General features: G+C 35.2%; 5 protein-coding genes across 6 annotated transcripts in view; 2 read left to right on the forward strand and 3 right to left on the reverse strand.

Moving 5' to 3' along the window:
* Positions 1-1,632: 1,632 nt before the first annotated feature.
* On the forward strand, positions 1,633-6,188 carry LOC115696549 (probable protein phosphatase 2C 65). 2 transcript variants are annotated; one of them, XM_030623445.2, is made up of 5 exons: positions 1,633-2,501; positions 2,949-3,335; positions 4,553-4,670; positions 4,762-4,985; positions 5,378-6,188. In XM_030623445.2, the coding sequence occupies exons 1-5, from the start codon at positions 2,277-2,279 to the stop codon at positions 5,921-5,923; spliced, it is 1,500 nt and encodes a 499-aa protein (XP_030479305.1). In that variant the 5' UTR covers positions 1,633-2,276; the 3' UTR covers positions 5,924-6,188. The 2 variants fall into 2 exon arrangements, with proteins under 2 accessions (XP_030479305.1, XP_060957733.1); XM_061101750.1 differs by having other exon boundaries at positions 1,654-2,501; positions 3,018-3,335.
* A 915-nt stretch (positions 6,189-7,103) lies between these two features.
* Positions 7,104-13,092, reverse strand: LOC115698079 (aldose reductase). Its single transcript, XM_030625259.2, has 8 exons — positions 12,828-13,092; positions 11,701-11,751; positions 11,477-11,550; positions 11,282-11,369; positions 10,248-10,454; positions 9,109-9,180; positions 8,175-8,396; positions 7,104-7,358 (listed from the first exon to the last, which is right to left on the reverse strand). The coding sequence occupies exons 1-8, from the start codon at positions 12,966-12,968 to the stop codon at positions 7,269-7,271; spliced, it is 945 nt and encodes a 314-aa protein (XP_030481119.1). The 5' UTR covers positions 12,969-13,092; the 3' UTR covers positions 7,104-7,268.
* Positions 13,093-24,779: 11,687 nt separating this feature from the next.
* On the forward strand, positions 24,780-26,076 carry LOC115697837 (probable thionin-2.4). Its single transcript, XM_030624979.2, has 3 exons — positions 24,780-25,145; positions 25,571-25,651; positions 25,774-26,076. Exons 1-3 carry the CDS (start codon positions 24,917-24,919, stop codon positions 25,872-25,874), a joined length of 411 nt encoding a protein of 136 aa, XP_030480839.1. The 5' UTR covers positions 24,780-24,916; the 3' UTR covers positions 25,875-26,076.
* A 6,417-nt stretch (positions 26,077-32,493) lies between these two features.
* LOC115696840 (pentatricopeptide repeat-containing protein At3g09040, mitochondrial) lies at positions 32,494-35,919 on the reverse strand. Its single transcript, XM_030623724.2, has one exon. The coding sequence runs from the start codon at positions 35,699-35,701 to the stop codon at positions 32,627-32,629; it is 3,075 nt and encodes a 1,024-aa protein (XP_030479584.1). The 5' UTR covers positions 35,702-35,919; the 3' UTR covers positions 32,494-32,626.
* Positions 35,920-65,180: 29,261 nt separating this feature from the next.
* Positions 65,181-66,609, reverse strand: part of LOC115697692 (patellin-6) — a 2,461-nt gene continuing 1,032 nt past the window's right edge. Inside the window, exons 2-4 of the mRNA XM_030624784.2 lie at positions 66,500-66,609; positions 66,015-66,156; positions 65,181-65,702 (exon numbers count right to left, since the gene is read on the reverse strand). The exon at positions 66,500-66,609 is cut by the window's right edge and continues 15 nt beyond it. Coding sequence (XP_030480644.1) covers positions 65,439-65,702; positions 66,015-66,156; positions 66,500-66,609 — 516 coding nt within the window. The 3' untranslated portion in view covers positions 65,181-65,438. The remainder of the gene's footprint in view (positions 65,703-66,014; positions 66,157-66,499) is intronic.

Consider the following 66,609-nt stretch of genomic DNA (forward strand, 5'->3'; position numbering starts at 1 on the left):
TTCATAAATCAACTCTGAATAAACTATAAAATATCTTTAAAAAATACTGTTTTTATTAATTATGTAAAAGAGAGAAAGATATATGAGAAATGCTTCTATTTTATTTGTAAGAGGGAGAAAGAGTATTTAGGAAAATATGAAAAAATATGTGAAAGTAAAACAATCTTATTTTAGTAAAGGTTAAAAGAAAATTAATTAAGATTCTTTTATAAAATATGATTATTTAAAGAAAATACTATAGTATGAAGTAGTTTGATAGTGAGTAGTAAAAAAAAATGTAAAAGAGGAAATAAAATAAAATAAGTGTTTGTAATTTTTTTTTAAAAAAAAATTAAAATAAAATTTTGTGAGAGAGTGAAAAAATAAAAAATAAAATAAACATAGTATAAATATAAAAAAAAATTTATCAGAGTATAAATATAAAATTTGGAAAAAATTTATATAGTATTTTGTGTAAATAATTCTTTTTTTTTTATTGAAAATAAAGCGTTAAATAGATAGAAAATTAGACCTCGCGGTCATTACAAAAGATTGACACAGGTATGCAGGATGACTCCATAACACCTGTAAAGTTCTGAGCGAAGGCCCATCTAGCCACATTATTGACAGCAAAATTACAAACACGGGACATAAAAGAAAGTTACAAGAAAGAAAATAATGAGAGAGTTGATTACATAAAAATACATAATTATCAATATTCTAAATATAGTGCAACCCCTTCAGCGCTTTGATAACCACGTCTGAATCACTCTCTACTAAGACATAGTCGTGTTTCCTGAGTCTCTACAAATTGAAGATGTATTAAAAAGGGATTATCATAAATACACAAAAACAACAATAAAATAATAAAAATACAGTTGTACAAAATTTTAAATATTTTAACAATTTTTATAATTTTATTTACAAAAAATACAATTTTTTTTAATGTATTTTTATATTGTACTCTTGTTAATTTTTTGTTATTTGTATGTTATATTTTTTGTTGTTTTGATATTGTTTGGATATTATTTTCATGTAACGTTTGTATAATTTTCTTGTAATTTTCGTTTTATTTTATAAAACACCATAAAAATGTAAAAGAAAAATTAAATTTAAAAATATAAAAAATTTACAAAACAACCAATATTATAAGTTCATTTTCCTTTCAAAACAATTATAATAATCATATATTATAAGTTCATACATCAATATTTTTAAATTATAAAATCCCAAATCAAAATTTCTAAATTAATTTTTTTTGAAAGAAAAATTTAAAAATTATTGTTCCCAAAATAAAATGCATCAGCACCAAAAATAGTTAATTAATTCTTATTTATTTTAACAAATATAATATTAATTATTTACTTTGAAAGAATGTTAAAAAAACTCAAATGCCTAATTAACAAAATAGAGTACTATGTATAACTAATTTTCATTTTAATTTTGATGGTATATTTTCATAAGATTCACAAATCACGCTAACCATAACCGATTACGGCAAAAATAACAAAAATATTTCCAATAACTCTAATCATTTTTCTTGGTAAGGGTATTATAGTAATTACATAACTATAAATCCAATTATTTATCCATAAAAATATTTAATTTATTTTATCTATATATTTTCACAAGCTAAGTTTTGACTTAGAAAATATGGGTTGAGATTTACACGTCGAGAATCCAGAGAATAAGACCCACATATATAAATAATAATAATATGAATATCTACGAACTCATAAAGCAAGGTCTCATAAATTTCAACGCTTTTCTTTTCTTCTTCTTCTTCTTCTTTCAATCCTAATCCAAAAACCCATTTTTCCACACCATTTCTTCTTGACTCAAATCAATAATTACTCTTTGAATTTCGATTCATAATTTTGTCAAATATATATATATATATATATATTTATTTCACATTGTTTATGCTGCTTCAAAATTAAATCTCTCATTCCTCTGTTTTATCATCATCAAGTTTCAATTTTTCCTACATTTTCCCGCTGATTTTCTCGAGAAAATATCTGGGTCATTGCTAAATTTTTTGATGGGTGTTTATCTTTTCCGTTCCAAAAATCATTTCCATTTCTGGGTATCTCTATAATGAAGGAGAAGAATCTTATCCTATAAGCCTCATCATCATCACCATCATAATTAATTTTTATTTATTTTCTCTCCTTTTAAGCTTAAATGTTACTTCTACAAATTTTTCTCACCTTGTCATTTTTTTCTCCCAAAATAAATTCTGGGTTTTGATTAATTTTTTGTTATAAATTTTTGGGTTTGGGAAAAAAATTTGAAAGATGGGAGGATGTTGTAGTACAAGTAAGCATAATCGTAGGCGTGGAGGGTATTTTGGGGATGATTTTTTTGAAGAGAAACCATATGAAGATTATGATGAAGAAGATGATATGAGATATGGTGAAAAAGGTGCTCGTATAAGGCTTAGAGGTTCTTCTAAATTTACATCAATGTATACACAACAAGGAAGAAAAGGGATCAATCAAGATGCCATGACCATTTGGGAGGTATTTTTTTTTTTTTAATTATAATTCTATTTGATTTCATAGTTACAATCTCTTTCATTGTTTTCTTCTTCTTTGTTTCATCATGACTTTTTTTCTTCAATATTTTGAGAAAAAGAAAAGGGAAAATTGGTCCACATATGTTTTCATTAGCAATAATTAGTATTAATTGTAATTTTTACTCTGTCCAATCAAGTTTTACTTTTTTTTGATAATACTTAAGGTATAATTTAGCCAATTAATGTAGTTTTAATTAAATTTAAGATAAACGTGTTTACGTTTTTTCTTTTTTAATATATGATTTTAAAAATTGAAATTGACTTTGTTGAAAATGAAATGAAGAGAGAGAAAGATATATAAATGATATCCCAATCTGTGAAATATTTATTGCAACACAACAACTATTATAATTTATACATTAGGAGAGCTTATAATAATTAATATTATCAGAACTTTACTGGTGAGAAAGATATGGTGTTGTGCGGTGTATTTGATGGGCATGGTCCCTATGGTCACAAGGTGGCACGTCATGTTCGTGATAATTTGCCTACAAAGCTCTCAAAAGCCATTGAACAGTCAAAGGTCAATAGCACCAAGTATGATGACGTGGACATTAGAGACTTGAGTAATAATAATAGTAATAATACTACTAGAGATGATGACAACATAGACTCCAAAGATGTGGAAAACGACAATAACTCTAATGTCGTTTTGCCACTTTCTTCTTGGGAAGCTTGTTTGATTAAATCTTTTAAGGAAATGGATGAAGATCTTGGTCTTGATTCCTCCATTGATAGCTTTTGCAGTGGTTCCACAGCTGTTACTGTTGTTAAACAGGTACTTTTGTTTTTTATTTATTTATATAATGTAATCTTACTTGCTTTCATATTTCATAATTTAGTAATGGATAAATATCATTTTGGACCCTGTGTTTTGCAAAAGTTACAGATTGGATCCTGTATTTTGTTAAATGACAAAATGGACCCTGTATTTTCTAAAATAATAAAAATAGGACCCTGAGCTTAATTTTTGACAACTTTTTTTTTTAATACAACCAACTTGAAGACAATGCTTAATAAGAACAGATACAAAAAATGTAAACAGTTTTGTCATAGCACTTTTAGATCGGATTATAATTAAATTTTATTTTGACAAAAAATCAATTCAGGGTCCTATTTGTACTATTTTAAAAAATACAGGGTCCATTTTGTCATTTAACAAAACACAGGGTCCAATTGGTCACTTTTGTAAAACAGAGGGTCCAAAATGGTATTTACCTTTTAGTAATATAGCTATGAATTTAATTATGGTAATTTGTGGCAAATTTCCAATGTTTGTATACCATTGACATTTGATTACTTTGATTTTTGTAAGAGAATCGCTAAAATGCATTATTAGTGCCTAACACAGATGTTATACGGTTATTGGTGTAATTAATTATCGAGTTTATAATTTTAAAAAATAATTTTAGGGAATATCGCTAACAATCATGAGACACTACTTATAGAAGGTGCTTAATAACAATACTCTTTTTCCCGTGGCAATTTATAAAAGAATATTACTACTGGGTACCAGTGGTACTTAACGCCTCTAGATATGTCGTCTAGCGATTAGTTAGCGATACTCTCTAAAAGTTATGATACTTAGTTAGACTAATAACGATATTGACATATAGAATAGTGTTAAGTACCACTAATACCTTTTAACATTTCTCTTTACAAAATTACTTGGACATGCTTAAAATTTAAGGGATAACTCGGATTTGCTTGAAAATAAATGGGGTATTGCCTAAAAAAAAATAAATTAAGAAGTTAATTATATACAAATTAAAACATAGAAAGGTCTAGCCACAAATTTCAACCAAATGGCAATAATTTGAATTAAGCACTTTTTTTTATACTATTTCGAGCATTTTCATTAGAAACTAAAATTATTTGTCATTCTTCTAAACTAAAAATTAAGTAAAAATAGGGCCTTACTAATCAATTTGATGAATACTTGACACATTTGACATTATTTATAAGTTTGTGAGCTTGTTTTGTAAATACTTTTAGGGTGAGAACTTGATTATTGCCAACTTGGGGGACTCGCGTGCAATTCTTGGGACAAGAGGAGACAAAAATCAACTCATACCAGTTCCACTAACAGTAGACTTAAAACCAGATATTCCAAGTGAGTTTTAATTATTAATTATTATTATTATTATTATTATTTTTGGGTGATAAATAAATAATAACAATGAAAATGAAATTAATATTAATAGGTGAGGCTGAAAGAATAAAGAATTGCAGAGGTAGAGTATTTGCAGCTGATGAAGAACCAGATGTGTGTAGAATATGGATGCCTGAGGATGATTGTCCTGGTCTTGCAATGGCTAGAGCCTTTGGTGATTTTTGTCTCAAAGATTATGGCCTTATCTCTATTCCTGATGTCTCTTATAGAAGACTCACTCCCAATGATCAATTTGTTGTTTTGGCCACTGATGGGGTATGTAATCATTCTAACACTCTTAACTTTAACTATAAACGATCGCGGCGTGTCTGTCCTTGCTATGTTTGAAAAGTTAGACTCGGCCTTCAGTTGAAGTACAAATTCGAATGAAGACATTTTTCGTTGAATGTTCGTTATTTCATCAGGTCCATGATATGATATGGTTCTGAAAGATGAACTGGATATGGACAGTTCCTAAAGAAAAGCGATTGTTAGTCTTTAGGACTTTCAAGCATAGCAATGCGTCCTAGAGTTGTCCCGATTAACTAAAATCTTGAGTCCGCCACTGATGATAAAGATTTCTTTTTGCGCTCATCCATTGGGATATATATTGTTATGTGTTACTAAATTATGTATAATTTGAAATATTTTTTTCTTTTCTTTTTCAGATTTGGGATGCTTTGTCTAACAATGAAGTGGTGAAGATAGTTGGGTCAGCCAAAAAGAGATCGGCGGCAGCTAAAATGGTGGTGTGTAGAGCAGTCCGGTCATGGAGATGCAAGTATCCCGGCTCCAAGGTTGATGATTGCGCCGTTGTTATCTTGTTCCTTAACGAACAACCGTCCTTGTTACCTAGCAAGTCCTACTCATCTTCTTCAACTACTTCTCGCCACAAGGGCAATCGTCTTTCACTCTCTCAAAGCTTTAAATCCTTTGCCAGTTGCGATGCTGCTCCTGACAAAGACAATGATTGTGATCCTGAAGATCAAGATCATCGTCATGATCAAGTCGAATTTGATCATAGTAGTAGTATTAGAATTTCCTCACCACCATCACAAGATCATAACGACAATGATAATCATAATCAAGAATGGGTTGCCCTAGATGGAGTGAATAGAGTCAATTCCATCGTGAGGCTCCCTCGATTCTTGAGTTTTGGCAAATATTCCACTACTACTACCGATCACAATCATCGTGCAGTTCAATCTTCTTAATTACTTAATTAGTCATCATCTTTCATATGAAAATCCCCTAAACAAAAAAGACTTGCACATAAATTTTGTGTTTTGGACAATTAAATACATTGTTTTGTTTAGTTTGATAATTATACATACAAAAATGACCCAACTAATAAGCATTTTTGTTTTGTTTGGCATGTCCATATTTTCTTTTGTGTTTTCTTAATGATTTTTGACATTGTAGAGTGCATAAATGCAAATTTATTGCACCAAAATGATATTTCAACTAACTTTTTGCAAATAGTTAAGGGAAATTTGAATTATTATGCATGTTTTAATATAAAATTGGTTTGGAGAACACTTAGTGTAGGTAATTTTAAAAATAGGACCAATTTTCAAAAACTCCCAAAATAGCCTTGTCAAAATCCCAATCCCTTTCTCTCTCTTCCACTCAAACTCTCTCTCAGTCCCTCTTTCGTTCATGCCCGATCCCAGCCGCCTCACACAATCCGACTTCGCCCGAACCCCAGCCACCTCACACAACCACTGCGTCGTCACCCCCTCACCACCGCCTACAACCCGACGATCTCCATCGCGTACGACAGAAAAAAAAAAAAAAACAAACAAACAAACAAACCCCTCGGGTCCGATGGGTCCGATTGGCCCAATATGGTAGCCATCGGACCCCATCGGTCTAATCGGACCGCACGAATCGGACCATCGGACCATCGGACCCAACCTAACGTGACCATCGGACCCCAACCCATCGGACCATCGGACCCATGCATCGGGACCATCGGACCCCACCCGTCGGACCCATCGGACCCAACCCGTCGGACCCCCTTCTTCCCCAATGGTTTCTCATATCTGAAATTTTAAAAGAGTTAAAAAAAATACCTTAGATATGGTGCGGTTATCCTAGGTGGGTCTCCTCCTCCATGTGGCGGTGATGATGGTCGGATAGTGGGTGGGTCTCGGTCGAAGTCGACTGGGCGACGGCGCGGTAGTTGTGTGAGGTGGCTGGGATCGGGCATGAAGGAAAGAGAACCGTGAGAGAGTTTGAGTGGAGAGAGAAAGAGATTGGGATTTTGACAAGGCTATTTTGGGAGTTTTTTGAAAATTGATCCTATTTTAAAAATTATCTACACTACATGTTCTCCAAACCAATTTTGTATTAAAACATCCATAATAATTCAAATTTCCCATAGTTAATTAGTTTCGAAATTGAAAGTATGCACTAGAAAACATAGCTTATCATATATAATAGTTTAATTGTAGAGTTTTGGAAACTAAAATAGGAAATTTAATGTTATGGATTAATAATATTGTTTTTTGTTTTATCTAAATTAAAACCAACCAAAGATGAGAATATGAGATTAGATTAGTCCTCATGGTCCCACACTTGAGCTACACTCGTGATTGGGCCTTCTTCCTTGTTCACAAATAAATCCTCACCATCTACTACTCGTTTCTGCAACCACACACACGTGACTATATAAATAAATGTACATTAAAATAAAAAAGTTAATTTTCATTTTTAGAGTAACGAGATACAAAAATTGATCTATATTTAGTACAAATAATAATTTTGTGACATTTTTACGTACAAAATTATAGTATTTATTGTAGTATAAATTTTATAATATGTTATATTATGATTTAAATTTAAATCACTTTTTATTATGTGAAATATTTTACATCACAATTTGATGCACCATTAGAATAAACTTTTAACAAAGTAAGCTATATTTTACATTTCTATTATAATTTGTAAAGCATAAATTTACAAAAATATAATTTTTTTTCTCAAAAAAAATTATTTTATGAAATTTGTTTTTAAAAAATTAAAATATATGAAAAAAAAAACAGTATTTAATTACTCTTTTATGATAATTGATTAACTCTCTAGTTACAAGAAAGGTACTTAGTTACCCTTATATAATTTTCTTATATATTTTTTTAATTTTCTCGTAAAATAATATTTTTTTAAGAAAATTATATTTTCACACAAAACAAAAAATATGAAAACCCATCAAATTTGTTATTTCCAAAAAAAAAAAAAAAAAAAACTATATGTAATTTAATATGAATGATAATAATAATACTAAAAATAAGCTGTTTTTCTAAATACCATTATGGTAAATATCAATGCTAATAACATTATTGCAAAATTTTATAAAAATTACAAAAACTAATGGCAATTTTTATAATTTTTCTATACATATATAATTTTGAAAGTAATAATAATAATTATATAATGAAAATGTTGAATGAATGAATGAATTACCTGATGAGATAGAGTTGAAAGAGCTTGAAAGTCTTGGTTAGGGATTTCCCAGCCAAAGAGTTGAATGTTTTCTTTGATTGTGTTTGTATCTGAGTTTGGGATTATTACACTTGTTCCTCTTTGAAGGGCCCATTTCGCAAGTATTTGGGCTGGGCTTTTGTTCAGCTTCTTTGCTACCCTCTCCACCGTTGGATCATTTTCTGACCCCAATGCTGAGTAAGCCTGTCTCAATCAATAATAATATATATATTATTTACTTATTTAATAAAATTAATTAACAAATTATTCATTTACATTTGTGGGTAAAAAAATTATTCTGGATCCCCTAATTTTGTGAAAGTTATTTGTAAAAATTATTAACCGAAATTTTATTTTGTTACATGATAAATCAGATTTTGTATTTTAAAAAAAAATATTTTATTAAGTACTAATAGTGCTGATCAACATAAAAAAATTATTTTATTAGGTATTAATAGTGCTCAACAACTTATAAAAATAACATCTTTCGATTAGTTAACAATATTATTTAAAAAAATTTATATCAAAGAATTTTTCTATTAGACTGGTGCCTAACAACTTCTATAAATTATATAAGACTCGATATTTAATTACACCAATATTAGTATAACACTAAAAAGAATGCTAAATACCAATAGTACATTTTAGTTATTTTTACCCAATACATAATTACAATATGACACTTAAAAGAATACATTAAATTGAGCTCAATTTTAGTCAATTCTTTTTTTAATATAACTGTTTGAAGCTAGTTTTTAGCATATGCAAAAATATATAATTAGTAGCAAAATTGAACTAATAGTTATTTTATATTATTTTGAAAAAAAAAATTAAATTGTTATCTAACAAAATAAAAAAGATTCAATCAATAACTTAAAATAGCATTTGAGATTGAATGTTGTAATGAATTACTTACAGTGACATGAATACCATTATTTTTGCAAGCTTCGAGCATTTTGTCATTTCTCCAACCTGGATGCATTTCCATCTGCCCACACAAAAATGCATAAATTGATTTTCAAACATGATGAACCAACATTTCTAAATCAACAAAAAATAAAATAAAAAAATAATTGAAGATCCTAATGCATATAAATACAAACTGTCAAAAGAAGTCTTCATTTTAAAGTTATGAAATATATATGAATAGATTAATTGAATTTTTTTTTTTTCTCATGAATTAATTCAATCAGGTATCTTTAGGATTTTGTTTTCAATTTTAATGGTTTTCAAAATATAAGTTTACAAAAATATAGTTTAATGTAATAAAAAATATATAAAAAAACAGCCTGATTACTTTTTTTTTATTATTACTTTTTTTTTTATGGTAATTGGTTATTTTTTTTGTTACTATAAAAATATTCAGTTACCTTTATATAATTTTTTTTTATAAAAACGTTTAGTAACACTTTTTTAATTTATTTTTTATTTTTAAAATTAAAAAAATTAAAATATTTTTAAAAAAACATTCTATAAAACTGTTTTTACTTTTTAATTTTTTAATTGACAATTAAAATTTTTTTAAAAAAATTACTTTTAATACTTTTTTAAATAATTTTTTTAATTAATATCTTGAACTCCAATTAATCTGGACCCAAATCTTTCCCAACAGCTCTAACAGCTCTAACACTGAACCCGAATTTGACCCAATCTGACTTAAATAAAATCAAAAAATAAAAATAAAAATAAATTTGACAAAACACACTTTTATTTTTTGTTTTTAAAATCAAAAAACAAAAATAGTTACAAAACGTATTTTTATTTTTCAAAACAAAATTTTTTAAAATAAAAATTTTACTTTTAGTTTGTGAATAAAAAATTAAAAAACAAAAATATTACTAAACAACACTTACATTTTTTAATTTTATAACTTTTTAGAAAAAAAAAAAAAACTATATTTTTGCAGAAAAGTATAAAAAACCTATAAAAATTATAATTTCCTCTTAAATATATGGTATTTTTAAAAATTACTAATAAATTTTAGTGTATTTTTAAGAAAAATTTATTTTTTAAGCTCTTAAGTTGAGTGAGTCCTAGTTGCAAGGATAATCAGACCTGAGAGAGTGAAGGCTTTATTTGAGCAAAGGAGAGAAGAGTATTGAGTTTGTTGAGAGTGAAGTTAGAAATGCCAATGTGTCTAACAAGGTTCTCTTCCACAAGCTTCTCCATCTCTTTCCATACTCCTTCCATCTCTAACTCCATTACTTCTCCACCCTTGGGAGGCATACTTGCTCCTTTTTTTACCACAAAAGGCCAATGTATCTGCATTACATAAATAAATGTAATTGGTAAAAATATACACTTTTACTATTATTTTGAAAAATAACACTTTTACTTTGAAAAATAACATTTTTACAGGAAGGGTGTTAACCAAGTATTTTCCAACTCGCATTTTATTCAAAAAATATATATATTTTCCAACAAAGAAAAAGCCAATGTATCTAAGTTACATAAATAAATAATAGAGTTTTTAGCAGTTAAATCCTTCTATCGTTTCATTTATATTTAAGTTTTTAAGCTCAAATTTTGACAGTAAGTCTCTCTAAATTATTGAACTGGTAACAAATTTAAAGTATTATCCGATTAACTGTCACTATAGACTATTTATGTCTACACTCTTGTATACATGACATGTTTATATTAACACACTTAATATTATTATATAAAAATTATTTTTAAAATTAAATAAAATTATAAAAATAAAAAATGTTACAAATTTTAAACTAATAATATGAAGTGTATCAATATAAATGTGATGCATGTACAAAAAATATACATATAAATAATCTATATTAACAGTTAATTATAAAAAATAAATGATATTTTAAATTTAATTAGCAGTTCAGTAATTTAAAAAATTTTACCGTTAAAATTTAAACTTAAAAAAATAAGTGCAAGCAGAATAAGAATAATAGTTGATTGGATTTTGACCACAAAATATTCTAAATAATAATATGTAAGGGTACCCAATACGTAATATTGGTAAAATGACAAATTTTTTACTATTATTTTGAAAAATATCACTTTTAGTAGTATTTTGAAAAATATCACTTTTAGTAGTATTTTGAAAAATAACACTTTTCACTTACCAAATAAAGATCAAGGCAGTCAATTTGGAGATCTCGAAGGGTGTTGTTTAGTGCTGCTCTAACCCTATCAGGGGACAAGTCTGAGCACCTATAATTTAACATATTTAAACATATATATTATCTTATTATTTCATAATTAGTGATCATTAATTTGGATAATAATCTTTCATATTGATTAATTAATGTTATAATTACCATATCTTGGAGGTGACAAACATAGCCCTTCTTTCAACCCCTGCTTCCATGGCTGATTGCAAAGCACGCCCAACCTGTTCCCAATAAATTAAATTAAATTAAATTAATTATCATATTAAAAAAATAAATAATAACATTATCTTAATAATGTTTATGTTTATTAATTAAATATATAAATGAGATATTTGTGGGTAAAAAAAATATCTAGAAGAAATGGATTATGCCTCTTCTTGAACTCCATATTGTGCAGCTGTATCTATGTGTCTGTAACCACCCTGCACCCATTAATCATAATATAATTAATAAGTAGTGATAAATAACATAAATAAAGGAGTGTTATAAAATAGAATTTTTATTTAAGAATACTCTTTTCAAGAATAACTTTTAATTTATTATAAAATAACCAAGCCTCGATTTGAGCTATTTCTATTATGATATAGTATTAATGTTTATTTATTGTTATTATTGTTACATTGATATTTTTTTAATTTTTTAATTTTTTTTCTAGTGTAATTTTATTTAGTTTTAATCTCCCAATTAGAATATAATTTACTTGCTCTATTCTTAGATAGAGGTTCTGTAATTAGAATCACCTATTACATTTTTTTTCTTAATTATTGTCTCCAAAAATACAGTGGAATATTTTTTAAATTTTTTATGATAACGTTCGTTATAATAATATATAAATTTTTGAAATTTTTAAATAATTTACTGTATTAAAAATAAATTTCATGATAAAACATGTTAAAAAAAGTTCAACCCTAATTTTCTATTCGAATCTTTCAAAATTTTAACTATAACCACTTTTATAAATTTATTTTTTTTAAAACATATTTTAATATGTATTTTTGGATAAAAATAAGAAAATATTTTAATTAGCACTCTACTTCAAAATAATAATAGCAATGAAAGGATAAAGAGAAACTACATTTGAATAATGCAGAATACTCAAATTGATTATATTTATGTACCCAATATATACTATTTTCATTTTATTCGGTTTGAATTGTTTTAATAATTTTTACTTAGAGTTGTCATATAAATTTGAGTTGCTATATGAATTTAAATTGTAATTGAAGTTATCTATTATTTCCTATACGTATTTTCATAAAAAAAAATACTTTCAAATGTAAAAGAGAAAAATTATAAATATTAATCGTTTATATTTTTCTCATAAATTTATATAATATTACATTTTTCAATGGCAAAAATAGAGATCTGCCTTCCTCCACCAAAGAATTTTCCAATACATATTATAATACTGGTTTTTTTTTTTTTTCCGAATATTAATATTTTCTAATGTAAACGAAATAATAAGTGAAGCTTTTTTTTTTTTTGTTTTTTTTTTTACCTCAACGATGGCGGTGAAGACAGAGTTTGTGGTTGATTTGCAAGTACCAAATCCAACGGCTGGAATTGAACGACCAGTACTGGAAAGCTTAAACGACACTGCGTTTTTAGCATCTTCATTTATCAAACTTGCATCTGCCATAGTTATTAGTTATCTTTCTTTCTTTCAACAATTTATTTTGGTGAAATTAATTAAAAGCAACTGAAGTGAAGAAGATATTTTTAGTCTGAAAACTCTTCTCTGTATTTCTATACTATTTTATACATACATATTACACAAGTAACGAAGCAAATATTATAATTATATTATTATTTTGAATATTTATGGTTTGGGTGGAGAAATGATTAGATGGCATATTTGCATGTTGGACACACCCAAAGGCCTAATAATGCCCCCTACATACAAAGTCCTCTTACGTGTCCATCATAGATGTTATGAGAAATTTTAAATAATATTAATATTATTATTAATATAATTTAGGAGGAGGTTCTAATGGTTACATTTTTATTGTAACCATCATGGTTACGTTTTTTTTAGCCATTGGATCAGCATTAAATGGTTGTGATTAATTTGGAAATTAAATAAAATAAAAAAAAAATGACCTGTAACCTGATATTAACCTGTTAATTTATTTCCTTTTAAAACTTTAATTAAAATTAATTATATTTTAAAATTAAATTAAGTATTATTATTAATTAATTTATTGCAATTTATTATTAAATAAGGATCTTTTAGCAATTTATTTTTTTACACTTAAATTATTTTAATTTTTACAACAAAACTCTTAATAATTTAAAATTATACACATATAACTTGATAATTAAAATTTTATTATCCCGAGCCAACGTATCATCCCGAGTTAGGTGGCCAGAATTTTATCCCGAGCCAACGTGTCACCAATCACCACACTTCTTTTAGAAAATGTGTTATTAAACAAAGCTTTTATAATTAAATTTTTTTTTTTTTTGAAGAAAATTAAATTTATTTTTTTAGTCAGTACTGCGGTAGAAATTTTTTTTCTCTATCTCCTCCTCTTTCTTCTTTGTCTTTCTCTCTTTCTCTCTCTCTCTCTCTCTCTCTCTCTCTCTCTTCATGCTCTAACTATTTCTTTTCATCACCTTCTTTTTTACTTATACACCCAAATTAAAAAAAAAATGGGACTTAATGAAATCTCAACAAAAGCATACTGTAAAATAGGTTAATATGAAATTAAACAGATGTCAATGAGTGAAATCTCATGGAACATGGGCGCAAACAAAGGGACTTAGTGAAATCTCAACAATTTGTAACCACACCTTCCATATTAACATTAATAATGGAAAAATGGGGAAAATTATCTTGGGTATTGAAATTCATAAACCTAGATAGAAACTAAACAAAAATTTTAATTGCCACATAGAACATTCAATAGAAGAAATTATATCACTTTGTCATCACGCAGCTCTTAAATTTACATATATTATACATATATAAAATTTGGGTTATCAGTTGAAGAGTTGCTTGAGTAAACAAAATTGCTATTCTGAAATTAAAATAGTAATAGTGATGTTATGTTCAAACCCACACGAAAAGTATGAATTTTTCAAACTCATTTGTTTTAGCCCTCTCCTTAAGATCTTGAATTAAAGTTGGTTAGCTTGTGATTTTGATAACCAATAATTTTTCTAGCGATTAAAAATTGCTTGGCCTATATTTTTTTTCCTCATTCTGATTTTTCTGTGTTCATAAACACAAAATCAACAATATAATTTACACTCTGAAAAATAAAAAATAATATAATTTAACTATCATTTTAAACTCTATTTTCACACAACAAAAAAAATTATTACTCAGGATGTAGATGAGATGAAAAAAAAAAAGCATTGAGCTGAGTAAAGAAAAAGGTAATGAAAGAGAAGAAGAGTTACAGTTCGAAGAGAGAGAAATACATAAAGATGAAGGAAGAAGATAAAAAAAAGTAATTATATTAAATAAATAAATTAATAAAAATTAATTATAAATTTTGTTGCATGAGACACTTATATAAATGACATGTGGCTGACACGTTCGCTCGGGAAAAAGTTTTAGCACTTTACTCGGGATGAATAGCATTTCTCTATTTTAATTTAAAATGATTACATTTTTTTTTTTGAAAACATAAAATGATTACAGTTTATTGTATAGAGATGTCAACATTGTACATCATCAATATTGTACTTCTTTTCACATTATGTTCAACGTTCCTTACTCTTTCATTCCCTAAATATTGCTCTCGAACCCGTCAAACCCCTGCGCCTCCATCTTCTCCGATCTCACTCCCTCTACCTCTCTCTTTCTCTCTGCCATTTTGGCTTTCTTCAACTCAATCAGCTGTACCCTAGAATTATTTTCAAACTTAGATCGGAGATTGGAGATCGAAGATTAGAGAGGACGAATTCCGTTTCACTCATTCGCCGCTGGATAAAACAATTGCTTCGCTCAATTCAGGTACTTTACTTAGGGTTTTGTATGGTTATTTTGAGTTTTATCAAGTCATTCTCTCTATTTTGAATAGCGTTCTACATTGACATTATATAGGGATTTGATTTAGCTATTATCCGATTCTTTAATTACAGTTAGGTTAGTCGTAATTAGTTTATAATGTTTAGTTCTGACATTTAGAAATTGTGTATATTGTTACCATTTGAAACGTTATAATATGATATCTGTTAGCAAAATTTGCCCTCTTTGCCCTCTCAGCCCATTTCTAATTTTCCCTCCATCGCCTTCTCAATGTTCATTCACAACGAAAATTCAGGTGTTGTCTTGTAATCCATTATTGGTGAGTTATGTGTTTTCTGGATTTGATTTTCACAATCACCACTTATTATCTTTTTTTTAAATGTGTTTGCTTTGCATAACTTATTGAGTTGTTTGTAATGGGACTAAGTGAGATTACAAAGTGGACAGAAAATGTGGACAGAATTTGTGTGCCCATTAAGTGTTTGTTTTAATTCCTCAATGAAATGCATGAGAAATGCAACTAGTGGAAGAAACAAACCATACCAATATTATTTAGTTCCCTAAAGTGTTGTTGTGCTTATTTATGTCTGGATTTTAATTAGTTGTCATAGAATTAAAAATTATGAACTTGATTTTTCCATGTGTGACTACTAGTTTATTAGATTTTTTTCTTTATTTCTTTCATTAAATTAATTCTTTGGCAGAGATCTGACTCTGCGGGCACGTGTTTCTGCCAAGACAGAAGAGAAGAAGTTGGAGTTGCTGTATCTTCGGTGGAGTGAGCACCATAAAAAACTTTGCAATTTCATAAGGACTAAGACTGAGCCTCCAATTTATTATTTGCCAAAGAAGCCACTGGAGGCTGATGCAAATGAAGCTGAGCAGCGGAAAGAACAGGCATTTGAAGAATGGAAGGCTTCTAGGAGAGAGGAACTGACCGAATACCGTAAAAGAGATTGGGGAGCAATATCTTGCCAATGTTGAGAAAGAGTTGGAGAGGTGGATAAATGCAAGGAATAGGAAAGCAAATAATGATGTGCTGAACTTGCAGGAAACAATGGACAAAGAATTGGACACCCATAGACTTGAGCATGGTCCCAAGAAAAGAATTGGTTTAATTCATTATTATAAGATTTTGGTTTTCTTTTTTTTTTTTTAATTATAGAATTTAAATTAAATGGATTGATTAATGGGATCTTTTCAATATTATACCTAAAATTAATTTTATTTATGAAAATTTAAAACTATTATAAAAAAAAAAAAAAATTGTGAGAATACGATTCGCTATTTAATTACTTTTAAATTTTAAAAAAAATGTTTAAGTAAATTATAAATTTTGTTATTATAATAAATCTTATTTGATTAAATTTTAGTTAACTAGATACATTAAGGTACAAAGAGTATAATGGTAATTTTGTGGTTGGCACTAATAAAATTGTAATAAGGTGGAAGTGAGTAGTGTGTGTTGTGTGTTGTGTGTAAGCTATAAAATAGAAACACACAAGTGGTGCACATGAATGAATTGAAGAACGTGGCAATCATTAAAAATATCACTTTCTTTAGAAATTAAAAAATTTTCTAATGTATTAAGACAACAAAATTGTTTATATGTAAAATTAAAATTCAGTTGTTTAGAATATTACGTATAAGTTTTGATGTATATTTAAATAAATAAAAAAAAAGTTCTGACATAGAAAGAAAATGAAATAAAGCTTATTGAATAGTGAAATGTATAATCAAACAATTGGTATACCTATTAATAAAAGTTTGAAAAAACAAGCCGTATAAAATACATTAATATAATTGGAGTCAAAGCAAATAAAATCAAATTAATGTCATTTGGCCTAAATTTCGCTTGATTAAAAGCTATAAATTTAAGCAATCCTTATTTTAAACAAAAATTTTAGAGTTGATATTATGATTCTAGTTTTTTTTAATATAATTTGGAATTATACTGAAATTTTTTTTTTTTTAAAAAAAAAGTGATATTTTTCTATTTTGAATAAAAGAAAATATTACTGTAATATTTAAAACATAATCAATCTTATAATATATAATAGTATCCGTCCAAATTATAATATTTAAAAAAAAAAAAAAGAAAACACTTCAAACAATACGATTATTAAAATTTTTGAAAAAAAAAAGTGTAAATATTATAATTAAATAGGTTAATGGTTAAAATAATTAAATCAAGGGATTTATATATAAATAAAAAAAATATTTAAAAATTTTAATTGCTAAAATAGGTCTTTGTTAAATATTTATTTAATTACTTAAAAAATAATTAATTATAATTAATTAATTCTAAAAATGGAATTTTTACCTATTGTTAACCTGCTATTGCAGGTCAAAAAAAAAAAATGTAACCATATGGGTACAATAAAAATGTAACCATTGAATAGTCACCCTATAATTTAATATTAAATTTTGATAAATTTATATTAATAAAAAATATATATAAAAAATAATTATAGGACTCTACCTCTATCTACTATTTTTTTTTTGTTTTTTTAAATAAAAAAAGTACTCTGATAAATAATTATATAAAATGTTTGTCGGAATGGAAGTTAACAGGATAACTCTAAACCTCTTGTAGGTAAAAGTCCAATCAGTCACATTATGAGCGGCAAAATTACAATAACTATTAATATAAGAAAAAATACAACTACAAAATAAATGAGAGTAATTTTTACAAAATGAGACAGTTTTTAATACTTCAGTGAAACTCTTTTCCATTAAGCGCATTGGTAACTATCCTCGAGTCGCTCTCCACAATTACAAACTTGGCACCAATATCCTTTGCAGTCGAAATGGCTAAACAGCAAGTCGCCGCAATCCCACACAGAGCATCAGAGAAATCAACAGAGGACGTCTGGACCCAAACCACTCTACCAAGGTGGTTCCTGACAAAAACTGAGGAGCACATGCTATCAAGCCCAACTCTAACATCGCAATTAAGCTTGATCCAATCCTAAGGTGGAGGAGACCAGCTCACCGTCGAAGGAGGGCTAGGTAAAGGGAAAATTGTAGCATGTAAATCTGCATAGGAAATACAAATATAGTCAATACACTTCTTCACATCATGCAATATAGTTATTATGTATTTTGTCATTTTGAGTGCGCCAGACTGTATCAACCACAACAGACGCATATAAAAAAATCTCATCCGCATTAATTCCCTTGTGTTTAAGATCCCAAATGAATTTGATCCAGTCCCACATACGAATTCCAGTATCCCGAATCGGATAAATACCCCAAGGAGAAGATCGTCAGGCATGGAAAGCCACATCACAAGTGAGAAAAAGGTGTTCCAAAGATTCATCCTCCCTCCCACACAACGGGCAACTCACATCCTCAATATGAAATCTTTTTCTTAGCACAGCTCTGACAGGGAGGGCACTAGAGAGAATACACCACAACATAATCTTATGGAGCTCTAACACTTTACTGTTCCACAACTTATTCTAGAGAGTGGGAGCAACCTCACAAAAGGGAGCTCTTTCCAAAGCCTGGGCAAGATAGGTAGATTTGTAAGAGAATCGTCCGTTACTTTCTAAGGTCCACACCCACTAGTCTTTACCGGTGCCCGAGGGGGCACCACCTTGTAAAATTGCAGAAACAGTCTCACGATCGAAAAGGCTGTTCAACTTGTGGATATCCCAACCACCATCATTAGAAAAAAGCTCAGCAACACTTCTATCGTCCGTGACAGGAGAACCATTTGGCCTAGGGAGGAAATTACGCATATGAGGAATCCAAGGGTCTCCCCATATACGCGTGTCTCTACCATCAGCCACCCGCTTACAAGCACCTTTCTTTAAAATGGCCTTAGACTTTACAACATTTTTCCAAAACCAAGAATCAAACTCCTTATAACTACAGTTAAAGAACTCCTTTCGTTTAAGGTATTTTGCTGCCGTAATCCTACAACAAAGAGACTGACTTCCGTTAAGTATGTTCCACCCCCACTTAGCTAGAAAGGCCTGATTCATTTATCTTGTTTTCCTAAAGCTGAGACCCCCCCGAGATTTGGGAAGACGGAGTTTGTCCCAAGCTTTTAGGTAAAGACTGTGGTTATCTTTCTCAAAGCCCCACCAAAAGTCACGCACTAAACTGTCAATTTTGCTCGCTAGACGGTTGGAGAGTTTAGTGGTTTGCATAGCATACAACGGCATCGACAAGCCCACAGACTTGATTAGGGTAGCCCAGCCTGCTTTGGACAAGGTTTTCGCTTTCCACCCCTGTAACTTGGAAGTAAGATTGTCCAGGATGAAATTGAAATCTCCATCTTTTTGTCTGGATCTGAACAGGGGAAGGCCCAAATAATTGACATTTCCTTCAGGAGAACCAATTTCCAAAACCTCCCTAATCTCACGTTTTAGACCAGTGGACGTATTTTTACTAAAGAAGATGGAGGTTTTGAGTTTGTTGACTTGTTGGCCAAACCAACAATAGAATCTCTCTAGGCACTACTAGTAACCTCTGACTTCATCCAAATTTGCTTTGCCCACCAAAATTAAGTCATCACCAAAGAAAATATGGGAAATAATCGGGCCTCCCCTGCTCAGTCTGATGTCCTTAATAGTGTTCTTACACAGGGCTTCTTGTAACAGCCTAGACAGGACTTCAGCTGCCCAAATAAACAAGTAAGGAGACAGAGGGTCCCCCTGACGAAGGCCACAAGAGGGTTTAATCTCACCCACCGGCCCCCCTATTGAGGAAAATATTGGGTGGTGGTTGTGGTACACTGAGAGATCCAATTGCGGAACTTTCACGGTATCCCATAACAAGAAAGCACATGGTCAATGAACTTCCAATCTAGCCTATCATAAGCTTTCATCAGGTCAATTTTTATGGTGAAGTACCCTTCTTTGCCTCTCTTCCGGTTGAACGAATGGAAAATCTCCTAAACGATCACATTATTATCTTGTATATTACGACCGGGCACAAAAGCAGCTTGAGTGGGGCAAATAAGATTAGGTAGAATTGGCTTAATTATGTTTGCAATAATCTTGGAAATAACCTTATACATCACATTGCAAAGAGAAATAGGCCTAAAGTGGTTTGTTCTTTTCGAGTTCTGCACTTTAGGGATAAGAACTATATTCGTAGAATTGATACCTTTGTGCATTTTGCCAGACCTAAAGAAGTCAGAAACAGCATCACAGACGTCATCACCCACCGACTCCCAATAGTGTTTGAAAAATAATACAGACATTCCATCAGGCCCAGGGGCTTTATGGTTATTCATGGAGAACAGAGTACTTCGAATTTCCTCAAGAGTAGGGGCCGTAAGGAGCACCTCCTGATCTTCATAAGATATTTTCTCTCGAAAAAGATAATTACAGTTAATCCTCTGATCACCAACAGACCCAGAGAAGATCCTTTTGAAGAACTCCTGGCCAATTAAGTCACGGGAAGTGATCCAAATATTATCTTTGTTCAAAATACTCTCAATAGCGTTTCTCCTTCCTCTAATAGCGGTCGTAAGGAAGAGGAATTTGGAACACCTATCCCCATCTTTGATCCAAGAAATCCTAGCCCTTTGCCTCCAATACGAAGCTTTCCTTTCTAAGGACTCGTTGAGGGATCTTCGGATGTTACTTTCAGTCTTCCAGTCGTGAGCACCCGCAGGTAAACTCTGCATCAAATTAAGTCTTTTTTCAAGCTATTTGATACCAGTGTCCAGTTTACCGAACTGATATCTATGCCAGTGAAGAAGAGAAACCTGAGTGGTTCCAATCTTTTTGAAACAGCGAGCAAGGGCCCAAGGGTGAGCAATGGACTTCCAGGCATCGGCCACCACTAGATTACTATGCTCATCCCTCGTCCAACCTTCTTCGAACTTGAAACATCTTTTAAACTTGGCTTCCAGCCCACCAGAATAGAGACACAGAGGTCTATGATCAGAGTTGCTCGTCTGATAAGAGCAAATAATAGCTTGCAGGAATAAGTTGGCCAAGCTCCGTTAACCAATCCTTTATCAAGCGCAAACTTAACATGATTCTTGCCAGATCTGTGATTGTTCCACGTCAACATATCGCCCTGAATATTCATGTTAATGAGGCCCCGGGACTCGACCAGATCAGAATTGAAAGGAATAAAATGGTCCCTACCAGTGGCACCTTCACGTTTCGACTCGCGGAGCACAAAGTTAGTATCACCCAAAATCAACCAAGGGCCGCCAAATCTATATCCAATCTTCATGAACTCAGCCAAAAAATTCTTCTTGGCATAGAAATATGGAGGGCCATACACACAAGATAGGAGCCACAGGTGGGATGGGAGATCCGAATAAACAATGCCAGAGATATGATTACATGAGCAAGACACACACTCAAAAATAAAATCATTTTTCCAAGCCAAAATGATACCACCAGCAGCTCTAATACCCGGCACAAATATATAAAAGTAATAATGTAAGGATTTTAGAATGCGTATGTAACGCCCGCATTTTAAATTTACTAAACTCAAAAGATAACTTTAATATATTATATCTTTTTAACTATATGGATCGGGATCCCGGGTATCAAAATACAATTTAAAAGTATTTTACTAATATGTACATATAAATTTTTTTTTTAAACTCGCTAGCATGCAATATCAAAATACAGACTCTAAAATAGTAAAAGACCGAAACCCTCCAGGTTGCACTGCCGCGATATGTACAATCACTGCCGAGCTCTATCTCACTGTTCCTCCAGCTTTGCTTTTCCTTTACCTACACAAGGTAGCAAACTGATGAGTCAACAGACTCAGTAAGATATGCAAGATATATATAGAAATAATGCGATGCTGGCTTTATGTTAAGCCGCCCTGAGCTCAATAATTAAGCTCACCAAATGGATAAGAACGTTCTTAAGGGAAGTACGACCACTGTACCAGATGCACTAAAGTACCAACCCTGTACTCGTGTTGGTAGAGCCATAACTGTACTCCCGAGAATTACTAAGTGTTGTACCACATGCACGACGTACCCCTGGTACTCGTGTTGGTAACACCGTAACCACATTTATAAACAACACTATACTAACACTCTATAAACCACATTCATACTAGTGCTAGTAGTGCAAACATCCAAAACAAGCATATATTCATATATATATTCTTATGCTATCTTACCTCGTTCTGTGCCCAAGTGTGCCGGTCAGCCTGAGTGGAAAATGCAGCTCGACGCTTTACAGGGCCCTAAATCATAATATTGAGAACTCGATGAGAGAGACACGCTAAAACACTTATCGGGGATGTAAAATCCAAACTAAGATTAACCCTATCGATAATTAGGATGCCAATACCCTAAATTACGCAAAAACGGGAAAAAACTAAGGCTCGGGAAAAAGCCCCAACCGGCAGACCGGTTCCCAACTGGAAGTCCGGTTCCTGGGACCAACCGGTCGACTGGTTGCTACAGGCTCCCAGGAACCGGAATTCCGGTTCTGGACTGGGAACCAAAAATCCGACCCCCACACCTCAAATCAATCCCAAACTTCATAATTTTCTCTAGAGTACCTGCATATGATACTAAACTCAAATCAAGCAATTAAACTCAGTTCCAAACCCAGAAATACAATCTACCATTAAAGGACAAGATTTGAGTTCTTAAACTCAAATCTTCTCAAAACACCTCATTAAGAATCAAACCTAGCTTAGATCACCACCCTTAACTCTAATATAACTTCAGAAAATCCAATCAAACTCCAATCAACATCACAGTACCCAAATAACAAGAATTCAATAAAAAACTCAACTTAAGCTTGAAGAAAATAAAGAGGTAAAGACCATAAGAACTTTACCTTGATTTAAACCACCCAAAATCTGCCAAGATATTAATTTAATCTCATACATAAACCCTAATTATTTAATAATTTAAAGTATTAATCATATGCGGTCTTTACAGCGTACTAGAGGAGCAGTGTCCACTCTTAATTATTATTTTTTTAATTTTTTTTCTTCCAACACATTCTTAAAAAATATACATATCAAACAAAAATAAATTCTATATTAAATATTATAACAAAAATGTTAAAATAAAAAATTATATAAAATTTTATTAGAAAAAAATAAAAAGTTATATATCATTTAAAAAAAATGTGAAAATAAAATTAAAATAAGTATTGAGATTAACACAAAATAATGCGAGAAAAATTCTTAAAAAAATATTAAGAGTGATTTTGAAAAATTATTTTAAGCTTAATTTTTTTAAAAAAAATATTAGAGTGTACTTATCATTTTGTGGGTGCAAATAGACTCTCTTTAATTTTATAATATGAATAGTCTTTATTCTCTTACTTTACTTGGTGTTGTAAACTTTCACGCTTAACAAAAAGTTTTTACACTACACACTAAAATTTTGAACTTTTTTATTTTTATATTGTGGGGTAGAATTTTTTTAAAAAATACTGTGTCAGTTTTATACTATATATTGTGTTAAGTTTTTACTGTTGTTCCACGGTTGTTTTCTAGTTTCTCCACTATTGTTTTAGTTGTTCTGTTTTGTTGTTTTACAAAAAGACATGATTTTTATAAAAAATTTCGCGTGAAAATTTTTGTCCAAAATACAATATTTTTGAAAAAACCTCAAAAAAAAAAAAAAATCTGATGACCTTCTCATAAATTGTTCCAAATTAACTATATACTATCTATGATGTGTGTAATTATAGTCACGGAAGAAGCCAATGACATTTGAGGAATCTTTACGTACACTATATGTTTTGCATGCTTTTATTGTCACCAACCAAAAATTATATATGAATGTGGGACCAATTCCTTCACAATGTCAAATTGAATCCAAGAAAAAAATGACACACATGATCAAACTAATACTCAAAAACATTTTTTTCAAACAAATATGTGTGTACCAATTGTAATATACCACTTAAACCTATTAATATTTTTTAACATTTTTTTATGGAATAGAGTATTGCAATGGAATAATTACATAAGGTATTATTTTTTGTAAAATAATTACATTTTTACGTTTAAAGAATGTTTTTTTACATTTTTACAGTTTTCTAAAAAATAACACGAAAACAACATAAAATTAACAAGAAAACTACATAAAAGTAACATAAAAATAACATCAAAATAACAACAAAAAATAACATACATATAACAAAAAATCAACAACAAATTAACAAAATTACAACATAAAAAGACTGTATTTTCTGTAAATAAAATAAAAAAAAAATCGTAAAAATATTTAAAATTCTGTGAAACCGTATTTTTGTAATTTTTTTTTTGTTGTTTTTATGTTTTTGTGAAATAATCCCTATTGCAATTACACTACTACAAGATGGTACTTCACGAGTGATTATCAATAATTCTCGATAGCAGTTATTAAATTAAAATATTTAAAATCATATTTATAGTGTGTAGTTATTGTAATAGTTTTCTATCTACTTCTAATAACATCATTTAAATGTGGGATAATTTAGTTTAAGATACCTGGATAATTATGTAAATTATTGATATGTTTGATAGGAATAGTGAAACACCTACTCTATTTAAGTTGGGTACAAGTAAGTCTAGTTTCCTCACCATTTCATTAATACAAAGTAGTACTTGTCTATATATTTTTGTAAGAAGATAGTGAAATACTCTAAGAGAGAATGGAAGGCAAAAATGTTATTATGAGTGTTCTCTTATTGAGCCTTGCTGTGGGACAACTTCAAGTTGAGGCAAAGAGTTGTTGCCCAAGCACCACTGCTAGAAATATCTATAATACCTGCCGTTTCGGGGGTGGCTCTAGGGAGACTTGTGCATCAATCAGTGGCTGCAGAATCATTACTGGGAATACTTGTCCCGGTGGTTGGACAAACGACAATCTCGAAAACACTGGTAATTTTTTTTATTTAAGCGTTTATATATTACAGTGCATAACTTGGGACGAAAACACTAATAATTAAGTGTATGTTTGACATCATAACTAAAGAACTGTTTTTTTGTTTTTAAAAACAGAAAAGTATTTTTTAAAAATAATTAGGCTTGTTTGGCCTTGATTTTTGAAAACAGTTTTCAGAAAACAAAATTACAAAAAACAAGAATTTTGAAAACAACAAAATATATTATTTTTAGAAAACACTAACCAAACGCAACTTGTGTTTTGAAATCTTCAAATTAAAACTATTTTTTGTTCTCTTTAAAACAAAAAATAAAAAACAATACCGAACATGCTCTAATATACTCATTTGTTCTATTGTGCAAAATCTTTAATTAGTTAAAGAAATTTATGTTGATGCAAGTTTCATGTAATTTGAGTGAAGGTGATCATGCTGTGAATGAATACTGCAAATTAGGTTGCACATCCTCCGTGTGCGGTGCCATAACTACTCTCCAAAACTCTGGTAAAGCGCAAACTCGATCCCATTCCCAAGTCCCTAAGCTCACTATTAATTTTACTTTTTTACTATTATTATAGATTAACAAGAGATTCCCATTCTAATTATGCAACTTGTTTTGTGACTAGATGCAAGTGAAGTTGTGAATAGAGCTGTTGAAAAATGTACCAAGGCATGTTCTGTTTTCTGCTCTAAGGGTTCTATTACTGCACTTGAAACTGAGATATAACATGTCAACATGAAGGGTACGTAGAGTCCTCTAAGGAGTGTTGTTTTCTTTGCTTTCAATAATTGTCCAATATGTGACAAAAATATATGGTAGGCTAGTGTAGTGCTAGCTACTTGTGTTTAAGGGTGTTTTCAGTTTGTGTTGTAGAAGGTCTTCGATCATAGATTGTATATTTTATAATATAATAAGTGTAGATTAAAATGTGGTAATATATATATATTATGTGAATAATATATATTAAGTGTTTGGTAAATGAATTGTGTAACATATGATTTATTTAACCTAATATTGTAACCTACACTTTGTAATATGGAGAGGAGTTACAAGATTAATTATTTTGTAACTTCTTTTTGTTGATCATATTTTTGTGTAATAAAAGAGATGTTACACAAAATTGATGATAGGATTCAAATCTTATAAAATATAGTTGTTACAATTATATTAATGCTCATTATATGAGAGAAATGAGATGGTGTGTTTGAATCCTAAGAGTGATCACCTAAACACTATATAAATGAGTCTAATGTGCTCATTGAGAGATGAAGTTTTCTATCAAAAAAGCACATTGCTAGAAAACTCTAAGGCTTGATAATTCCTAAAGCTATTTCCTAGAGAGTTCCCTTAGTGCTTAGAGATAGGGGGAAATAAGCTTTTGGACAAAGGTGTAATACCTTGTTCAAGTCATGGTGATCCCCACTAATCTACACTCAAGGTTGTGAGTGAGTGTTTATATATATATACATATTTTATATTGCATGTGTTCTTATCTTCTTCTACATTTCTTATATATAATATATATAGTGTATATATATTGTATATTATGTTGTTGTAACATTTATTTAATCTCTTTGTTGGTCCTTATATTGTATTACAATAGAGTTGTAATATTTTGATTTTCTTCCATTGTAATAATATCTCTAACAATCGAAAGCTTATTCCTTTTCAATGGAAGAGGAGATAAATCAAGATTTGAGAATACAAGGAGAAGAGATTTTATGTGAAACCATTCATGGGTGAGCATGGTGGTGTATATTATGTGATTTACTATTTTATATGATAGTAATATATATAATATATATATTGTGAGATTAAATATGTAGAAATACTTATTTTTATGTATTTGTATGAAACATGCATACATAATATATAATATATATGTGTATATAATATATATCATGCATGTATATTAAAGTATATATATGTTATATATGTGTGAGATATGTAACATATATAGTTGTATAAAATTAATATATTATGTGTATATATATTATATATATACATGTATATTAAAGTTTATATGTTATATGTATATGAGATATATAACATATATATTTATATAATTAATATTATGTATGTTACATATATATTATATTAGTTGGCATAGAATTATTATTTGAGAGCTATAATTCATGCATGTGAGTTATATATTAATTTTGTACATTAATATATAAATTATATAATGTATATGATAACAATGTTGATAGTAATATAATAGTGTTTATTACTATTGATGTGGAGATTATTATCATATATATTGTGAATAAAGAGAATTCGGAATTCTTTTTTCAATAGTGATTTTGAGAAAAGAAATTGTAATATGTGAGATGTTACATTCTTTGAGAAATTAAAGTGATAATTATCTCATGTTATGAGATAAGGAAAAGTGAACTATGAGAGTTACACTTATGAGAATTGTCTTCTCATAGCAAGAACAAATGGATCAAAAGTGGATCCAAACTTGTGAAATGAGCCATAAATTGGAAGAGCAATTTTAGACTCAAAAATTGTGAATCATAGTGGATTCAAAAATTGTGAAAAAGATAACAAAATTGGAGAATCAATTTTGAATATCTTAAATAATCAAAGTTGTGAACAAAATTGATGAGAATTTTGTCAACTTCGGTATAATTTTGGGCTAATCTCAATGAGGAGATAACCTTAAAATTATGAGTAAAAATAATCTCATTATTTTGTGAGTAGTAATGTGAGTTTGGTAATTTTTGTTTTGTTGAGAAAACTAAAATGTCAAATAGTATTTTTAAAAGTGATCTTAAAAATTCATTTCAAGAGGAAATACACAAAAGTGATATTTTATATACACTTTATGCTAGAAATGTGGGGGTCAGCCACAAATTTAATCAAAATGTATTGAGACATTGTTGATTAATTTATTTGATTTTGAATTCAAATTCTAAATCAAGTTAGCTATGTGCATAAGTGAAAATATTGGCATATTTGGTGTCAAATTTTTGGTAAAAATAATTTCAAGAAGGAAATTAAATTTAAGAAAAATTATAGAGACAAAGTGGTCTTCTATATTTTAAAATCAAGATATTGTCTTGATAATGAAATGTGAAAGTGTGACTCCAATATGAGAAAGTTTAGACATACTTGGTGTCTAAAAATAAAATATGAGAATTTAGACATGTTTGGTGTCTAAATTGATGTATTTTTGATATATTTGGTATCAAAATTATTGAGAATTTGAGTTGTGTGAAAATTAATCTTTTATGATTGAATTTTCAAAGCTTAAGTACTTAAGGAGAAAAGTGGTCACAAAGTGAACACTATTTTTTTTTTGCATGCATGATTCACATGGAATCAATAGTGAGAGGTTATAACAAATCGCTTAATCTTCGTACAAGATTAAAGCATGAATTTTCGAGGGATTGGACCTAAACTCCCTTAGTGTTTCTCTCATTGATGGTAACCTATCTTAACACTAGTAAACATCTAGTCTTAAGTTCAATAGGTAATAACAAGTCAATAGAGTGAATATGGTACTCAATTGTCCCATCTATGAATGAGTACATGTTGTGAAAATTGAGGGTTAAAACCGAAAGGTTTTTTAATGGAGCTTAAGCTTAAGAAAACTCACTTAAGCTTAAGAAGTGTCTAAAGAGTGGTGAGACACTAAAACTCCACCTATATGGGCTAGAGGTGGTGCCGCCTCTTATGAGAATTGGGAGTATTCTCTAGAGAGTCTATGAATTGGAATTTTGCACATGGCCATTAACGGTGCAAGAGCGAGACATGCGGTCTCAAGTGAGCATTAGCGAGGGTGTGTGTGTTATCACCAGTTTGTAGTAAAGGAATAGTGGTTCAATGCTACGGCAACCAAAATTTCATCAAACTTTGTGGTAACTACACTAAGGTAAAATTCAAGTCGAAAGACATTTTACCTAATGCACCTAAGCAAGACTTCTTTAAAAGTGTGTATTTATTCAATAAAAGTGGGGGAATATTATATTTTGATATAATATTTTGATTGATTAAATAAATATACAAGTGTGTTACAAGTGTGTCACATATTTTAATCTAGTGGGGGATTGTTATATTATTTTATAATATAATAAGTGTAGATTAAAATGTGGTAATATATATATTATGTGAATAATATATATTAAGTGTTTGGTAAATGAATTGTGTAACATATGATTTATTTAACCTAATATTGTAACCTACACTTTGTAATATGGAGAGGAGTTACAAGATTAATTATTTTGTAACTTCTTTTTGTTGATCATATTTTTGTGTAATAAAAGAGATGTTACACAAAATTGATGATAGGATTCAAATCTTATAAAATATAGTTGTTACAATTATATTAATGCTCATTATATGAGAGAAATGAGATGGTGTGTTTGAATCCTAAGAGTGATCACCTAAACACTATATAAATGAGTCTAATGTGCTCATTGAGAGATGAAGTTTTCTATCAAAAAAGCACATTGCTAGAAAACTCTAAGGCTTGATAATTCCTAAAGCTATTTCCTAGAGAGTTCCCTTAGTGCTTAGAGATAGGGGGAAATAAGCTTTTGGACAAAGGTGTAATACCTTGTTCAAGTCATGGTGATCCCCACTAATCTACACTCAAGGTTGTGAGTGAGTGTTTATATATATATACATATTTTATATTGCATGTGTTCTTATCTTCTTCTACATTTCTTATATATAATATATATAGTGTATATATATTGTATATTATGTTGTTGTAACATTTATTTAATCTCTTTGTTGGTCCTTGTATTGTATTACAATAGAGTTGTAATATTTTGATTTTCTTCCATTGTAATAATATCTCTAACAATATGTTCACCAAGAGTGTAACAAGAGAAAATTTTAGGCATTGGCTAAACTTGCTGAACATTGAAGAGCACTAAAAGTTCTCTATTTTCAGAAGCACAATAGGTGGAACAGTCAAAACTTTAAAGGGATGCATGCATATCTTTTACCAAGTGACTAAAATAAGTGGATTTGTGGGAGATTTTAGTAACTTAGTATACTCATACTGTTAATCTCATCTGGTGACTAACTAGATGTTGCAGATTTGTCCAGTCAGCTCCCAAGTTAGTTATTTTAGTTTACTAACTTGGGCATCCCTTTTATTAAGCTGCATATATAAGACTTTGAGTTCTACTTTTTTAGGTGACGATCTAGAGAGGAATTTAGATTATATTTGTAATGAGTGAGAAGGGTTCTTAAAGAGGATGTGTGTTTGATCACACTAAATAGTGAGTTGATGTGTATTCTCCTTTGTATTCCTCTATTATTGAAGATCGAATGAAGCTTAGCCAAAAGGACAGTTCCTCTCGGGGATTAGTCACCATAAAAAAGGGTGATGAACCTTATTAAACTTTATCTCTATTTCACTTAGTTTACTCCGCATTTATTTTTTAATTTATGTTATTGTTTGATTCAGTCATTCTAGTACTTTAGTTCTTGTTTTATCTGATTCTTGATAAGTGTTAATTCACCATACTCTAATATTCAAATATCTTACAAAAAATTCTACACAGTCTTAATCAAATTAAAGTGTTGAACTCTTTTTTTTTCATCTCTAATTAAGAAATTGAGTGACATTTTACCTAGCTCTATATTAAATGTCTTTTTTTCTTTTTTCCCGTAACTCAAGAAAATTAGAATGTGGTCTTGCGAATGAGTTTTTGAAAGCAAGTGACAATATTGTGATTTTTTTTCAAAATTAGTTATGAACTTACATGTGATATTGTCTCTATCACATCAAAATTGTTTTTCAATTCAAATAATTACTTTGGTGTTCATAGGTTTTCATATGTGTTATTACTTCTTCTTCTTGTTTTGTTTTGAAACTCTATCTATTATATTAGCTTCTTCTTTCCTCACTTGTACATTGTACCTTCTGTGTCCCAAATTTAGTGTTTCTCTCTAAATACTTTATCTTTTCATTCTTCACTTCATTGGCTCTTTTCATAATCAATGGAAAGGATTTTGACTATTATTTAATAATTTTATCATATCAATATACTTGTATGTATGTATGTATATTGGATTATCAGCCAATGCGCTTTGTTCAACAATTAAGGTCTCTTAATTAGTACAAATATTATAAAAGATGAGTGGGTTTTGTGTTTCAAATTGTCAGCTTATTTTGTCTGTATGTGAAAAAGAATTTGGCAACTCAATAAAACGATTGTCCTTTTATAGTAAAGATTTATTATGAATGATGGTACGAAAAGTTGATCACACAATGTTGATAATTATTTATTTATTCATTTATTTATTTTTTGAAGAAGTGATCTTAATCACAACAAGACAAAATGATGCAGGAGTATCCAGCTAATAAATTAATTGTCTAACAAAAGGTAAATCAAAATATGAATAGCTTCAAAACAAAACTATTTATATATGACTAAATTATTTGAGAAATTTTAATCGTTTACACTTTTGATATATTTTTTTTTTTAGATAAATACTATTATAGACTTTGTATTTTATAAAAGTTACTATATAGACTTTCTATTTTATTAAATGATAAAATAAAACTTGTATTTTTTTAAATAATACAAATAAGACCCTGAATTAATTTTTTTATTAAAATAAAACTTAATAATTTATAATATCGTGGTTGAACCTATATTTTTCGTGTCAAATTGTACTCGTATCTCTATTAAGAGTTAGTCCCACATTGCTAATGTGGGGAAATAAATTGTGATATATAAGATGAAAATGCTACTCCTCCCATTGCCAATTGGTTTTGGGATAGAACCTCATTCATCTTATTCCCACATTCTAACATGGTATCAGAGCCACTTGTGATCCGTTGTGAGCCCAAATTGCCACCGGTCCAAAAAGCCGTTTGTGATCCGTTGTGAGCCAAAGTGCCGCCGGTCCAAATAGATACTTCCGCTGTCTTCCCTATAACCTCCATTTGGGACTTTTTCGGCCAATGTGTGCCAATTTCAAATCTACAAATTTCCCGACGCGTACACCCACAAATTTCTCGATATTTGACCTTGTGGGATTCTTTCAAATGTCACGTTCGGTCCTGTGGTCTCTTAAACGTGAGGAGGGTGTATTAAGAGCTAGTCCCACATTACTAATGTGTGGAAATAAATTGTGATATATAAGATAAAAAGGCTACTCCTCCCATTGCCAATTGGTTTTGGAATGGAACCTCATTCATCTTATTCCTCAAATTCTAATGTCGACCCGTATTTACAATTTTAAATGGTACTACCTGATTATCGTTGCTCTAAAATTAATTGGCGTGTTTGCGTTTCCTTCTCCAAGCTCTTTCATGAGCCAAAGATTTTTTCTAAGATATCATTCTTTTGATATTTTAAGAGTCAAAACTAAAAAAAAAATGAATTTGTTTGAACATGTATTGTCTTGAGGATATTTTTGTTTGTTACAAGAGATCCAAATGCTTGAAGACAAGAAAAATGGTTGTTAGTTTCTACCAACATATACATCTTTCGGTGTGGACATTCTCACTCTTCATCATGAAAAATACTATCCATGTCCACAACATAACCATCTTCTTTCATAACTTTTATCAAGTACTCCAAAACTGCATTAATTTCACCAAAATTGGGATGAGATTTATCCCCAGCCATAAACAGATGTGTCTTCTGTCCAACTAGAATCCAACTACAACCAGGCAACTTCACAACCCCTTTTTCTCTCATTTTCAACCTCAAAGAATTGACCTCATTCCAGTTTCCTGATGCAGCATATATGTTAGCAAGCAACACATAAGGCGACGAGTTTTGAGGATCTAACTCGATGAGTTTCTCAGCCACACGCCGCCCTCTCAACTCGTCTCCGTGCAGTTTGCAGGCAGCAAGCAATGTAGCCGAAATCATAACATCTGACTCGAAGTTTAGTTTGTTGATAAGTTCTTCTGCCTCTTTAAGAAAACCCCACCGGCCAAGAAGATCAACCATGCACGCAACGTGATCCACCCTCGGCTGAACTCCATAATTATTTACCATACTGTTAAATATTTCTCGGCCTTCAATTACTTTTCCTGAATGGCTGCAAGCAGTGAGAACACCAAGGAGTGTCACATCATCTGGCATGATATGTTTTTGCTTCATCTCATCAAAGACACTTAGTGCATCATCTGCGTAGCCGTTTTTAGCAAGCCCAACTACCATGGAGTTCCAAGAAATGACATCTTTCTTAGTTCTCATCTCTTGGAAAACTTGCACAGAGCTTTTGACATCCCCACATTTAGCATACATGTCGACAAGGGCACTACATGTTGGTTCATCTTGATCATAACCGGTGTGAAAAACAAGGGAGTGGATCTCTCTGCCATCGATCAAAGAAGACGAGACAGCAGATGCTCGAAGGACACTAGCAAATGTGGCTTGGTCTGGTAGAGCATTGTCACTATGCATTTTTTGGTATAGCTGCAAAGCCTCCTCACTGCAATCATTTTGTGTGAGTCCTGAGATAATGGCAGTCCATAGTACTGTGCTTTTTGGATTTGGAAACTCCGAGAACAGAATTTCAGCTTCCACTTTGCATTGGGATTTCAAATACATGCCCAAAAGAGAGACTCTTAGGAAATCACAACCACCATACAAAAGGTTCCTTTTCACTACCACACAATGAATTCCCCTTCCCAATATTAGCATAGTAGGTTCATTGCAGGCATCCAAAAGACTTGCATAAGTGATATCAGTAGGGCTCAATCCAGCAGACTGCATCTCTTGAAATAAAGTTTTAGCTTTGTCTAAATCGATTTGACAATACCCAGCAATAAGAACATTTATGGAGACCACACCCCAGTGAGGCATAGCAGAGAAAACTTCATATGCAACTTCAAGGGCTCCACACTTGGCATACATGTCAATAAGAGAGCTGCCAGCATAAAGACTAGTTTCGAGACCAGATTTAATTGCGGAACAATGGACTTGTTGCCCTTGATTAAGTGCTTGTACATTTGCACAAGCACTCAGTATACTGGCCAAGGAAACCTCATCAGGCATCACACCGTCCGAATTCATTCTTTGGAACATGTTGAAAGCCTCAACCTCATTCTCATCCTGAACATACCCAACAATGATTGCATTCCAAGAAACCTTATCTCTATTCCTAATGAGCTCGAATTGTTTCCTAGCATCTTCTAGAGCCCCTGATTTAGCATACATATCTGTCAATGCATTTCCAACAAACAAATTGAGTGCAACTTTGTTCTTGATAATAATCGAATGCAATTGGCGACCTAGTTCTAGAAACTCCAAGCAAGCACATGCACTCAAAATGCTAGTGTAGGTAAATTCATCAGGCTTAAAGCCACATTCTTTCATATTGGAGAACAATTCAATGACCTCCAATGCATAACCATTATGTACATAACCTCCTAACATAGCATTCCACAACACATGGTTCTTAGCATCCAAACCATCAAATACTTTCTTTGAAGCATTTACTTTCTCACACTTGGCATACATATTGATCAGAGAACTTCCCACATAAAAATTGGAATCCAAGCCCTGTTTAACGGCATAAGAATGAATTATCAAGCCATAATCTAATGCTCCTAAACTAGCAATCGTACTTAAAATACTTCCTAGTGTAGATCTTGTTGGTTTTACATTAGCTTTTCTCATTCTCAAGAAAAACATTAGAGCCTCTACCTCATAACCCGCCTTAGCATGTCCCGAAATCATCACGTTCCAAGCCACAACATTCGGGTTTGGCATCTCAGCAAACAAATCACAAGCCTCACTTAGCTTTCCTATACCAACACAAGCATTAATTACAGTGATATAAGCAACTTGATCAGGAATGAGGCCAACTTTCCTCATCTCTACGAAGACTTTAAGCGCCTCTTCGGGCAAACCAGCTTGAACGTACCCTGTCACCAATGCTGTCCAACCAACTGTATCCAGCTCAGTAGAGCCATCAAAAACCCGGCGAGCATCACTCACGAGATTGCATTTGGAATACATATCAATAAGTGCACCTTCACAAAATGAATTTGACTCAAAACCCATCTTAACAACACAACAATGAACTTGTCTACCAATGTCAACATCCACACATCTAGCAGAAGAAGACAAAACCATGGCCAAAGTGAACCCATTTGGCGAAACCCCAGAACTAACCAATGAAACAAATGAGTCATGAACATGTTCCAAAAAACCCAACTTTGAGTACATTGAAAGAACCGAATTCCAAGCAAATACATCTTTGTTCTCAAGCTGATCAAACACCTTCTCGGCATAACCCACGTTACCACACTTGGCATAAAGATCAACAATGGAGTTTCCCAGAAACCCTTTAGATTCCACCCCAAGTTTCAAGCTGTAACCATGGATAATCTTCCCATTTTTTAACGTTTGAGTTAATAACTCAGGCAATTCGTCGAACACATTGCGTGCTCTAATCCGTTTACACTGTTCTACACAGGCTCGCGAGAGATTGATATAAAATGGTTCGGGCGTGGCAGCATGGGCCGAGCTCTGAAGAGAAGAAGAGAGTTTTCGATGGTGATGGAAGGAGATAGAGCTGGAGAAGGTTTCCGAGAGAGGTCGGAATCGGATGCTCATCAACTCGGACAGTTTCTATCATTGGTTTGTTTGGTTAACTGTGCTGAGACGGTAGACACTGTGTGAGAGTAAAGCTGCCGCCGAGGGAGGACTGGAACCCACTCAGTGAGCCAGGGACGGTCGCCGCCGAAGAGACACGAGGGTCACGGTGGTGGTGGTGGTGGTGGTGGAAGCCTCAAGAGTTAACTCTTCCGTGGGTTTAAGCCAATTTCTAATTTCTAATAAGTTTTATTTCAACAAAAATATTAATATTATTTTGTATAATTTTAAAAATTAATTTGCCGTATAAATATTTAAATTTAATTTCGATTACAAATAAGGGTGACTATTCAATGGTTACATTTTTATTGTAACCATATGGTTACATTTTTCTTTAACCTGTAATAGCAGGTTACTAATAGGTAGACTTTCCTTTTTTAGATTTAATTAATTATAATTAACTATTTTCTTAAAATAATTAATTAAATAGACATTCCTTTTTTAGAATTATTTAATTATAATTAACTATTTTCTTAAAATAATTAATTAAATATTTAACAAGACCTCTTTTAGTAATTAATATTTATATTTAAATCCTTACTTGAATTATTTTAATAATTAAGCCATTTAATTATAATATTTACAAAAAAAATTATTTTTTTTACAAAAATTAAACTTCTTTTGACACAAATTAAAATTCTCTTCTTATAATAAATTTTTAAATAATTAATTATTTTTAAATAATATTTAATTATTTTGTTACAATTATATGAACTAAGTATGAGGCCTCAAGCTAATCAATCGATAACAAGTGCAGCCATTTTTTTTAAAAAAAAATCCTTCAACTTATTTCATTTTTTTTTTAAATATCTAAATAAAAAAAATTAAATAATTATGCGTAATAATTTAAAATTAAGATTACAAGTATAATAAAATTTAAATTATGAAATTATATGTGTATAATTTTAAGCTATAAAATTTTAAATAATTTAAGTATAAAAAAATAAATTGCTAAAAGATCCTTATATAGTAATAAATTGCAAAAAATTAATTAATAATTATAATTAATTTAATTTTAAAATATAATTAATCTTAATTAAAGTTTTATAAGGAAATAAATGATCAGGTTACTTTCAGGTTACAAGTTATTTTTTATTTATTTTTATTTAATTTCCAAATTAATCACAACCATTAAATAGTAATCCAATGGCTTAAAAAAATGTAACCATGATGGTTACAATAAAAATGTAACCATTGAAACCTCTTCCTTACAAATAAATATAAATATATTTTTAGAATTCTGTAAGTATTTTTTTTGTTAAGTATTAAGTAAATTGTCACGTGGTAATCACTGATTGGTCCAAATCATATATTATTTTTATTAAAAATATACCAATAAAAAAATAATACCTAATAATGACTTGACATTTAACGTCGCTCTCGGACCCAGACCTGGACCTGAAACTCAAACCCGACCTGAACCCGGACCTAGGACTCGAGACCTGGACACGGACACGGACCCGGACCTAAACTCGGACCTAAACTTGGGACTTAAACTGGTACGCAAACTTATGACCCAGGACCCAAACCTAGGACCCGGGACCCTGATAAAATTAAAAAAATAATAACAGGTCAGATCAGATTCGATCCTAATAAGTCAAGTTAAATCTAATTTAACAGAACAGGGCACGACAGATCATTACATGATTTGGATCGGTTCGGATCGGATCATAGCCAAATCAAATCCATTTACACTCCTACATCAGCCAAAGAGGGATCAACTACCTCTGTTGACCCACTTCTCTTCAAAAAAAAAAAAAAAAAAAACAAAAAGTCTTGCCTTTAAAAAAATGTTCACAATTTGTACATGTTCTTTGAATTGAAATCTTTGATTTACTACCGAAAACAAAAATTTTGAGTTAACTTTGTAATTGAGTCAGGCTTTTTCTAATTATACTTTAATTTTGTTATTAAAATTTTTGAATCAATCACACAACATAAACAATGCAACACAATAATACACAAGAATAATATAATGAGCTGGTTGCAATTTTCAGTTGATCTAATTGCATTTACAAAGAATGCATAACCCTACTGTGATAAATTATATTTTGTTTATGTACTTTCCAATTACATTTTGTATAAACTATATATTATGTAAAGGTGTAAGATGGAGTGATTTTATAGAAAAAAGAAGGAGATAAATTTCAATCTGTAAATAATGTGGGTTTTGTCTTTGTGTATCAAATATTAGAGATTAAAAGCTAATTATTATTAACTTAAAAAAACCTTCTTTTTTTTCAACCAAAACTTAAATCTGGTTATTGTTCCAAGTTTCAAATACTGCATTCACTCATTAATATGAAACATGTTTCTGTATTACAGATTACACATCTATATATATATAGATATTTAAACCAAGAATGAAAAATATAATAAGAACATAGCTTTGAATTTTTGTCTAATGCATTGTATTCGAAGGCTTCTTTGAAATCATACAAGGGAGAACATAGCTTTGAATTTTTGTGAGTTTCAAATTAGTCTGACCTTCTAAAATAATCTTCTAATCAAAACATAAACATTTGAGCAAGAATCCTGTTATAACTTATCCAAGAAAATTTATTTATATGAATTTTAGACTGGGAAAATCCAAATAATGGCTATTAGAATTTAGAATGGAGTTTGACACCTCAGCAACTAACTAAAATATGTTAGTTATTCGACCAAAATCAGTTACTATATATATAGTCTAAGACTTTCTTTATTGTAATTAGGGAGAACTAGAGAGATTGAGAGCTCTAAGAGCAAAGTGTGTAATATATTTTTCACTCTTTAAGTGATTTCCCTCGTGTGAGATTAATCTGCTCCTACGGATTAGATCATGAAATGCATTGTTTCATATATTGAACTTTGTGAAACATCTATTCAGCGTGAATTACTCGAAAATTTTCAAAAATTATTTTCATATGGAATTCAACCTGTGGAAGAGGGTAATTAGCCTAAGCGGCATTAGCTGCACACTTTCTTTTCATTTTTCTTCTCTTTGTAGGCATCCCCTCCTGCTACACTTCGTCTTAGATATGTTTTCTTTAGTCTTTGTATCAAAAGCTAACAAGTTAGTGAGGAATAGATGTTAGCTCTTTATACATAAGCTTTAATATACCCAGGGCCGCCCAAGCATTTTGAGGGACTTGTGTAAAATTTTAAAATTGGACCCTTTAAAAATAATAAAAAAAAAACTATGTACATTAAAACTACAATTCTATTACTAGTTTTTTTTTCTAAGATTCGTTTATAAATTTTCAATTATAAATTTTTTATTTATGTATATATAATAGGGGAAAAAAAAAAGAAAAAAATAGTCTTTTTCTTTAAAAAAAAAAAAATTAGACTTTAAAAAAATGAGGGCCTTGTGCAATGGCTTAAGCTGCCCAATGCTTGGGCCGGCCCTGAATATACGAGAAATACAATAATTAATTTTTATTATTATTATTATCTTAAGAAAATTTAATCTATTTGGTGACACACTCTGAGGATTTAAATCTTGTGCTCTGATACTATTTTTCTATCACAACCTGGACTCTGAGCTATAGCATAAATGTAAAATCCATAATTTAGGTGGTCAAAGATCACACTTTGACCCTTTTTGAAAAATAATACTTACAAGCGTTCCTTTAGTTTATATTAAAAAATTAAATAAAACACATATTTAAAATAATAGAATAACTTCTATAATAAATAGAAAATAAGTGTAATAAAATAGGATCCATCAATCTATATAGAACAATAATATCTCCACAATTATGTAATCACCATGATTAGATTTAATAATTTGTAAAATACTAAAATAATACTATAGATCCATCATATTCGTTCATAGCTATTTAAATGGTACAGACCATCCATCAATAATTAGATTCATATTCAGAGTTTTAAAAAATAGTTAATTATTAATTAAGATAAGACTAAGCTAATCACATCGTTCTCCATCAACAATTCTCCTTCATCAACAAGTATTAAATTGAGTTTCTGAAAGAAGAAATATAGGGGTCTCAGTAAGAAAACAACTATTATCAAAGGACCAGTAGTTTAATAAAAATTCCTGCATGGTTAGATTTTAAAACAAAACATCTTGTCATCATCATCATGTATAAAAAAAAAATAAAGAGACCACAAATAACCACAAGAGATAAGCTACTCGTGCATATCACACTATCCACTAGACCCATAACTCTCAATATCAATCATAAAAAACGACATCCAAAACTGGGTAGTCGCATCTGATAACTACCATAATACCGAGGCTCATATTCAATTTACTTCCTGTACAAACTCTAGCTCTTTCACCTACAGGTGAGTGCACACCTGGTCTACCTATGATAACACGGAGACTAGGTCGTGAAATAATAATATGCACAAATCATGATCAACATGGCTCTCATTAGTAAAACCGAAAGCAGACAAATAAGAATGACAAAAGAACATATTTCTTTTATTTTAGAAATTCTGATAGCATAAGGATTGTATTTTGAATAAACCTAAAAAATCATAACCTGCATAAATATTTGGCACTCAGTGCTCCAGAACAATCCAAAGAAATATGCAGGTTAAGTTTTTAATTTTTCAAACATTTTAGAAATCATAAAAATTAAAATATGTCTAATGTTATTCAACACATATAAAATCAACTCTCATAATCAAGTTGAGTCCCTACCTCTTCCAAGTCGTTAAACTTTTGTTCCAAATGACGATCCTGAGCTCTCAACTCTCAACTTCCAAATGGGATTTTAGCTTTCTGAAACTCTTTTTTAGACGACAGCTAACTTTTTAAAGACTTATTTTGAGATCTTTTTATCTAAAAGAACTAATCCACAAGTATTATAAAAAATATATATATAATAATAATAATAATAATACTCATCACTATGTACCATTAAGAATACTAATCACCATATGGTGGAACTTTTTGTGAATTTTTATAAAGATGTGAGAAGTGAAATATGTAATGGTGCAAAAATTTCACATAGGATTAACGCAAAAAGTCCTACATGGGATAACAAGGGATAGGAACACTTATTAGTAAATGTATATAAGATGCTACTTTCTATTTTAGATATGGGTTTATAATTAATTAAATAAATATCTTTTTTTTCTATTCATCTATGATGAGTATTTGGTCATTTGTGCTTCCAAGTTCTCATTAATTCTCTTGGATAGAGTTACTAAAAGATGAATAGTGAGCTTGGGCCGTTAATTATAAGTGACATATTTATGTCACAATTAATTGTCAGAATATTTTAATAATTAAATCGAATAATTGATATATTTGATAATTAAATTTGGTTATAATTAGAAAATTTTAATTAATTATATTTTATAAATTAATCAAATAAAATGTTTAATTTGTTACCATACATAAAATTATTTTAACATTAAGTTATCAATAAGTATATCATCTCAGACACGAAGTTTATTTATATATAACAAATTACATATTTCGAGAAAATCATGGAGCTATTCCAACAACTTCAGGAAAGCTTAACCGCTTAACCGCCTACAACTCGCTTGTAGAAAAAAAATAGAACTATGATCAATTTCATGGAACAAATTTAAATTCTTGTTATCTATCTTTATGGTGTACCTATGATTTTTCTTTTTGTGTTATTATATTCAACCAAAAAAGATAATGAAAGAAAAAATGAAATGAAATACATGCATTTGAGATAGTAAATGAAATTATTTATTTGGAGAGAAATCAAATATTTTTTTCTGAGTAAGTTTATATCCTATAAAATTACAAGTCAAATAATTTTAAAAAATTACTCTCAATATTTTTAATTTTTTTTTCGCATTATCTTGTAATTGTTGCCCCTGATTTTGTCCAATATACGTGGACCAACCAGATAAGAATACGTGGATCAAGCAATTCACAATATTTGCTAAGTCTTTATGCCATAAGGTAGCGTCGAGGACGCAGCCCCCGGAGAAGGCACATAGAACTTCATATGCTCCCGGAAGCTCGAATAGCGCTAAGGCATCTCCGTGAGGTGTCAGGCTTCTCCTGAGCAGTCAAGTCGCATTAAATGCCGCATGGGAGGAAGCGTGTTGGGACTGCTACACGCAATAAATTCTGACGGCACAACCTCCAACCAGCAGCGGCACAGTAATGATCATTTAAGTCTAGCGACGGCTACACTGTGAAGAGTCACGTCAATCAAAAGGCAATAAGGACATTCCACATAAAAACCCTACAGCACCTAGGGATTTGACCATGCATTACCCATGGTATATTCATTGGGAATACCCAACTTTATGGATACTGTTGACCGGGATTTTCGGCAACTAATAAAATATTATAAAATTACCGAGCTGTAAGAAAGTGAGAGAAGGATTTTTACGTGGTTGGGGTGTTAATGAGCCTTAGTCCACGAGTCTTTGTTATTTATGGATGTATTTAATACAGAGAATATACTTGGGAGAATTTCACCCTTATAAATACAGAGAATGTTCTTGGTGAGTATTTACTCTACTTGCTCATATGCAGCCCAAGATTCTCGATCCCATTTAAGGAGCTTTGAGGGGGTATTTATAGTGTTTTTGGTGGGGTAATCCCTAGAATTGTCCTTACAAGTGTATCTGTAAGTATCCATAAAATTGGGTATTCCCAATGAATATACCATGGGTAATGCATGGTCAAATCCCTAGGTGCTGTAGGGTTTTTATGTGGAATGTCCTTTTTGCCTTTTGATTGACGTGACTCTTCACAGTGTAGCCGTCGCTAAACTTAAACGATCATTACTGTGGCGCTGCTGGTTGGAGGTTGTGCCGTCAGACTTTATTGCGTGTAGCAGTCCCAACACGCTTCCTCCCATGCGGCATTTAATGCGACTTGATTGCTCAGGAGAAACCTGACACCTCGCGGAGATGCCGTAGCGTTATATGGGCTTCCGGGAGCATATTGAGTTCCATGTGCCTTCTCCGGGACCTACGTCCTGGACGTTACCTTATGGCATAAAGACTTAGCAAATATTCTAAATTGCTTGATCCACATGTCCCTGTCTAATTGGTCCACGTATATTGGGCGAAATTAGGGGCAACATTTACCCCCCAAGCCTTGTTTATTTGAAAAATGAAACAAGGCTTGTTCAAGTGCCTCCGGTTGACTCCTCGGTTTCCTGGCACGAGCTTTGAGCGCGTGAGGGTGTATTTAATGATGGCTTTTAATGCAGGGATTCACTTTTTGCAGGGGTCGATTCGTTTCACGCCCATTGATTGACACGGCGCATTAATGGTGTCAGACGGATACTCAAGCGTTTCCACCGCCTTTATTGTAAATCAATCTGGTCCATCGATCTTTGAGCATTTGAATCGTGCGCTTCCCCCACCGTTCGATTGGTAGGTGATGACGTCTGTTCCTCATGCATTTTTGCCTATAAAAGCCACCACCTTTTCTTCATTTCGGTTACTTCCCATTTCTTGCCAACTTTGCTCAAATTTCCTAGAGAGAAAATTCTCAGACCTAGAACAAGGCCTTTAAACACTTTGCGATTTTCCCAGTTCTTCTTCGCTCGCTGCTACCAGTCCTTCTTGTCTTTACTTGACTCGCAGCAGGACCCCCAGTTCAACACTTCATCGTAAGTTTTTTGCATCCTTTGCTTTATTATTGAATGGCATGCTATTACTTATCTGTTTGTTCTTTTCTGGGTTTGCATTCGAGATTTCTGGGCATGCAAGTGTTTAAATCCTTCATATAGTCTGTTTGAGTTTACTGCTCTAGTGATAGGATTGCTATTGTCACGCCTCTGTTGTTATTGTGTATTTTCTTTGTAGAAGGCCATACGTTCTTCGTATAATGGTTGCTTAGGGCATAGGACAGACCCTTTTCTTTCTGTTTTCTTTATCGCGTAAAGCCGTCTTCTGTGAATTTACTGCACCCGACACTTGTCCAGGGAATCCTTCCAGGGTTTCCTGTGTGACACGTGTCCGGAGGGGGCCTCTTTCCAGCGGTTAGGGGACCCCCATTCCCTTTTCCTTATTTTAGGGTTTGGTATGGGACCTAACTGCTGGAATCTTACTCTTTTTACAGAATAGAAAAATGTCTGCTTCTGGCTCAAAGTCATCAAAGAAAAGTGGTAAGCGCATGGCTACCCTTGAGGAGATCTCCCTGGGACCCGTTGCCCAGGAGGGGTATAAGTCCCGGGCGACCGAATGGGAAGCGGCTGAGCTTTACTCCACCTTGACCTGTCCCCATCAATTGGAGAACATTGTGGAGGTTGCTGGAATCAAGCCTTCCACCTCATGGACTTACCACCGGCCACCTCGCGACGCGGAGACGCCCAACCACAACTACGGCGGCTTCGGGGCTTGGAGCCAAACGCATCTGATGGCCGGGGCCATGCTTCCTCTTTAGGATTATTTTGTTAATTTTCTAGTTTTTGTCGGCCTTGCGCCATACCAACTTATTCCCCAAGCATACCGCATGCTTTCAGGCTTATTTATTTTTTATGCCGCCCGAGGATGGGGATCTCCCCGCCCGGCGGAAATTTTGTATTTTTATGAACTTGTTTCCGTCCCCAAGAAGGGGGACAAACTTAAGGACGGTTATTATGGGTTCCGGGCCCACCCTGCTAACGAAGGGGTGGTCCCGTATAACAGGCAGACTCATGTCAAGGAGTACCGCCATCGCTTTTTCTTCTCCTCCGGGTTCCGGGCAGTGGACCACCCGGAGCTCCTTACTGAGTGGGTGAGGATTCCTCCCTATGAACGGACTGCACCTACTCAGGCCTTTCTTCGGAGAGCCCAGGCCTTTGCCTCTTACGACCGGGCCGATCTTGACGTTGGGGGTCTGGTCACTACGGAGAACTGTAGGAAGGCAAAACTCATCCTTCCGCATCAATCCGTGGAGGACTCTAACCTTTTCCGGGTCATCTGCCCCAATGTGAGGGCACCGGTCGCGGAGAAGACCTTCCGGGACGAGATCATCGCCTCGGCAAAGAAGAAATACCAGGAGTATCTCTACCGGAAGGCCCAGGAGAAGGCGTACTCTAAGGCCCAGGCGGCTTCCGGGAGGACGCTCCGCGTGGGGAGCCCGGTGGAGATAAGGAGTCAGGCGATTGCCGGGAAGCCCCTTCACATTGGGGATTCAACGGAGAGAAGGGCTCCCAGGCCACAGCCTTTGGTTCCAGAGCCGAACACTGGGGCTCCTGGTGCCAGTACTTCCGGCGCCGACGGTAAGTCTCCTTTGGTAATTCATTATGTTCCTTCTGTTGGCGAGTATTCCAGTCGTAGGCCTGTAGGGTTCGACGAGCGTCTTTATAGGTTTAGGATGCCCTCGACCCGGTGGGGGGATCACTTGAAGGAATTTTATTTTTCAAACTTAGGAGATTTCCTAGGTCGATCTCGGATGGGTTCTGGTCCTCCGGAGCCCGTTCCCTTAGGTCCCTCAACTTAAATTACATCCAGCTGGTTCCGGCCTTCAGACAGCTATCTCGGAGATGATGCTGCCAGCATAAAAATTCGGAACTTTGCTAGGGCCGAATTAGAAAGTCAGGGTAGGACTAGCTTATTTTCCATATCTTGTGTTGGTGGTTTCCCACGGATGTTTTAACACTTGCTTTCTTTTGTTGTAGCAGGTTTTTCCATGGACGCCATCTTAGATCAGCTTGCTGGGGTTTACACTCCTGAGGCTCCTCCTGCCTTTACTTCTTCCCCGATGGCCCCTGCTCTAAAGATTTCTTCCAGCGCTCCCCCCGACACTATTGATTTAGTGGATGACGAGGAGGTGCTGCCGGGAGAAAGTCAAGAAAAGCAATGGGGCTTTTCTGAGGAAGTTAAAGAAGGTGCAGGAGGGCTCCGGGCTCTTCCTGAGGAAGTTGAAGAAGGTGAAGAAGAGCAAGAAATTGCTCTGATTCGCAAGCGTAAGGGCAAAATGATTGCCCAGGAAGAGCCCAAGCGGCCTCGGAGAGCTGATACTCCGGCCCACGGTCTTGATGGTGGGGTCTCTCCCATGGAAGAGCATACTGCCCCTCCCAACATTGTGCTGACTCCGGTTCCTGGAGACGAGGCGAGGCAGGAGCTCCGGATAGCCAAGCATAACTATGCCATGGATGAATACTCCCGGGGGTTTGTTGAGGTGGAAGCCCTTAGGAGGGTTCTTCGGGTTGAGGTGCAAGACACCATCAACAACCCAGAGTACCAGGATCCGTGGGACCTAAATTTGGACCCCCTATCGGACTGGTTCTGTTGCTTCCTTGGGCCCACCTTGGCTCCCTTCGCCGCGGAGATGACTGGCGAGTTTGCTTCTCAGCTTACCCGGTGCGCGCCTAAGCGGTTCGCTACTTGTGCCTCCCTGAACTCCATCTTCCAAGTCCAGGATCTCAGCCACTCCCTCACTGTGGTAAGTGCTTCGTGATTTTGCTTTTCCCCTTATTCTTTTTGGAGATTCTTTCTTACACTTACGTTGTTGTTTAGCTTGCTGCTGAAGCTGGCCGCCTCTCCAAGAACATAATCAACCATGGCTTCGTTCTGTCTGACTTTGGGGACATGAACGAAGTCAGGAAGGTCCTTCAGGATCTTACTGCGGAGAGGCAGCTTTACCAGGAGGCTGCTGAGCGCCGGGAGGCTGCTGCCAAGGCCAATGAGGAGGAGGCCAAGCGGAGGGAAGCCCAGGCGGAGGCCATGATCCGGGATGAGGCCCTGCGGAGAGACAGGCTGGAGGCCAAGCATCAAGAGGAGTTGAGGGCGGAGGGTGAGACCACTGCAAATGCCAAATGGGAGCTCCGGGAGGCCAGGGAAGCCTTGGACGAGATGGTTGCCAAGGTGAGATCCTTAGAGGAAACTCACCAAGCAAACTTAGAGTCCAGGGCCGCTCTAGCCGCGGAGCTGAAGGAGCTCAGGGACTTCAAGGAACAAGCCTCCAAGAAGGCAAAAAGAGCTGAGCTTCTTTCTCCCGTTTCCTGCGGTCGGTGCCCTAAGCGCTTCGATGATGGAGTCTTCATGGCTTGGTCTACCAACGACCAAAATATCAAGCTTACCTTCTACCCCAAACCTGAGGAAATGATTGCCAAATTTCGGGAGAAGAAGAAGAAGCTTGATGCCATGGTAGAGGCGCGCATCGGACCTCGCCTTCCTCCGCGCATTGACTGAGCTGCTCGAGATTAACCCAGTACAACTAGGATTCCACCCACTTCTTTTATATATTTTCTTTTTATATATATTTATTTACATACAGCTACTTTGAGACAATACATTTATGTAGCTGTTTTTTATTTAAAGGGGAGACAATTTTTAAGGCCTGTCCCCGGGCCATTTGTATATATTTTGACCTGCCCTTTGGGCTAGGATATTTATATGTGATCTCTTTTGACGCACATATTTCTCTTTTTTGACCTGTCCTTTGGATCAGGATTTTTATATTTATGCTTTTTATTTTTGTGCATGCTTTTCCTTTTTTTTTGACCTGCCCTTTGGGTCAGGATATTTTACTTAGTTTGTTTTCTGTCTGTCTGTGCGGTATACCCTAGTACCCCCCTGAGTGGCATAGAAACTTTGTTTTTAAGGCACTCAGTTTTATTCAACATGTGGGGGAGGCATACATTTGGACGGTACAAACTCTTTAAACAAAGTCTAAGTTACATTTTTGGCTATTGGTAATATTTTCTGAGGTGATCGGCATTCCAGGCCCTTGGCACAATGGTTCCATCCATTCTTTTTAGCTTGTAAATGCCGGAGCCGATTTCGTCCTCGATTTCATATGGTCCTTCCCAATTTGGCCCAAGTACCCCCACTCCGGGTTCCTGGGTGGCTAGGAAGACTCTTCTTAAGACCATATCCCCAATAGCAAATTTTCTGTTTTTAACCTTAGAGTTAAAATACTTGGTCACCTTCTTCTGATAAGTTGCCATCCGTATTTAAGACTCATCCCGGAGTTCTTCGACTTGATCCAAAGCCTCTTGAAGCAAAGCTTGGTTTGTGGCTGGATCGTAAGTCGTCCTCCTGTGGGATGGGAATAACGTTTCTACCGGGACCATCGCTTCACAACCGTACGCCATTGAAAAAGGCGAGTGGCCAGTCGTGGTTCTGGGGGTCGTCCGGTAGGCCCATAACACTCTTGGCAACTCTTCAGGCCAGTTGTTTTTGCAGGCCAGCAGCTTTTTCTTCAAGGTGACCTTCAGGATTTTATTGACTGCTTCTGCTTGACCGTTTGTTTGAGGTCTGGCCACCGCGGAGAAGCTTTTCACTACTCCGTGTTGGTTGCAGAAATCAGTAAATTCCTCACAATCGAATTGCTTTCCATTGTCAGAGACTATTTTGTGAGGCAAGCCATATCGACACACTATGTTTTTAATAACAAAGTCCAGTGCTTTTTTAGCAGTTATTGTCTTCATAGGCTCAGCCTCCGTCCATTTGGTGAAGTAGTCTACTGCTACTATTGCATACTTTACTCCTCCTTTTCCTGTTGGCAGGGACCCAATAAGATCTATTCCCCATACCGCGAAGGGCCAGGGACTAGTCATCAGGGTGATTTCATTTGGAGGAGCTCTCGGTATGTTTGCGTACCTTTGGCATGAATCACACTTTTGGACATAGTCTATGCAATCTTTTTTCATTGTTGGCCAGAAGTACCCTTGTCTCAATATTTTCTTTGAGAGACTGGGTCCTCCCGTATGATCTCCACAGAACCCTTCGTGGAACTCTAGCATGATTTGTCTAGCTTCAGGGTCCGATACACACCTTAAATAAGGCATGCTGAGTCCTCTTCGGTAGAGAATTTGATCCATCATTACATAACGATGAGCCTGATACTGAATCTTCCGAGACAGTGCCCTTTCTTAGGGCAACTCACCTTTTGTTATGTATTTTATGATGGGGACCATCCAGCTGGGTTCTTGCCCAACCGTTAGCGTGGTCTCTTTTATTTTGATGTTTGGCTCTGCCAAGCGTTCCACTGGTACTACCCCCAGCTCTTCGATTTCGCTATCCGAGGCTAACTTAGCCAGACAGTCCGCGTGAGCGTTCTTTTCCCGGGGGATTCTTTCTATTTTGTAGTCCGTGAACTCGTGGAGCAGCTCCCGGACTATTGTTACGTACGCGGCCATTCGCTCGCCGCGTGTTTGGTATTCTCCGGATACCTAGTTTACGACCAGTTGGGAATCACTATAGACTTCCACTCTTTTGGCTCCTACAGCTTTTGCTAATTTCAGCCCTGCTATTAGGGCTTCATATTCGGCCTCATTGTTTGAAGTTGCGAAGTCAAACCGTAGGGCCGCCTGGAGTCGCAATCTGGTTGGTGATATCATAGCCACTCCGGCTCCAGAACCGTTTTCATTGGAGGCTCCGTCTACAAATACTCTCTATGTGGGGATTGGCGGTACCGGCGTATTCGCAGTTGCCTCGGCTTCGTTGCATTCAATAATGAAGTCCGCCAAGGCTTGGCCTTTTATAGAAATTCAGGGCATGTAGTGCAAGTCGAATTGACTTAGCTCCATTGCCCACGTGAGGAGCCTTCCGGACGCTTCAGGTTTTTTGAGGACTTGCCGGAGCGGGTGATTGGTCAGAATTTTGATCGGATGTGCTTGGAAGTATGGCCTCAACTTCCTTGACGCCATCAGGAGGCAAAACACCAGTTTTTCAATGACTGGGTATCTTGTTTCGGCCCCTATCATGCGCTTGCTGACATAGTACACGAGATGCTGAGTTTTCTCTTCTTCCCGGACTAGGGCAGCGCTGACCGCGTGTTCGGAGACAGCCAAATAAAGAAATAGGTCTTCTCTGAGGACGGGTTTTGATAAGATAGGAGGCTTGGCCATGTGTTCTTTTAGCTTTTTGAATGCCTCCTCGCACTCGTTCGACCATTCAAACTTTTGGCACTTCTTTAGCACGTTGAAGAAGGGTATGCACTTGTCCGTGGACCGAGAGATGAAGCGGCTTAAAGCAGCTACCTTTCCAGTCAGGCTCTGCACATCTTTATGCTTTTTGGGGGATGGCATGCTCAACAGAGCCTGGATTTTTTCCGGATTTGCCTCAATCCCTCTTTGACTGACGATGAAGCCCAGAAACTTTCCTGATTTGACCCCAAAGGTGCATTTCTTTGGGTTGAGCTTCATGCCGTATCTCCAGACCACTTCGAAGCATTCTTCCAAGTCGCTTGCATGGTTGTTGCATGCTTTGGATTTGACGAGCATGTCGTCTACGTAAACCTCCATGTTTCGCCCCAGGAGGCCTTTAAACATCCGGTTAACCATTCTTTGATAGGTTGCTCCGGCGTTTTTCAGTCCGAAGGGCATGACTAAGTAACAGTATACCCCCTTATCGGTCCTGAAGCTAGTGCACTCCTGGTCTGCCGTATGCATTTTTATTTGATTGTACCCAGCATAGGCGTCCATGAAGGATAGCAGTTTGAATCCAGAAGTAGCATCTACCATCTGGTCGATTCTGGGTAGCGGGAAGCAGTCCTTCGGACAAGCTTTGTTTAGATCGGTGAAATCTATACAAACTCGCCAAGTTTCGTTCGGCTTGGGCACCAGGACCGGATTGGCCAGCCACTCCGGATAGTATACGTCGCGGATCATGCCGTTAGTCAAAAGCTTGTCCACCTCTTTCTCCAGAGCTTCGGCTTTCACCGAGTCAAGCGGGCGTCGCTTTTGCTGGACGGGGGGCATGTCCGGATTGACGTTGAGTATGTGGGTGATGACATGAGGGCTTATGCCAGTCATGTCTTCTTGGCGCCATGCAAAGATGTCGATGGCGCCCTTCAGTGTTTTTATTATTTTTTCTTTTTCCTCCGGATCTAGGTTCTTCCCTAGCCGGAGTACTTTGGTGGAGTCGAGGTCGCACACTGATACTTCCTCGACGTCCTCCATTGGTTCCACAATTCTTTCGGACCCCACACGGGGGTCCAACTCATCCTCTTCAGCCATTTCTGGCTCAGCTGACTCCCGGACCATTAGCACGGGCAGGTGGGTTGCGACATTGTAATATTGTCTCGCTTCCCCCTGGTTTCCCCTCACAGTTCCGATTCTGGCCTCCCGGGTAGGGAACTTCAGGCACAGGTGCCGAATCGATGTGACTGCGCCAAAGTCTACCAAGGCCGGTCGGCCGAGGATCGCGTTGTAGGCTGTTGGACAGTCCACCACTACGAAAGTGTAGTATTTGAATGTGCTCTGGGGTGTCCGGGCACAAGGTGACTGGGAGCCTTACTTTTCCCATTAGGATAAGTGTCGTCCCGTTAAACCCTGTGAGCTGGGACCCACTGGGTGAGAGGTCCCGATCCATCAAGCCTATCGCGGTGAAGGCTTCCTTGAAGAGTAGGTTCACGGAACTTCCATTGTCGATTAAGACTCTGGCCACCACTTTATTCGCGATGGGGGTCTCTATGACCAAAGGATCATGATGAGGGAAGCGCACCGTCTTGGCGTCTTCTTCCGTGAACGTGATGGGTTGGTCCATCAACCGGGGCCTTTGAGCTGGGAGTTGAGTAACTTCCCACACCTCATTGTGTTTCGCGGCCCCTGCGTATCGCTTAAGCTCCTTACGAGTAGTTCCTCCGATATGGGGACCTCCGGAGATCATGGCTACCCTCCCATTAGGCCGGGGCGGCAGACCGGGGATATGCTGGGCGTCGCCCGTGGGAGCAGCTGGAGCCAATGCCCCTGCTGTACCCCCCGGTGTTCCCTGAGGCATACCCACAGTCGCCTGTCCCGGATTGAGGTGGGGCAACCTATTTTTGATCCACTCGTAGAGGTGGCCTAATCGGATTAGATTTTTGATCTCGTCCTTGAGGTTCTTACATTCATTGGTGCTATGACCGATGTCATTGTGGTACTCGCATCTCTTGCTCGGATCTCTCCGGGAGCTATCTTTGTACAACGGTTGTGGTCTCCGGTAGTGTGTATTTTGCCTAGTAGCAAAGTACACACGCTCTTGGGAGTCCGACAACTCCGTGTATTGAGTATACTGGGGGGTGTACCCCCTTTTCTGGCGGTTCTCTCCCGTCCGGGTGCTGCCCTTGGAGGATCTTTTACTCCTCGAACCCTGGGAAGGGCCTGCCAGGCTAGCAGCCGGAGCAGAGTGTGAAGGAGCTTGTCCATTCACTCCGGACGGGTTGCCAAAATGGGATGATGCTGGTGCCAAGGCTTGGCCCTGGCTATATCCGGGGGTAGCAGAGAATTGTATGCCACTTGCTTGTGGAGTGGTGGTCGGGGCAGTACCCGAGGGCGATACTTCGGGCATGTACCCTGCTATCCCGGTGGGATAGTATCCTCCGTAAGCCACGATTTGGGCTTCTTCGAGGTTGATATATTTTTGGACTCTTTTTTGGAAGTCCTGAAGGCTAGCAGCTCCTTCTTGCTGCAGTTCGTTCCAGAAAGGAGTCCCAGTACGGATGCCTGCTTGGAGAAGTGCAAGCTGTTGTCCGTCGTCAACTTTCTTGGTTTTCGAGGCTTCCTCTCGGAACCTCTTTATATAATTCTTCAAGGTCTCGGTGGGCAGTTGCTTGATATTAGTCAAGGCACTGACCTCCAGATTGACCTTTCTTGCGGCGACAAACTGCCTCCGGAAGTTGGTCTGTAGTTTGTTCCAACAGCCCACGGATCCTGGTTCTAGTTTTTTGAACCATTCCTCCGCGGACCCACTTAGGGTAAGTGGGAAGCACAGACATTTGGCATCATTGCTGACCCTCATGACCGTCATGACACTGTTGAACCGCGACAAGTGGTCGCTAGGGTCGGAGTTCCCAGTATAAGCTGCCATTTCGAGCATTTTGAAGTTCTTAGGGAGCTCCGCCTCTAAAATGTGCTTAGCACAGGGCTCTCGATCCTCGCTGTCTGAGTCGGAGTCATCTCCTTTCTGTCTCCGGGAGACTCGGGCAATGTCTTTTCGAAGTATGGCGAGTTTCGCCATAATTCCTTCATTTAACGTACCCGTGGAGACCGCGGGTCCGTATCTTTTTTGGTCAAGGTGATCTCGGAGATCACCTTGGTTCCCATTGATTTGATTTCTCAGATCAACGGGATGACACCTCTGTCCTCTTCTCCCTCTACCCCGGGTTCTTGGTGCACGGAAACGCTTTTTCGGTCCCCTCGATCCTGAGGGCCAAAGCTCCCTTTTTGGGGCTTGCCCCTCTGCGGACCTTTCCCTTTAGGGAAATCTGAGCGGACCTTTCGCGGATCCTGCGCCTTTTTCTTTCGCCCTGGGGTAGAAGTAGGGTTTTTTGTTTGGTTCCCTTCAGCAGGGTATCTTATAGGGCTAGTGTAACGCCCTAATGCTAAGGCACGCTACAGTGCTTTTTCAATTATTGTGCAAACTTTGCTAATCAAAGTAATTTCTCGAAAAACGTGTCAAATTAAAATTTTTGCTTTAAACATTAAACTTTGTAATTTAATAAAATATTTACAAGTGCCGGGATCCCGATTTTTAAAACTTTACAAACTTTACTTTATAAATATACATTCCAAAATATACAGATTTACAGGTCGCACAGCGACATTCAAAATACAACTCCCAGATGTCCCGAGACCGAACACTCCAGGTCGCGCTGCTTGACATGTACAATCTCACCCAAGCTCAGGATCACTCCTGTTCAGCCTTCGCCTTTCCTTTACCTACACATGGAAGCAGAAACTGTGAGTCAACAGACTCAGTAAGAAATGCATATAACATACCATATAATTTCCGACCTGTAAATAGGCGCCCATACACCTATTTACAGAGCTTAACAGATGAGCATGAACGTTCAATACCAGGGTACGACCACTATACCACATACACAACGTACCTAGCCGTACGAGTGTTGGTAGGGTTTACCTCAATCAGTGAGTAACACTGAGTGATGTACCACACACCTTAGCATTTTCCTATGCTTGTGTTGGTATCACCGTATCGTACTCAAATCAACAACAATCACTGTACCAATACACTTTATAACTTAATTATACAAGTGTTGGTAGTGTTTAACATAACTCAAGCATGCATATATAAACACATATACACACATTCAGATAATCACATCATACATTATACACAGTTCTTACCTGTTTTCCGAATTCAAGTGTGCTGGCCGACCTGAACGGAATTCACGTGCTAGATGGATGCCCTAATCACAATAACGGTAACACAGATGAGTGACTCGCCAAATCACTTTCCGGGACTTAAAACTCGAAACTAAAAGTTTCCCTATCAATAAACCTCATGGCAATACCCTATATAACCCAAAATTGGCCAAAACTAGGGTTCTGGAAAATCCCCCAACAGGCAGACCGGATCCAACCGGTATCCCGGTTCTGGGTCACCAACCGGTCGACCGGTTGGTACAGACCACCCAGAACCGGAATTCCGGTTCATCTGCAGAAATCCAAAAATTTATCCCCCTTGATTCAAAACAATCCCAAACTTTACCAAACTTTCCAGTATACCTATACAATATATAAACATCCATTTCCAATCAACAAATCACAGAACAAACCAATAATTCACTTTATGCCATTAAAGCTCAAAGCTTGAGTTTCAAAACTCAAGCTTGCTTAAAATCATTCTCAAGCATTAAAAACAGCAGCTAGGGACTTCAATCAACTCAAAATAACTCTAGAATTCGAACCCTAAGCAATTCAAACCTTAACAGCTCCTAACACCCCAAAATACCATTTCAACCTAACTTAAAAACTTAAAAACTAAGAAGGGTTCATTGAAGCTTACCTTAGATTGATTATCTCCTATGAAATCCTTGCTGAAATCCAACAATCAACAACAAACTCCCTTGGTTTGTCTCAGCCGAAAGCAAGAAAGAGAGAGAGATTCATGAACAATGTAATTTTCTAATTTTTCCTTTTCCTTGGTTTTTCTTCAAATGAGACAAAAGGGTTAAGTTAATCCCTTGCTGAAATTAACTAGATTAGGTGTCAAAAACCTAAGGCAGCCACCTATCACTTATTATTTTTAAATGACAAAAATGCCCTTTAACTTAAAACTAGGGTATTTTCAAAGCTAGGGGTAAAATGGTCAAATTCCATAACCCCGCTCAATCCCGATAAATTATTTTCTCTAAAATATTCCCCACTATAAAATAGGGTTCTAAAATTACCCATGTGATTAATCTAGCCATCCATCGCATTTTCCGTTGTCGCCGAGCAAAATTACAAAATTAACATATTTCACATATAAGCTAAATAATACCCCTAGAGTTTAATAAAATCTCCAGAATTGAGAAATTATAACTCTAATATTTATTTCTAAATATTGGGGTCCACAAATAAATTAATTCACAAATAATAATAAAATAATAAAAATTAGTGCTAATTGCCTTTTCTAATTCATAATACTAGAGCGGTCATTACAATTATCCCCCCGTTAATAGGATTTCGTCCCCGAAATCTAACCTGAATAGCTCTGGATGTTGAGTCCTCATATCTGATTCCAACTCCCAGGTGGCTTCTTCCACCTTACTATTCCTCCAGAGCACCTTAACCAGTGCAATAGTCTTGTTCCGAAGAACTTTTTCTTTTCTATCCAAAATCTGAACAGGTTGCTCTTCATAGGATAAGTCTGGTTGTAGTTCAAGGGCTTCATAACTCAAGACATGAGTCGGGTCTGACACGTATTTCCTTAACATAGAAATGTGAAATACGTCATGAACAGCTGATAATGCTGGTGGTAAGGCTAGCCGATACGCTACCTGCCCGACCTTCTCAAGTATCTGAAATGGCCCAATGAACCTAGGGCTTAACTTACCCTTCTTCCCGAAGCGCCGAATACCCTTCATGGGTGAAACTCGCAGGAAAACATGTTCCCCTGCCTGAAATGTGACATCTCTGCGCTTCGGATCAGCATAACTTTTCTGCCTGCTTTGAGAAGCAAGCATCCGAGCCTTGATCTTATCAATAGCTTCATTGGTCTTCTGCACTAACTCAGGACCCAGGTACTTCCTTTCTCCTGTCTCGTCCCAATGAATAGGAGAACGACATTTTCTACCATATAACATCTCATAGGGAGCCATCCCTATTGTACTTTGGTAGCTGTTGTTGTAGGAGAATTCAATTAGAGGCAAGTACTTAACCCATGAACCCTCAAAGTCCATGACACAGGCTCGTAATAGGTCTTCTAAAATCTGGATAGTTCTCTCTGACTGACCATCAGTCTGAGGGTGAAAGGCTGTACTAAACTTTAACTTGGTACCCATAGCCTTCTGGAGACTCACCCAAAACTTCGATGTGAACTTTGGATCCCTGTCTGATACAATAGATTTAGGGGCTCCATGGAGACGAACTATCTCCTTCACATACAATTCAGCATATTGATCCACTGAATATGTAACTTTCACTGGTAGAAAGTGAGCCGACTTTGTAAATCTATCCACAATGACCCATACAGAATCATACATCCCTGTGGTTCTAGGTAACCCAGTTACAAAGTCCATTGCGATGTCCTCCCACTTCCATTCTGGAAGGACTAAAGGCTGTAATAACCCTGCCGGCCTCTGATGTTCAGCCTTAATCTGCTGGCAAGTTAAACATTTGGACACGTAGTCCACCACATCTCTTTTCATCCCATACCACCAGAAGTAGGGTTTCAAATCCTGATACATCTTGGTGGTTCCCGGATGCAACGAATAAGGTGTGGTGTGAGCTTCATCAAGTATCTCTTTCTTAAGCTCATCCACACTAGGAACACAAACTCTAACTTTATATAGTAACATTCCACTGTTCGAGACTGTAAAACCTTTAGGCCGACCAGCTATCACTTCATCTCGAACTTTAACTAGTTCGGGATCTTCCAGTTGTGCCTTTCTGATTCTCTCCAACGTATCGATTGGAGTGTTAAATTATGTAGTTTCCCGACCACGAATTCAATTCCTGCACTAACCATTTCCGAGGCTAGCTGAGGAGCTATCATAACCGTAGTACACACTTGACCGGACCTTTTCGCTCGTAGCGTCGGCCACAACATTGGCTTTCCCGGGGTGATACAGTATTTCACAATCGTAGTCCTTAACCAACTCCAACCACCTTCTCTGCCTCATATTCAGATCTTTTTGGGTGAAAAAGTATTTAAGACTTTTATGATCCGTATAAATCTCACACTTTTCACCGTAAAGATAATGTCGCCAAATCTTTAAAGCAAAAACCACGAGCGGCGAGCTCTAAATCATGAGTTGGATAACGCCTGCTCATAATCCTTCGGTTGACGAGAGGCATAAGCTATGACTCGTCGGCTTGCATCGAACGCATCCCGGACCACTCGTCCGGATGCATCACAATACACAACAAATTTCTCTTGATCCGATGGCAAAGCTAACACCGGAGCTGTTATCAAACGCTGCTTCAACTCCTGAAAGCTTGATTCACACTTATCCGACCACACAAATCTCGATTTTTCTTGGTCAATTCGATTAGGGGCATAGAAAGTTTAGAAAATCCTTCGACGAAACGTCGATAATACCCCGCTAACCCGAGAAAACTTCGAATTTCGTCACGTACTTGGGCCTCGGCCAATTCTTCACTGATTCTATCTTGTTTGGATCAACCATAATTCCATTTTTCCCAACTATGTGACCCAAAAAGGACACCTCGGACAACCAGAATTCGCACTTTTTGAACTTGGCATACAGCTTGTGATCTCTAAGTCGCTGTAACACCATTCGGAGATGATGCTCGTGCTCCTCTTCTGACTGAGAGTACACAAGAATGTCATCGATAAACACTATAACGCAGTTATCGAGGAAATCCTTGAATACTCTATTCATAAGATCCATAAAGGCCGCAGGAGCATTAGTCAATCCGAATGACATTACCAGAAACTCATAGTGCCCATATCTGGTTCTAAAAGCAGTCTTCGGTATGTCCTCCTACCGAATTCTGAGTTGATGATAACCAGACCGTAAATCAATCTTCGAAAACACCGTCTTTCCATGAAGCTGATCGAACAGATCATCGATCCTAGGCAACGGGTACTTGTTCTTAATCGTCAGCTTGTTTAGTTCCCGATAATCAATACACATTCTGAGGGAACCATCTTTCTTCTTTACAAAAAGAACCGGAGCTCCCCAGGGCGATACACTGGGTCGAATAAACCCAATATCCAGCATCCCCTGAAGTTGCAACTTAAGCTCCTTGAGTTCTGCTGGAGCCATCCTATATGGAGCTTTAGAAACAGGTTCGACTCCAGGTGCCAAATCAATAACAAAATCAATCTCTCGTTGTGGCGGCAATCCCGGCAACTCCTCGGGAAACACATCAAGAAAATCTTTCACTACCCGAACTACCTCAGGTCCAAATGTTTCCGGTCTACTGGAGTCAAATACTACCGCTAGAAATCCTACACAACCATTGCATAGTAAATCCCTAGCTCTCAACACGGAAATAACTGGGATCCGAGACCCCTGAACCGATCCAACATAAACAAATGGATCTTCACCTTCCGGCTGAAAAGTCACCATTTTACGCCTACAATCTATACTGGCCGAATACTTGGATAAGAAATCCATTCCCAGTATAATATCAAACTCAGTTAGTTTCAATTCTATAAGGTCAGTACTCAATTCCCTATCTTCGATCCTAATCGGCATAGACCTAATGCGCCTATTAGAGATAACCAATTCCCCGCTAGGCATTAGGGTTCCAAACCCTCTTTCTAAAATGTCACAAGGTCTACCCAAAAGATCAATCACCCTTGTAGCCACATATGAACGTGTAGCTCCCGAGTCAAATAATACTGTAAATAACAAGTTGTTGACGGAAGCCGACTGTCTATGAAGGACCGGCCGCGGCATCAGCTTGGGTGATGGCAAACACACGAGCAGGAACCGGTTTCACCTCAACTTTTGGCTCCTCTTTCTTTGCCTGGGGGCAATCTTTCTTGAAATGCCCCACCATGCCACATAGAAAGCATGTCTTCCGGTTACACTCTCCCGGATGATGTTTCTTGCACCTTGGACACTCAGGATAAGAATAACCCTGGCGTCCTCCTCTGCCTTGGTTCCCACGGAACCGCTTGCTTTGCCCCGAGCCACCGTGTCGGCACAACCTTTCTTTTCTGCTCAATGGTGGAGTCACCACCATCCCTACCATAAACAGGAGTAGGAACAGTGGGGGTTCCACCAACACTCGGAGTCACCCGGGGCTCCTGAAGAAACTTTACCGCACCCTCGGCTCTCAAAGCCTTTTCAACCATCTCCGCATAAGTGGTTGCCTCGGTAGTAGTAATAACCAAATCATGACGAATCTTCGCACTCAAACCCGCTAAATATTTTTCTTTCTTACTGAAGTCCGTGGGTACAATTCCTGCCGCCAACTTAGCCAACCGATCAAACTTCGTTGTATACTCAGTGACTGACATACCCTCAGTCTGAACTAGATCAGTGAACTCTTTCCGCTTTGCACTGCGGACCGCTTCATTGTAATACTTGGAGTTAAATAACTCCCTGAATTCTTCCCAAGTCATCAGCGTGACGTCCCGTGTGAGGGTTATCAATTCCCACCACACAAGGGCATCTTCCTGAAACTGGAAAGTGGCACAGGTTACCCGGTCATTTCCAACCACTCCCATAAAATTGAGGATGCGCTCTATTACCGAAAGCCACTGCTCGGCCTTCATCACATCAGGGCCTCCCAGAAACACTGGAGGTGCCTGTTTTCGAAATCTTTCGTACAACGGTTCCATACGGTTGCCAACAACAGGTTGCTCTGCGCCGCACCGCAGAACCGCAACGGCTGAACTTCCCGAGGAGGCACGGCAGAGGACCCCGCCGCCTCAACCTTTGAATCTCTTCGTCTTCTTTGGCGGATTCTATCTTGCATTTCCGCAAATCTTTGCTCCCAATCGTGGAGCTTCGAGGTGGATTTACGGTGGCGACCACCCCGAGCTCGCCACGGCCACGGCCGCGACCACGGGGATTTTGAGGATTCCCCTGACCGCCTCCGGCCTCAACCATGCCACCCTGACTTCTTGTATTTCGCGGGGCGTCCATTTAATAGGACTTAGCCTGCGAATCCATAAGGTAGGCAGGTTAGACGGCGATCAAAATTAACACCGCTCTTAATAGCAAAAAGGCAACGCACTTTCTTTTCTTTTTTAAAGAAATATATTTAATTTAAATCTAATATACTTCCTAACATGCTTTTACATCACACTTTTTTAAAATACTAAACAAGTACGGGCTTACTGAACCGTGAACCGAGCTTTCTCTGATGAAGATTGTACATGTCATAGCAAGCTTCGGTAGACAAACCTGGCGGCTCTGATACCAAAATTGTAACGCCCTAATGCTAAGGCACGCTACAGTGCTTTTTCAATTATTGTGCAAACTTTGCTAATCAAAGTAATTTCTCGAAAAACGTGTCAAATTAAAATTTTTGCTTTAAACATTAAACTTTGTAATTTAATAAAATATTTACAAGTGCCGGGATCCCGATTTTTAAAACTTTACAAACTTTACTTTATAAATATACATTCCAAAATATACAGATTTACAGGTCGCACAGCGACATTCAAAATACAACTCCCAGATGTCCCGAGACCGAACACTCCAGGTCGCGCTGCTTGACATGTACAATCTCACCCAAGCTCAGGATCACTCCTGTTCAGCCTTCGCCTTTCCTTTACCTACACATGGAAGCAGAAACTGTGAGTCACCGTACTCGGTAAGAAATGCATATAACATACCATATAATTTCGACTCCGTAAATAGGCGCCCATACACCTATTTACAGAGCTTAACAGATGAGCATGAACGTTCAATACCAGGGTACGACCACTATACCACATACACAACGTACCTAGCCGTACGAGTGTTGGTAGGGTTTACCTCAATCAGTGAGTAACACTGAGTGATGTACCACACACCTTAGCATTTTCCTATGCTTGTGTTGGTATCACCGTATCGTACTCAAATCAACAACAATCACTGTACCAATACACTTTATAACTTAATTATACAAGTGTTGGTAGTGTTTAACATAACTCAAGCATGCATATATAAACACATATACACACATTCAGATAATCACATCATACATTATACACAGTTCTTCTTTGCTTTTCCGAATTCAAGTGTCTTTGGCCGGCCCGAACGGAATTCACGTGCTAGATGGATGCCCTAATCACAATAACGGTAATACGTATGAGTTGACTCGCCAAATCACTTTCCGGACTTAAAACTCGAAACTAAAAGTTTCCCTATCAATAAACCTCATGGCAATACCCTATATAACCCAAAATTGGCCAAAACTAGGGTTACGGAAAATCCCCAAGTGCAGAATAGGATCCAACCGTATCCCGGTTCTGGGTCACCAACCGGTCGACCGGTTGGTACAGACCACCCAGAACCGGAATTCTGGTTCATCTGCAGAAATCCAAAAATTTATCCCCCTTGATTCAAAACAATCCCAAACTTTACCAAACTTTCCAGTATACCTATACAATATATAAACATCCATTTCCAATCAACAAATCACAGAACAAACCAATAATTCACTTTATGCCATTAAAGCTCAAAGCTTGAGTTTCAAAACTCAAGCTTGCTTAAAATCATTCTCAAGCATTAAAAACAGCAGCTAGGGACTTCAATCAACTCAAAATAACTCTAGAATTCGAACCCTAAGCAATTCAAACCTTAACAGCTCCTAACACCCCAAAATACCATTTCAACCTAACTTAAAAACTTAAAAACTAAGAAGGGTTCATTGAAGCTTACCTTAGATTGATTATCTCCTATGAAATCCTTGCTGAAATCCAACAATCAACAACAAACTCCCTTGGTTTGTCTCAGCCGAAAGCAAGAAAGAGAGAGAGATTCATGAACAATGTAATTTTCTAATTTTTCCTTTTCCTTGGTTTTTCTTCAAATGAGACAAAAGGGTTAAGTTAATCCCTTGCTGAAATTAACTAGATTAGGTGTCAAAAACCTAAGGCAGCCACCTATCACTTATTATTTTTAAATGACAAAAATGCCCTTTAACTTAAAACTAGGGTATTTTCAAAGCTAGGGGTAAAATGGTCAAATTCCATAACCCCGCTCAATCCCGATAAATTATTTTCTCTAAAATATTCCCCACTATAAAATAGGGTTCTAAAATTACCCATGTGATTAATCTAGCCATCCATCGCATTTTCCGTTGTCGCCGAGCAAAATTACAAAATTAACATATTTCACATATAAGCTAAATAATACCCCTAGAGTTTAATAAAATCTCCAGAATTGAGAAATTATAACTCTAATATTTATTTCTAAATATTGGGGTCCACAAATAAATTAATTCACAAATAATAATAAAATAATAAAAATTAGTGCTAATTGCCTTTTCTAATTCATAATACTAGAGCGGTCATTACAGCTAGGCTCCCTAGATTTCTGCTGTTGGGAACTAGGCGAAGACGTTGCTGGCTCCTTGTCAAGTCCAGCGGTCATTGCCTTGGGGTGCACATGAATGCCAGCCGCCTCCATGGCTTTTTGCATGGCCAGCATTACTTCTTGCATTTTCTGGTTTTGCGCTTTCTGAGCTTCGATCTCGGCTTCGTGATCGATAGCTTTTTGTCTGAGAAGCACCAGTTCTGAGTAACTACCTTCGTCATAGGCATACTCGTCGAGGTTTCCCTCGTAGTCATCATCGGGGACTATTTCCTCTTCCTCGGACCCCTCTGCTGCTCTTGAGGCTACATCTTCCTCGTTCGGGTCTTGAGCGTCTTCAAGAGGGCGAGGTTGACGAGTACTTCTAGTCTCCACCATGTTTGTGAAGTCAAGTGATTGTCTACAGTGGCTTTCTTCAGCTCTCAATGAAAGCACCAAAATGTTGACCGAGATTTTCGGCAACTAATAAAATATTATAAAATTACCGAGCTATAAGAAAGTGAGAGAAGGATTTTTACGTGGTTGGGGCGTTAATGAGCCTTAGTCCACGAGTCTTTGTTATTTATGGATGTATTTAATACAGAGAATACACTTGGGAGAATTTCACCCTTATAAATACAGAGAATCTTCTTGGTGAGTATTTACTCTACTTGCTCATATGCAGCCCAAGATTCTCGATCCCATTTAATGAGCTTTGAGGGGGTATTTATAGTGTTTTTGGTGGGGTAATCCCTAGAATTGTCCTTACAAGTGTATCTGTAAATCAAATCAAAATTGAGGACAATTCTAGGGATCACCCCACCAAAAACACTATAAATACCCCCTCAAAGCTCATTAAATGGGATGGAGAATCTTGGGCTGCATATGAGCAAGTAGAGTAAATACTCACCAAGAACATTCTCTGTATTTATAAGGGTGAAACTCTCCCAAATATATTCTCTGCATTAAAGACATCCATAAATAACAAAGACTCGTGGACTAAGGCTCATTAACGCCCCAACCACGTAAAAATCCTTCTCTCACTTTCTTACAGCTCAGTAATTTTATAATATTTTATTAGTTGCCGAAAACCTCGGTCAACAGTAATAATTTCAATACTTATTTTAATTTTATTTTCAAAATTATTCTTAGTATTTTTTAATTTTTTTTCCCTTACTATTTTTAATTAAGAAAACAAAAACAAAAAATTCCCACTAGAAATGTCCTAACATCTTAGAGCATCTCATATGGTAAAAAAATTAAGGGATACTTACTGAGGTGGATAGATGAAATGGCAAAATATTAAGATATTATACTATTGGAGGGAAAGTAATGTTATTCTAAGAATATGTGTGAATGATATAGAGTACCATTGATGTTATTATTATTTTTTTTAATAAAAAATTAAAACTAAACCATTATTGTTACTAAAAAATTAAATAATAATGTGTGAGATCATAATTATAGTATTTTTTAAAAATATTATACCATTAGAGTACTTTAAAAGTAAGAGTGTCAAAAATAATATAAAAAAAAAAAAGTAATTTGCGGCATAAATACTTAAGTTTAACTCCCAGTTGCAAATAAATACCTAAGTTTAATTTTTTGCGGTAATAATACCTAAGTTATATTTTTAGAACTCTGTAGGTACCTAACTTAAAATATTATGTCATTTTCCACGTATCATTTTTTTTTTTTTTTTGAAAGATACGTATCATTTTCTTATTGGTATATTTTAAATAATTATTTTTAAAAAAATAAAAATTTAATGACTTGGACCAATTAAAAATTACCACATGGCAATTTACTTAACAATTAACAGTCAGGTACCTACAAAAGTTCCAGAATTATAACTTAGGTATTATTATAGCTAAAAATTAAACTTAGGTATTTATTTACAACCGAAAGCTAAACTTAAATATTTATACCACAAATTACTCTATAAAAAAAAAGATAAAATAAAATATTATATTTTTAAATGATATGAAATTTTAAAGATAGAGTAATTTGCGGCATAAATACCTAAGTTTAACTCCCAGTTGCAAATAAACACTTAAGTTTAATTTTTGGCAGTAATAATACCTAAGTTATATTTTTGGAACTCTGTAGGTACCTAGCTGTTAAAATATTATGTTATTATCTACGTGTCATTTTCTTATTGGTATATTTTAATTAATTTTTTAAAAAAAATAAAAATTTAATGTTAGACCAATTAAGAATTGTCACGTGGCAATTTACTTAACAATTAACAGTCACGTACTTACAAAAGTTCCAGAATTATAACTTATGTATTATTACCGCCAAAAATTAAACTTAAGTATTTATTTACAACTGGGAGTTAAACTTAAGTATTTATGCCGGAAATTACTCTTTAAAGATACTCTTATAAGTTAGTAGAGTAAGCAACCCTGCCCCTGTCCTGCCCACCTACTACAATGGAGTGGGCAGCAGTGACAACTCTATTTACTTAGTAAAAAATATTCTTATTATTCATTGTTTAAAGGAACATCACCTCAGAGCCTCACACTCTATATTACTATTTTTCTCAAATGGTCTGAAACACAACCAAACTAATTAGTACAACAGGACAAGTAATGAAACTTCCATAAATAAAGTAAACCAAATTAAAAACTAAAGACTAAAGAGCAAAGACTGTTAAATTTAACAATGATTATTTTCAATTTTTTATTTTGAATTCACACATAGCAATAGCACTTTACTCTCTGGCTTAGCCACCTGCACACGTAAACTTACCCGTGACCACACGACGCACCACACCAAACTCAAAACCCAAAAACCAAACCAAACCAAAACCCATGTTGGAATTCCCACAATCATCATATCATAACAACAACTCTTTTTTATGGTCCAGTCAAAATATCTCTTTCTTTCTTTCTTTCCCCCTTAAAACCCTCTTCTTCTTTTTTTAAGCCTTACAATATAAATAAACAAAAGAAAAAACAGATTGTGACCACTTAAGAGTCCCTCTCAAATCTCAACCCCAAGACACACACTGAAGAAGACAGAAGGACACAAAGCAAAGCAAAGCAAAGTTACCAAACCCTTTTCCTTTTTCATAGACTCACTGCCCCAAAATCAAAAGAAGAAGAAAAAAAGCTGACCCCACTTGAGAGAAATACAATACAAGACAATATTTCTGAGACTTGTCTCTAAAAACTCAGGTCATTGAGACAAAATGACAAACAGTTATAATAAATTCATTAAGGTGAAAGTGTAACCAAAGTTAAAACCACTTTTCTTCTACACTACTCCATGTATTACATTACCCACCATTTCTTTTTATACATTACAACTAGTACAAACCAAAAACAAAACAAAACAAAAAAAGGTTCACAACCCATGAAATTAGAACATCATAATAATAATAGTAAAAATACATTAACATATATTATATATTACTTTATTTTAGTTGGGTTTTTGTGTTTAGATGGAAGAAGTGGATTTTCTAACGATGTAACGATAAGCAGCCACTTTTTTTCTCCGGGAAGTAGTGTTGTCAACAGAGAGAACTAATTTGCCTGGTTCTTTAGATGTGAATGAATTGTGTATTGCTTCTTCAGATGGGTTGACTTTCCTTGACTTTTCCACTGCAATGGTGTAACTTTCTTCATTACATGGCACAAATTCTGCACTGTACTCCAAATCCCATCCTCCCACAACTATGTCCCATGTGATTGTTGCACCAGCCTATTAATATCAATACAAAAAAAGAAAAAAACCCCATTGTTAAAAATCATATCTTTCTTCATATCTAACAATCAATCTATGATTAATGGAGTCACCCATGTTAATTTTAAATGCCCAATTCAGAATACTTGGTTTCAAATGTACTAGATTCATAATCTTTACACTTTGTTAAGAATCATGGGTTAAATCTAACAATCAATCATCATGATTTAACCCATGTTAATTTTACAAACCAAATTCAAGAAATCATGTTAAAAATCAATTGATAATTAGTAGAGTGAGCAAATTTGGTGTATTAGTGTAAAATCAAACCTCAATGCCTTCAATCTGAATGTTGACTTTTTCTCCACCTTTGACGGTGAACTCAGAAGCTGGTTTTGGAGGACCATTTTGAAAATCGCTGGGTCGACTCAGTCCACCGTACTGAACAGGAACATCTTCAGGCCTAATGAACCTGATCACCATACAACAACAAACACAAAAATTAGATTATTAAAGTGTAAAGAAATGTGGTCCAAAACGACGTCGGAATGTGAAGAACAAGAATAAAAAAAGACTGACAAAACAGCTAAAGAGGTTGTATAGTTGTTGATTGGTACTGTACTTGCAATATACATATTTACACAAAAGTTTTGAACTTGATAAGAACTAAACATACACAAACGGAAATTTCGACATAAAATGGAAAACCCACTTGGAAATCTTCAACTTTTTATACAAAAAATGCCCAAACAGAAAAAACCCACCTAAGATTCTCAATCAATTTATTAAAGCAAAGCTATTTTAGGCTTACTTACTTGTAAAGTGTTTCGGCTACATTTCCTTCCTTACAAATCACGAACTTGCTCTTAGTTCTTTGAGTTAAAAAAGGACTGAAAACTGAGTATAACATACTGAAGTACCATGG

The sequence above is a fragment of the Cannabis sativa genome, chromosome 7 (genome assembly GCF_029168945.1).
Source record: "Cannabis sativa cultivar Pink pepper isolate KNU-18-1 chromosome 7, ASM2916894v1, whole genome shotgun sequence".
In the NCBI taxonomy this organism is placed as follows: Eukaryota; Viridiplantae; Streptophyta; class Magnoliopsida; order Rosales; family Cannabaceae; genus Cannabis; species Cannabis sativa.

Coding starts and splice junctions, on each gene's coding strand:
- LOC115696549 (XM_030623445.2), top strand. CDS start 2,277: ATGGGAGGATGTTGTAGTACAAGTAAGCATAATCGTAGGCGTGGAGGG. Junction 3,336..4,552: donor CTGTTACTGTTGTTAAACAG/GTACTTTTGTTT, acceptor AAATACTTTTAG/GGTGAGAACTTGATTATTGC. Junction 4,986..5,377: donor TTGTTTTGGCCACTGATGGG/GTATGTAATCAT, acceptor TTTCTTTTTCAG/ATTTGGGATGCTTTGTCTAA.
- LOC115698079 (XM_030625259.2), bottom strand. CDS start 12,968: ATGGCAGATGCAAGTTTGATAAATGAAGATGCTAAAAACGCAGTGTCG. Junction 11,752..12,827: donor TCTTCACCGCCATCGTTGAG/GTAAAAAAAAAA, acceptor TAATGGGTGCAG/GGTGGTTACAGACACATAGA. Junction 9,181..10,247: donor TAAAGCCTTCACTCTCTCAG/GTCTGATTATCC, acceptor TTGTGTGGGCAG/ATGGAAATGCATCCAGGTTG.
- LOC115697837 (XM_030624979.2), top strand. CDS start 24,917: ATGGAAGGCAAAAATGTTATTATGAGTGTTCTCTTATTGAGCCTTGCT. Junction 25,146..25,570: donor CGACAATCTCGAAAACACTG/GTAATTTTTTTT, acceptor ATTTGAGTGAAG/GTGATCATGCTGTGAATGAA. Junction 25,652..25,773: donor AACTACTCTCCAAAACTCTG/GTAAAGCGCAAA, acceptor TTTTGTGACTAG/ATGCAAGTGAAGTTGTGAAT.
- LOC115696840 (XM_030623724.2), bottom strand. CDS start 35,701: ATGAGCATCCGATTCCGACCTCTCTCGGAAACCTTCTCCAGCTCTATC.